Source organism: Spermophilus citellus, assembly GCF_964194105.1.
Source record: "Spermophilus citellus genome assembly, chromosome: 5".
Taxonomy (NCBI): Eukaryota; Metazoa; Chordata; class Mammalia; order Rodentia; family Sciuridae; genus Spermophilus; species Spermophilus citellus.
Genome location: NC_138186.1, coordinates 88,449,725 through 88,521,813, shown reverse-complemented (window position 1 = coordinate 88,521,813; position 72,089 = coordinate 88,449,725).

Sequence of the window (72,089 nt, the reverse complement as noted above, 5' to 3'; positions counted from 1 at the left end):
GAAAGGAGTATAGCAGGTAGATTGGCTTGATATGTGTGAGAGTCTCAAAGGTGAGAAACAAAAAACAATCATTGAAGTGATGTGTAATTTGAGGAGAAAATAATGTTTCCTTGACAACTTTAGGATACACGTCAATATTAGAGGCAGTGAATGAGGATGGATTAATTCTCTATTATAATATAGGTCCTATGATAATAGAGAGAATTCCTTTGGGCATCTCTCCTTCATAATAAGCTTGATGCTAAGCTATTTCAGTGGAGAGCAGGAGGTAGGGGCTCTCCTGCTGTTCCCTCTTGTGGCAGAGGGAAGTGGGGAGGGGTGATCTCTTCAGTGTTGGAGTGTAAACATCTGGTGGAGGCCTGTCCGAGCCATACATCTGGAGTCTTTGGTCACATTGCAGCCTCAAACTGGTGATGATCTTTCTATGTCCATCTTGAATCAGGTCTTCCTGATTTCATGTGCCCAAAGGCATACCAACTTCATTGGCTCCCAGATTCCCTTTATAGCCTGAAGGGGTCTGATATTTTCTGCATACTCACACCACTGGTTGATGATCACCTGCTCTGACCTCCAATTTTAAAGATTTGTTTCCTCTATGCCCAATGACCATAGACTATAGACTAGGCTGGACAAACCAGTAAACTTTGCTGTCTCCTTTGGACTGAAGGATACCTTTTCCAGTGAGGTCTGAACCCCAGTCTTGGAGGGGAGAATTAATTTATTCCTATTCACTTGTCTTTAATATCTATGTGTCTGAATGTGGTGTCTGTTTTAGGTGAGCAGACATTTCAAGGTATGATAGTGCTAGAGATGGTCTGCAGATGGATGCTGTATGAGAGAATCCTTTGGGGCAAGCTCTCTCTGGGAGGCAGAGTCATTATAGTCTAAAAGGCAATACCTGGGGAAGAGTGTTATATGTGAGTAACAATCAAGGCAGTTATTCATTCAGTATATACTGAGTGTTTATTATGTGGTGGTTACAGTCCTGGTACTGTCCTAGTTTCTAAAGATAGTGTGTGTGGGGGGGGCAGGGTGGGGCGGGTATTTAAAACAGAAAAACAAAACAAAATGCCTAGATTTGTTTGTAGTTAGATCTCTTCTTCTTCATGTTATCTTTTGCCTACCTAACACTTGAAGTCAGTGCTTCTCACTTCATACTGTTTATTTTGTTACCAATAGAATTAAGTATCTTGCATGATGTGGTTTCAGAGAGAGATACTAGAATTCTCTGTGTGTTCAGGAGTTTGAAGCCCTGGGTTATGTAAAACCAGCCATTTTGAAGATATCTTTAAGTAAAAACAACTGACTTTTGAATGAACATTTCAAAGAGATTTTACTAGCTTCAAATGAATTAGGAACAGGTGAATGGAAAATTAGACTGAGGTGGCATGCAGAATTGGCTTTGAATTTCTCATTAATTAACAGTTCTCAGTGACCTGGTTGTTCTAATTACTCTGGCTGAGAAATTTGATCATTAGTGAAATGAAGCATGCAGCTATACCACTCTCTTAAGAATCTCAAATGAAATAGCTTAGTCTGTCAAAGAATCAATGCTATGATTACCTCCTGACCACAGGAGACTCAGTGGGGCTAGGCCTCATCTCTTGGATTCTTACAATATGTTCTTGTGAGTGAATTTTACTGCATCTATTTGGAACTTTGATTTGCTGGCCCCTGTGCAAGGATGAACTGTTATTTTCATGTTTAAATTTCATGATGAGATTTAATTTAAAAATATCCATTTAAGTGATAGTGTAGAGTCATAAAATTAATATCTATGTAGCATTTAAATGAGTGAAAATATTTCAATAAAGTGGTATAAGGGGTTTGAGTTATGGAATAGTTTCATATTAAAAATTTGATTAATAAATCTCGTGTGGTTTGTCTTACTATAAGTATATTTATAATTTTAAAAACCCAAGCACATTTAAAAATAATTTTATTAAACCTTTAATCTATGCTATTTAGAGCCAAAATTACCTATAGTAATATTTTCTCCCATTTATATCTTCCTTTTATTAGGCTCTGAGTGTAGACTTTGACATATTATGTAGCCCCAATAAAGGCAGAAGCTACTATTGTTACTATTTTAAAATGATAGTCTTCTTGGTGTGTACAGCTCAAAAGCACACTATACATACAATGGCTATGTAGAGAATAGAAGGGGCTGATTGTCCTTTTGAAAAAGCAGGGCTTAAGGAGTCAGGGTCAGAAGAACTCCTCTTCTGTTGAGGCAGTAGAGAGTGGAGAAAAGAGGACTCATCCTGGAGACCTGGATTCTAGGGTCACCTTTGCTACTAACCTACTGTGGTAACTCAAGAAAGTCAGTTAACCTCTCCAGGTCTTGGTTTCATCGTCTATAAAGTGAAGGGAGTGAATTAGGGTCTTCTACGTTGCTTCCAATGAGTTAATACGATTCCATGTCTTTTGGGAATTAGTTTTGGGGATTTTCTTTTGGGGATTATTAATAGCCAAGTGCAAAACTAAAATGCACATTGAAGTGATTTGCTAAACTTAGGTTTGGTGAAATTAGTAAATTCCCAAATCTGTAATTTTTGTGTATTGATGTAGAAGATCTTGCTTCCTGGGTCAGGCACTCAGAGCAGCAGCAAATTACTCTAGGAATTGGGTGGGGAAATATGGTGATTTGGGCAATTCAGCCTGACTTCTAGAAAGAAGCAACTGTATTCAGAAGCTGTAAAGAGTTGCTTATAATTTTTTTAAGTAGAAAGGAGATATAGAAAAAAATCAAAAGATAAATGTTTTCTTGAATACAGTTCAACAAATATATTGAACTTCTATTAAACAAAGGTCTACAACCTCTTGGCTATACATTTGAAAAAAAAACCAAAAAACTAACATCCCGATTTCAGTTAGTGGCAAAACGTGATGTGGATGGATATAAGCCATATGCTTTTCTTCATTCATGCCCTGAAGTGTGAATGCTTATTTCTCCACTGAAGAAACTGCAAAGCACTTATTTTCTAAAGTGCCACCCCAGAGCCCCTGGCAATAGAATATTATAAAATAGAATATTTTCTATTTTACAGATAAGAATTCTCAAGCTTGGAAGGTCAACTGACCAGCCTTGTCAGTGGAGATCTACAACACAAATCATACATGCAATATGTGCGGTATGTGGGCCTGTAATGCTATTTTTACTTTGAAAAGCTCAAAATCCAAAAGCTTATTTGGTTTCAGGGATTAAAGGATTTTTGATATGTATGTGACATGGGTGAGGGCAGGAGGATGACCAGAGGGGAAATGAATGAAATACAAGGGTAAATAGGACAGAGTCACTGTCCTCAAAAAGTTTCCAGACAGATCATCAGCACAATGTTTTGTTTTATAGAAGAGATGTGATGAAATTTAAGGGAGGCAGACATGATTTCTGCTGGCATTTCAGGGCCTATCACAGAAGAGGGAATGTTTGTACTGGATCTTAAAGGATGGTTGGTGTTTCTCACAGGAATAACCATTCTAAACAGAAAGCAGAGAGACAAACACTATGGCATATTGGAGGTTTCACAGTTCCTCTGTGGCCTCATAGGATGTGAAAAGGATGGTATAGGGATGAATGTCAGAAAACAAGACTGAGATTATTACTTAATATCATGCATGCTGATAACCGTCTGTTGATTCACCACTTAAGTTGTGTTCTCCAGAGTTAGATGTTGAAATGAGTGTTTATGTGTAAATGCTGTGATAAGGAAGCACATCTAGGAAGATCTATAAGGGTGTGGGGCATCAGGAAAGGGAAGGGCAAGAAGCCAAGAAGGCAAGAGGATATTGTTTCTTTGGCAGTTCTGGAGTGGCTTCACCTTGATCCTGCAGAGGGCACTGGAGAGTGAAGGCAAAGCCTCCAATACTCCCATACCTGGATCTGTCAGTCACTGGGTAAGGGCCATGGGGTAGAGGGTGGGCTGGTGATATAAATTTCCAAGCACTCTAGCACTTCCACCTGGGTTCTCCAAAGGCCGGCTGCAAGGGGTTAGAAGGGGGTGAAGTATACTAAAGTGGTCAATGGAGTACCAGTGGGAAGGGGTACTGAATTCTTGCAATATTTTTTTGCAGGTGAATTTGCTGCGACAATGTCATTCATTGACCTCTTATTTCATCTCAGGCTTTAAACTGTGAACTTTTAATTTAATTTAATTCTATCAATTCCACAACTCTGGAAATATTTTCTATTTTACAAAAAAGAATTCTCAAGCTTGGAAAGTCAACTGATCAGCCTAGTTAATGGACTTCTTTTTTGGCCACAAGTGTGGACAGCAGGGTTCCCTAGATTCTCAGGGCTCCTCATCCACCCCAACTTTTCACCTGAGAGATTCCTATTTGTAATATGTTTTATATACTGCAGTTTTACAAGCACTTTCTCTGAAAGAATAATGCTTAAGTTTAAAAAGTTTCCAAATTAACTGGGTATGGTGGCACATGCCTGTAATCCCAGAGGCTTGGGAGGCTGAGGCAGGAGGACGGTGAGTTCAAAGCTAGCCTCAGCAAAACCAAGGCACTAAGAAATTCAGTGAGACTGTGTCTCTAAATAAATACAAAATGGCTCAGTGGTTGAGTGTCCCTGAATTAAATACCCGGTACCAAAAAAAAAAAAAAAAAAGTTTCCAAACTGCCATAAATATTGAAGAGCCAATGAAAGTTTATAATATAAAAAAGTCACAATGAAACACTTCTAGATAAATGCTCTCTCCTTTATATTTGGATTTTATTTCAAATTTATATATTCAATTGCTCTCCCCCAAAAGATTTTCATACTATAATTAAGCAGAACATTTTCTCTTACCAAGTTTGGTCTGATTAAAAATATTACCAAATTAGCTGTGCATGGTGATATAAGACTGTAATCCCAGCAGCTCAGGAGGCTGAGGCAGGAGGATCACAAATTTGAAGCCAGCCTTAGCACCCTAGTGGGGCCCTAAGTAACTCAGGGAGACCTTGTCTCAAAATAAAAATAAATTTAAAAATGGGGCTGGGAATGTGGCTTAGTGGTTGAGCACCTCTAGGTTTAATCCCTGGTACTAAATAAATAAATAAATAAATATATGATCAAATCATATATGTGTGATTAAATCAGAACTAATGTTTATTTTGTTGGTGCTGTGTTTTGTTTTAAATTTGTGTATACTTTAGAACCTTTTGGAAACCAAGTTTTTCATGGTCAATAAGTAAAAGAAATAAATTTTTAAAATATTTAATTGTTAAATGTTATGAATTGTGTTCAGTCTATACAAAATTTATATAATTTCTAATCCTGTATATTTCTGCTATCCAAAAAATTTTGAGTAGTTTTTTAAAAATTTTTTTTAATAGTTGTAGATGGACAGCATACCTTTATTTTATTTATTTATTTTTTGTGTGTGGTGTTGAGGATGGAATCCAGTGCCTCACACATGCTAGACAAACACTCTGCCACTGAGATACAGCCCCAGCCCTTTAAGTAGTTTTGAAGCAAGGCAATCAAAAGAGGTATTCCCACTAAATTTTGAGTATAGAGGTAGGGGATATAGCTTAATGTTAGAGAGTTGTCTAACATGCATGAGGCCATGTATTTGATTTCTCTAGCAACATGCATCTCTCTCTCTCTCTCTCTCTCTCTCTCTCTCTCTCTCTCACACACACTTTTGTGGTCAGTTTTGTTTTGTAAACTCATTAACAAATAGTTATTGAGAATCTTTGTATACCAGCAAGCTAACAAGACAGGCAAGATTTCTGCTGTCATGGAACTTATTTATAATCTACAATAGGAGAATAAATTGCTATGATTATATCTTACCCTGTTATTGCAAACAAAACTAAACAAATTCTAAGTTCTGGAATTTGAGAGTCTGGGGAAAAACACGTTTCTCTAGGAATTAGTCATTTTATGTTATATGTTTACCTATAAAGTAAATAAATCTGGTAATTGAACTGAATAAATATTTATGGGGTATCTACTACATGCCAAACACTGTTAGGGCTGTTAAAATGAGTGGCAGTAAATTCTTTTTCTCATACAATAGGCATAGCAAACTAAAATCCTGAATAATATATATTTTTTTATTAGTGATCTTTTAAAAAACCACTGGAATTTATATGTGAACCTTTAAAAAAAGACAAATACAGGTATTCACTATAGATAACACAATTAAGATTTTAAAATATATTATTATAGAAGAGAATTTTATTGTTAAAAATGGGGAAAAAGCACTAATTTTTCATCACCTTATTCATGAAGTTGCTTTTTTTAGGGTTCTTTCAGAAGTATTTTATTTTCCATCTCTTTGAAACGAGCATTTCCACTTTAAGAATTCAGAACATTGCTCAGCTATCTTCTATCCCATCCCCTCTCTTTAGAGAGAAGTGGGACTTTCCTGCCTTTTCCTGTGGTGTTTTATCAGTTGTATCAATATTGATGAGACAAGAGGAAATAAATGTTACTGAAAAATAAATCTCCTGTGTCTTTTGTGCAGACTGCCGGCCAGCTTCATCACCAGCAACAGCACGCTTGACTGGAAGAATCATGAGGCCCCTGCCAAGACTGCGGCACCAGCTCTACCCTGACACCCTGAGGAGGAACTTGGATTTCAAACCAGCCAATAATCTGTACAAAGTGTTTTCATTATGCACATTTGGCAGAAAGGAGCGTGGGCCTGAAGTAAATTCATAGAGTCTATTCTTCTTTTCCTACCTCTCCCAAAAGAAGAGCTGTGTTCTTGTTTACATTGCATATCCTTCCTGTTCTGTCCACCCCAAGCTGTCCTGTCCTTTGTACCATGTTATGCTGAATTAATCCTTCATTCTCTTGAAATTTGGCTTTGCCAATCCAAGTACGGAATTTATTTTCCCTCCACTTATTTGAGACAACAGCTTCTCAAAGTTCTACTAAGGTTTTACTTCTGAGTCGTAGATCTATAGTCTCTATGAAGATTTTTATGACTAGATTCTGATTGTGATAACATTTCCCTGAATGTTTCCAGTTATATTAATTTAATTCTTCTAATTACTCAAAGGCTGAATTTTTTTTAAAAATTTCTTTGGATATATGTCTCACAGCACTGAGTACTTCCTTTTCTGTTTCCCATAGTACTGCGTGAATTCATTCAGGCACTAAAAAAAAAAAAAAAAAAAGTTCTTTCACTACCTAGTTCACATTTGACCACTCTGTAAGGCACAAATATTCCTTAAAGCATTTCTTGCTTTTTGGAATTTTACAGTCATTAAAATATATGCAACAAGATCTGCTTAGAGAGATGCAGCTTATTTGTTCATTTGTTACTGAGGACTTCTCATTGGTTAGGAACATATTTACAGCTTCTATAATAATGGGGACTATTGAATGTTGAGCCCATGAGTGTCAGAAGTTCTGTAGAAGACACCCGTAAATGGAAAGTGCATGTTCTTTCTCTTTTTCTTTCTTTCTCTCCTTAAATGGAGATGAAAGAAAGAAAAGAAAAAACACAAGATGATGAATGTATTAGTGAGTTTTCTGTTACTATAATAAAATACCTTGACTTGGTAAGGGAAAGTGGCTTATTTAGATTTAGAAATTTAAGGATATGGCATCATCATCAGTTTGGTTGTGGTGAGGATCTCATACAAGAGGTCACAAGAAAGAGAGGTTACCAGACAGGAAATGAGAAACAAATTATTCAGAGCTGGGCGGACTTTTGCAACAACTTGCAGTCTTGAGAATCAACTCAAGAGTCTCACAAAAACTGCCTTTCATCCCTTCTGAGGGCAGAACTCACAGTGAAGTAACCAACTTCCATTGGGACCTACCTCTTAAAGATTCCACCGTCTCCCAACGTCACCACACTGAAGATGAACTGTTAAGCATATGAGTCCTTGGAGGAGTTCCACATCAAAATCATAGTGATGAAAAACTATGAAAGAAATTGAATTCTGTTTTCTCCAGAAAAATCTGAGACGCTGTTGCTGCTGAAATGCTTCCCATTGAGAAAAATGAAGGCAGATAATAGGCAATATGTTATCTACTTGTGGCGAGCCGCTTCTGCGGACTGTGGTCGCCATTACAAGATGGCGCTGGCCTTGTGGTGGTCTGTGATAAACAACTCCTTCTTTGGGAGAGTTGGCACATGGTTCTTTGACACCCTACGAGAAAGCTCCACGTGGCAGCTTCGCATTGGGTGTTTGGATACTTTATTAAGGCTGGGAGGGGCTTCTGGAAGATTAGAAGAACTCTCGAGAGCTTGAATAAACAGCTGTAAGAAGATTCCCGGTGTTGCGTCTTCCTTGCGGGCAAGGGGGTCGCGACAAGTGGTGCCGAAACCCGGGAAAATCAAAACTTGCAAGTCGTCAGAGGTGGTGCACTGAACAGTCCCGGTAAGTGGGACCCCATAGTCCCCGTGGGTGGGACCCGACAGTCCCGGTGAGTGGGACACGATAGTCCCGGTGGGCGGGACCTGATAGTCCCGGTTAGTGGGACCCGCAATCAAAGCGGAGTCAGCTCCTCTACAAAGACAGAGAGAGCCTCATATTTTATTGCAGCTGCACTGTGTACTTTTCTTTTGTTTCTGTGTACTTTCGTTTTGTCCTCTGTATCTGTTCTGTTGCTGTGTCATGGGTGTCACATCTTCAAGCCCGCTTCTTCTGGCACTAGACGGCCTGTTACGTTCCAAAGGCCTGAAAGTGAAACATAGTATCTTACAGAGATTTTTGCAGAAAGTAGATGTTGCTGCACCGTGGTTTGCATATTCGGGCAGCCTTACTATGCCTTGTTGGGATAAATTGGGCAAGGATCTTGACTTTGCTTGTGAGCAGGGCATATTGGAGGGTGGGGTGATTCCCCTTTGGAAGATAGTCCGTAGTTGCCTCACAGATGGCAGATGTCATGACGCACTTGCTAAAGGACAGGAGGTTTTAGAAAAGTTACATGAGGAGAAATCGGAGACAGCAGGCAGTGAGATATCTCAGGAGGATGGGAGCGTGCGGAGCGAGAAGCAGGGGAGGAAACGCTTGTATCCAGATCTCAGTGCGCTGCGCACACCCCCATGTGGAAGCGGGTCAGAAGAAGAGGAGGATGAGGAGGAGGAGCTTGGGAGGCTGTCTCGCCAGCTAGGGAGTTTAGCTGCTGGAGAAGGGAACGAAGATAGACCGGGGCTCAAGAAATGTGATCCTCCGGACCCACCGCCGTATGGTGAGGGTGTTTCGGGGAGAGCTTTCCATGCTCAAACATGGAAGGCTGTTAACGCTGAGATGGGTCTTGCTTATCCAGTTTTTCAGGATGAGAATAGGGGAAGATTTTCGGAGCCTTTAGATTTCAAAATTGTGAAGACCCTGGCAGAGTCTGTACGCACTTATGGGGTGGATGCCGCCTTCACATTAACTCAGGTGGAGAGTCTGTCTAGATTCTGTATGACTCCCTCTGATTGGGCTAGCCTTGTTCGGGCTTGTGTTTCTCCGGGCAAGTATTTGGACTGGAGAGCATTTATGCTAGAGGGCGCAATAGAGCAGGCCGCCCAAAACCATGCAGCAGGACATCCTCATTGGGATAAGGACATGCTTTTGGGGCAAGGTAGATTTGCTAATCAACAGACAGGATTCCCTCCTGAGGTATATGATCAAATTAATAACATTTGCATTCGGGCATGGAAGTCACTTCCAAATAGAGGAGAAGTGTCTGGTAATTTGACCAAGATTTTACAAGGCCCTACAGAACCCTTTTCAGATTTCGTAGCAAGGATGGTGGATGCTGCTGGAAAGATTTTTGGGGATCCTGATAGAGCCATGCCCCTTGTTAAGCAATTGGTCTTTGAACAATGCACCAAGGAATGTAAAGCAGCAATCGCTCCTTATAAGAACAAAGGCATAGAAGTATGGATGAAAGTGTGTAGAGAGATTGGAGGGCCTTTAACTAATGCAGGTCTTGCAGCTGCTGTCCTTCGGATTGCAAAAGGGGGCAATCCTGCCGCCAGAACATGCTTCCATTGTGGTCAACCCGGTCATATCAGACGTGAGTGTCCCAAAAATGTCAATTTTACTGGACCTCCTCACGGTGGCCCTTCCACTGGCCTTCGATCACCGGGATTGTGTCCAAGGTGCAAAAGGGGGAAGCATTGGGCAAAAGAGTGTACATCAGTGAGGGACATCCATGGACAGCTTATTTCAGCTGGGCCAAAAAACGGCCGACGGGGCCCACGACCCCAGGGCCCGCAAATATATGGGGCAGTGGAGAATGTCACACCCGAACCCGAGACATGGCCATCTCTACGCCATCCCATGAAACGCGGAGAGCCACTACAGGTGCCGCGGGATTGGACCTCTGTTCCACCTCCAGACTCGTGTTAACACCTAAGATGGGAGTCCAATTGGTGGAAACTGAGTTCAAAGGGCCTCTACCACCTGGCACTGTAGGTTTGCTAATTGGACGTGCATCTTCCATTTTGCAAGGTCTTCATGTTTTCCCTGGAGTCATAAGTCCTGATACTGTAGGGATAGTAAAGGTTATGGTGGAAGCTCCAAAAGGCATTGTGTCCATCTCCCCAGGAGATCGGATTGCTCAATTACTGGTTTTGCCTAGTTTACATGATCATTTCCCTGCAGACTCAAAGTCACGGACAGGGAATGAGATTGGTACCACCGGAGGGAATTGTGCTTATTTGTCACTAGATATAAGTAATCGCCCTACTTTGGAATTAAGCATAGAAGGTAAATCAATTGTGGGCTTACTTGATACAGGTGCAGATCGTAGCATCTTTGCACTTAAGGACTGGTCTAAGGGATGGCCAGTGCAGACTTCTGATCAATCTCTGAGAGGACTTGGATATGCCCAGGCTCCTCAGGTTAGCTGTAGACATCTTTCCTGGAAGGACCCGGAAGGACATCATGGTACTTTTCAGCCTTATGTACTTAATTTACCTATCTCTTTATGGGGCCGTGACCTGATGAAAGACATGGGGTTCACTCTTAGTAATGACTATTCCCCAGTGTCCCAACAAATTATGCACAATATGGGGTATAGGCCAGGTTTAGGACTAGGAAAACATTTACAGGGACGTAAGCATCCTGTACAAGGTCATCAAAAGCTTGACAGATTTGGTCTGGGTTTTTCCTAGGGGCCGCTGAGGCTCAAATACCCATAACATGGCTCACCGAGGAGCCTGTTTGGGTGCCTCAGTGGCCTCTTCCCTCGGTTAAACTGGCAGCAGCCCATGCTCTAGTTAAAGAACAACTTGACTTGGGTCACATCCAACCCTCTACTTCTCCATGGAATACTCCCATATTTGTCATTAGGAAAAAATCAGGGAAGTGGCGCCTACTGCATGATCTACGAGCGGTTAATGCTCAAATGCAACCTATGGGGCCCATTCAGAGAGGGCTGCCTCTGCTCTCTTCTGTTCCTCAAGGCTGGCACATTATTGTTATTGACATTAAAGACTGTTTCTTTTCTATTCCTTTACATCCTAAAGACTCGCAGCGTTTTGCCTTTACCCTTCCCTCGTGTAACCACGAGGAACCAGATCAAAGGTTTGAGTGGATAGTGTTGCCGCAGGGAATGGCTAATAGTCCCACAATGTGTCAGATGTATGTAGGGAAGACACTTGTGCCCCTCAGACAAAAGTACTCCTCCATCAAGATCATTCATTATATGGATGATGTATTATTGGCTGCTAAATCAGAACAAACAGTTCATGAGGCCTATGACGACCTCGTGAAGTTGTTAGCACAATGTGGGCTGCATATAGCACCTGAAAAGGTTCAAACAGGAGATTCTATTAAGTATTTGGGAGCAACAATTGGGTATGACAAATTACAACCACAAAAAATCACCATACGAACTCAGGATCTTCAAACTCTAAATGATTTTCAGAAACTGCTGGGAGATATTAATTGGATACGAGGATATTTACATATTTCTAATGTTGTACTACAGCCTTTGTATGCTACTCTTAAAGGTGATCCAGATCTTACTTCCCCTCGTAGCCTCACCAAAGAGGCTAGAGCGGCCCTTATGACAGTAGAAGAAGCTATACAACATGCCACTTTATGCAGGCTCCAGAGTGATAAACCTTTTCAATTATGTGTGCTTGCCACTATGCGGCAGCCTACTGGAGTACTATGGCAAGATGGACCTTTGCTATGGATACACCCACATGTATCCCCAGGAAAATCCTTAGAATATTATCCTGATGCTGTTGCAGCATTAGCACTTAAAGGGATTCAACAAAGCATTCAATTTTTCGGACAATCACCTTCTTCTCTTATTATACCCTATACTAAAGCTCAACTTAATGTTTTGTGTGCTACTCTAGATAACTGGGCTATTCTATGTTGTTCGTTTCAAGGGGATATTGATAATCATTACCCTTCTCATCCGTTACTCCATTTTGTTAAGGAACATCCTATTATTTTCCCTAAAGTAACTTCATCCAGTCCAATTCCGGGGGCTGTTAATATTTTTACTGATGGTTCCAAGTCTGGAATGGGAGCTTATGTCATTAATGATTCTCCCCCTGTCCAGCATCAATTTGCTCCTGGAAATCCACAATGGGTAGAACTGCAAATTGTTATTGAGGTGTTTAAACAGTGTTCTTTTCCTTTTAATCTCATTTCGGACTCCATCTATGTGGTGCAAGCACTAAAAATCCTAGAGGCTGTGGGAGCTATTAGTGATGCCCGTAATGTATCTGCTTACTTTAATCAGCTTCGACAGCTTATCTGTAGCCGCACTGCTCCCTTTTATCCAATGCACATCCGGGCTCACACCTCTCTCCCTGGTCCATTATCACAGGGTAATGCCTGTGCGGACTCAGCCACTCGAGGTCAGTTGATCTGTTTGGCTTCCTCCTTAGAAGAGGCTAAATTGTTTCACCAAAATTTCCATGTTAATGCTTTAACACTGCGCAGGCGTTTTTCCATTTCTAGAGCAGATGCTCGGCAGATAGTATTGCACTGTCCCCATTGTGTCACATTTCTTCATCCCCCTACTTATGGAGTGAACCCACGGGGGTTGAAGCCACTGGTTGTCTGGCAAATGGATGTGACACATATACCTGACTTTGGTAACCTCAAGTATGTCCATGTTTCTGTTGATACGTACTCTGGAGTTATTCATGCTTCTGCGTTATCAGGAGAAAAGGCACGTAATGTCATCACTCATTGCCTGGAAGCCTGGGCGGCGTGGGGTGCGCCCACGTCCCTTAAGACTGACAATGGACCTGCTTATACTGGCAGACAATTCACGTCCTTTTGTTCTACTATGGGAGTGCAACTTACTCATGGTCTGCCTTACAATCCTCAAGGACAAGGCATTGTTGAGCGTGCTCATCGCACCTTAAAGGAAACTTTACGAAAACAAAAAGGGGGAATAGGAGCTGGACATACTCCTAAAGAATGCTTGTCCTTAGCTCTCTTTACTATTAATTTTTTGAATTTGGATATTCATGGTCGCTCTGCGGCCGATAGACATGTGTTCCCTCAGCCCTCTGTGATTGGCTATGTTAAGTGGAAAGATGTTCTTACGGGCCAATGGAACGGCCCCGACCCCGTGCTGACATGGGCACGAGGATCCGTATGTGTTTTTCCCCAGGATCGCACGGAACCATTGTGGGTCCCTGAACGCCTGACAAGAAGAGTCCTGACGCCAGCTACTCAGCAACAAGAATTACCACAGCAATCCCGTGATGAGGATCTTCATTCTGCTGAGTGCTCTGGCTCTGGTGCTGATGCCAATGACACAGACGACACCAATGCAATGGTGGGCGGTGGCACGGGCTTGGCCAATGCCGATGCCGGTTCACGGTAATTCCAGTGTCCTTCCCACTCTTTTCTCTACCTCGTGTGAGATGTCTGCGCCCTGTGCCTCTCCTAGAGGGGACGTGGAACGCATTTACAATCAATCTCAAGTTAATCTCACAGGAGTGTTTTGTTTTAGCCTTGGGAACGCTCATTGTATCCGTCTTAAGACCAAGAATTTGACTAACTGGGACAATCCATTGCAGTCCAGTCAAGTCTCAGGGAGCATTCTCAGTACTGTATTGGGCCAAGTAGTCTCAGGGGAACAATCAGGCTCAGGAACCTCCGTAAATAGCTCTGCTTTAACCACAACTACCTTGGCTAGTATCTCCGAGGTACTAATTCCAATGCCCCCATATTCTAGTGGACTTCCTTATGCCACTCATTTTAAGGCTTCTCCTTACTGTACCCCTAATCTTGGTTTCCCCCCAACATTCATGCCTTGTCAGGATTATTCTTGGGAGAAACGTCAAGTTGCTAAAGGTTTCTCCCTTTCCCCCTCTCTTAAGAGGTATGTTTATGACTTTAGCAACAGTGCCAACTCCTCTACAGGAGTGGGTTGGTCCTGGTTTCAATGGCTGATTTCCAACACAAAGGGGGCTTCAGCTGATATTTCTGCACTGGCTCAATTGCTGGGAGCCAAAAGTTGGTTGGCTAATGTTTCTGGCACTGTTTACGAGAGTGAGCGAGGTAGTAGACTCACGTCTGTTTCGTTCAACTCTCTGTTGGATAATGCCACATTGCCCCCTGCAGCGGTTTGTGTTCAATCTCCGTTCTTACTCCTTTTGGCTAATGACACCTCGTCAGAAATGCTGGATTGTTTTAATGTTAATTGTTTCTTATCTGAATGTTGGGATGGTTCTTCGGCTGTAGCAGTGGTTATGAAAATTCCAACCTTTGTTCCAATCCCAGTTATTGCGGACCCTGATAAATTCCCCATTGTTGAGCTACTTAGAGTCCGCAGGGATTTTGGAATCACAGCTGCTATAGTGACAGCCGTGGCGGTATCTGCTGCTGCAGCGGTCGCGGCCGGAGTGGCCATGGCCAATCAAGTGCAGACTGCTGCCTCCGTTAATCAAGTTGTTCAACAAACTTCTATGATACTTGAGTCCCAAAATGCAATTAATCAACATATTTTGTCAGGGATCTTAGCTGCCAACCAAAGAATAGATTTACTCCAAGCTCAGGTATAAGAATTGGCTGATTTGGTGCTTTTGGGCTGTGTTGATCAACGTGCACATTTATGCATAACCTCTGTCAGATTTAATGATTCCAGGAATGCCTCCCGTATCATCGGAGAATACTTGGCCGGAAATTGGTCCATGGCAGCGGAAGACATGATCCAGTCTCAACTAACCCAGATAGCTGTCTTGAATAGTACCCACGTTGATCCCATAACGTTGGGTCAATTCACTGATTGGATATCTTCTGCCTTTTCCTTTTTTAAAGAGTGGGTGGGGGTAGGCATTTTTGGCGCAATGTGTTGCTTCGGTATGGTTCTCTGCTTGTGGTTTCTCTGCCGCCTTAAGGCCCGCAATGCTCGCGATAAAGCTATGATTATACAAGCACTTGCAGCTTTGGAAACTGGCAACTCACCTCAAGTTTGGCTTGCACAAATTAAACAGTAAACCTTTGACATGGTCGTTGCACCCCAAGTTTTACGGACATTGCACTGGGAACGACATGTCCTTCCTTGTTATTCTCCTAGTGTTGGAAAGCCCTTGCACTCTACCGGCTTTACTGCCATTGCACACAGATGGGTTTCCACGCTAGTACTTTTCTATCGCTCTATGACCCGTGCCTTTCTTTTAGGGTGTTGCCAACTTGTTTGTCGTTGTATTTCTATACAGCCACAGTTCAGCCTCAGAGACCTAATCATGACTGGCTGAGTAGATACCATTAAACGCCTTGGCAACAACGAGCTGATCTTGTAGTACCCAGAGACGGGCAACTTTCACGCTTGCACTGCAACCTAAGACAGTGGAATGGGGCCTCCCCAAAGACGGGTAAGCAATGTAAGGGCAGTGAACGACCTAAGACAGGGGCTACTTGATTCCCTTTGACGTGCTATAAACAGAAGGAAAAAACTGCTGGCAGTGGATTCCCCCCGGCCCCCAGGGCTTGGATCCAGCCCTGATTTGTATGCACGTCAAGGAGGCCAGCTCACAGGGCCTTAACAGCTTTGTGGTGTCTGTTTTCATATTCAGCCAATAACGGTCATGTGGGAACGTCCTGACCTGCTTGGGTCTGATGAGGTTCCTGGTTGAAGGCTTCGTATGAGTAATGGCGATTCACCTCTACTCTTGCCTGTTTTGTTTTTAGTAAACGAAAGGGGGAACTGTGGCGAGCCGCTTCTGCGGACTGTGGTCGCCATTACAAGATGGCGCTGGCCTTGTGGTGGTCTGTGATAAACAACTCCTTCTTTGGGAGAGTTGGCACATGGTTCTTTGACACCCTACGAGAAAGCTCCACGTGGCAGCTTCGCATTGGGTGTTTGGATACTTTATTAAGGCTGGGAGGGGCTTCTGGAAGATTAGAAGAACTCTCGAGAGCTTGAATAAACAGCTGTAAGAAGATTCCCGGTGTTGCGTCTTCCTTGCGGGCAAGGGGGTCGCGACATCTACTGTCTTCCAAGGTACTTACAGTGCAGAACTTGTAGTTCATTTTCACAAGAGGTATGGAGAGTGAAAATAGAACAGGGAGAAGGGAGACATTTACAACAATAACAACTAAATCAATCAAGTGTCTCAAGTCTCAGTGGCTGCATTGAGACCTTAGGATGTTGGGTTGCTGGACTTAGAAGTAACAAAGCTCAAAGTTTTTATCTACCAGCAGACAAAACCTTACCCTGTTCCCTCACTTCCCATGTATTCTCTTCCCATTACAAATTGGCTTCTGCTCCTGCTATTTCACAGAAATTGTTCTTCATAAATTCAGCAATGGCATCCAAATTACCAAATTGTGCTGCTCTGTTGAATTTGATTGTTCTAATATCTGTTTTCTTCCAACAGTTTGTTTTAAAACTTGAATTCTCTGTTTCTAGTGTGCTCTCTTTCTCTTTTGGCTCCTTAATCCTTTTTGTATCTCTGCATATCTATTCATAGCCAATATCTCTGTCCCATCTATGTGATCTCCTAAGCTTACCTCTTCTGTCCTCATGGTTTAAGGATTACCTACATGCCTGATCCTGACAAGTCTCTTTCTTGTGTCTAGATTCTTCACTCAGTCCCTTCAATTCTGTATCTTAAATGCCCTTAAAAACACAGCATAGTCCAAGCAGAAGTCTTCAATTCCCCCTACAAAATTGATCCTTTTCCAATCTTGATGTCAAGATCGACTTATCATCACCCTCTTAGTTCTTCTAACCAAAACTTTGGAGCAATTGTTGAGACTCTTTTCTCTTTCACCTACATAACCAATTGATTTCTAAGTATTTTTCAAATGTGTCTCTATGTCTCTGTTTCCATTACCCTTTCCTTTGTGTAAATGCTTATAATGTCTAAGTGATCTCTGGACACTTGTTCTTCATTTCCCTTCAACTCCATTTTCTAAATAGCTAACAGGCTAAATAAAACCTTCAGACATAAATCTGATGTTCACTACCCTTATTAAAACCTCCAATATTATATAATTTTCTAACTGTTGGTTTCCTTTCAGGAGAAATGATCATCCTCTACCTACTTCCAGTTACATGATTTCTCCAATTAGCATCTGCAAAGTGTGCAGGGCTGACTCTACACCTCTATGCCTATGCTCTTCAAAAAAGGACTTCACTCCTTTACCTCCTTTTCTGATATCTACTTGTTATTTCTACTAAGAACTGTCTCAAAAGTTTTGATGATCATGATCATTTGGAATTCTTGGGTAACTTAAAAAATGTAAAGATTTTATCAGATATTTTAAAGCAGATTCTATAAGAAGATTACAGGATTCACAGGATGTTTCATATTTCCAATATTTCAGTGAAGTTGAATTCTTTCCTGGTTTTACCCCAATGGCTACCTTCTCCTTATGAGAAAAACCCATTTGGTGACAATGAGTAGTAAGAGAGATTTTTGTTATTATCTTTTCTAAGACCTTGTCTCATTTCTATTTCAAATTGACCATGGCCAAATTTTATGGTGCCTTCAGGCCAGAAGCTTTTAATTACTTAAATTCTAAACTACTTAAATTTTATATACTGAAAATGTAAAGTCTTACTCTTATTATTGTTGACCACAGAAAGCTGAGATTGTAAAAATACCTTTGGACCCCAAATATCCATGAGTTGAAAATGGAGGAAACATGGAACTCTCCATTTATACTTATTCTGCTAAAAGATCTCTGGAAAGAGGCTAGGATACGGGTGTATCTTGGCCAGTTTTTAAAATATCTGAGACCAGATAATTTTTTAAAAACAGAAGTTTGATTTTCACAGTCTAGGAATTCCAGAATCAAGGGGCCAGCAGGTTAACTGGTGAAGCCTTGCTACATCAATGGTGTCTTTTTGAAGCAGCATCCTCATATGGCAGAAGGTAGGGGATCAGAAATGGGACAGTGCTGGGTCCTCATAGGACAGAACAGTGAAAGACAAAAAGGAGCTCAATGTATGAAGACAACCTCAGGCTAATGACTTCCTACTTATTTAATTTAACATTACTATTCATTCTCAAGAATTCAGTTTGTGAGCCAATGTCTCTGGGAGAATTTTCTTGGATTTCCAGACTAGATTTTCTTTACCAATTCTCAGTTCACCTAATATTTTATGAAATTGTACTTCAAACATTGAGTTGCATGTCTTTCTTTATTTCTACTGCCATGGGCTCCTTGAGGGTAGGAACTGAGTCATAATTATTTTAGTTACCCGCAAATTGAGTACAACAACTAGTATGTGCTAATTAAGTTTAAGTTTTAAGGAATCTAATAATTCTCAATGTTTACACAGAAATCATTTCTCTCTCTCTCTCTCTCTCTCTCTCTCTCTCTATATATATATATATATATATATATATATATATATATATATATATATATAATATATTACACACACATATATAAATGTGTGCCAGTGAGCTGACCTGAAAGCATGGGTACAGTTGGTCTCAAGAAGTAAGACTGAAAATCAATACCTCATGAACTGGAACAAAAGTCAGCTAAGGAAGTGGCAGACCATCTCCCTAAGGAGAGAAACACATGACAGAAACCTGACTGAACCTGTTATATCTGAAGAAAGGTGAAACCAGGTAACCAAGGAGATGGAATGAAAAAGAAATGCAGATGTAGTAAGTCTGCATGTCATGGCAGTGTACTTCTAACTGTTCTACAGGAGAGGTCCCTCAGTCAGAAACAAACCTCCTAGGGACAAATGGCTGGGGTGCCCTTTTTGTAGATGTGGTTGTTTCAAGCTGTCAGTCTTATACCATTATACAGGGTATCATATGGAAGAGGTGTTTCACATGGAGGAAATGCCATGAATGGAGAAAGTAGGTCAGCAAGTGGTCCAGCCTGTCAGGAACATGGTTGAGACAAGTACAAGGCTAGTACTGATGGCCAAGAGATAGACCAAGCGGGTGCTGAGAATTATATATTGGTCTAAGGTATTTGGTTGCTATCATTTAGGCTATACGGACTATTGGCGCTAGCTAATGCAGGGATTAGAGTCAAAGTGTGAGAAGACCAAATTTTTGGTTTTATATAGAATAAAATGAAAAATGGAATTAGGGATACCTTTTAGAGATTTTTATCATGCCAAGTGACTCAGGAGGTTGAGGTAGAAGGATGGCCAGTTTGAGACCAGCCTCAGCAACTTAGCAAGACACTGTCTCAAAAGAAAAAGGAAACAACAAAGAGGACTGGGAATGTAGCTCTGTGGTAAAAATGCCCTTGGTTCAATCCCTAGTAATTACAAAGAAAAGACTAACTGTTAAGTGATTAAGGTTTAAATTGAACAGTGGACAAGAAAATGTGCTGAGTATATCTATAATACAAAATGAGCATCAGACAAAAAATACAAAATACTTTTAGCATCAACAAATGACAATGAATCTTTAACATTTCTCAACTGTCTCAACTTAATTTTGGATCAATAGAATGCCTATGAATGATGTCTCTGAAACCATGAAGCACTACTTAATTTTTTTTCTTATTGTAGTGGATATACATAACATGAAATTTACCAGTTTAGCCATTTTTAAGTGTCCAATTTATTGGTATGGAATACCTCCACAATGTTGTATAACCATCTCCAGAACTTTTTCATCATTCTATACTGAAACTGTATCCATTAAATGTTAACTCTCGGTTCCCCACTCTCCCAGTGGGGTTATTTCTATTGTGCTTATTTCTATAAATTTCTTTGTTCTAGAAAGCAAACGTAAGTAGAAACATGCATGATTTCCCTTTTTGTCTGGCTTATTTTATCTAGCCTAATGTTCCCAAGGTTCCCTCAAGTTGTACCAAGTGTCAGAACTCCATTTCTGTTTATTCTGTTGTATGTGTATGCTATGTTCTCTTTATCCATTCATTTGGGTTGTTTTTGCCTTTTTACTACTATGAATAAGGCTGCAATAAACATTGGTACACAAGCATTTGAATCCCTGTTTTTTTTAAATTCTTCTGGATATATACCTAGAAGCTTCAAGGGCAGTTTTGCAGCATCCCCTTTGCTGTGGTCCTGTGTAGGATGAAATGCCAGATACATACACTATGCCATGGAGTCCTGTGTTATTCTTCTTTCTGGTTACAACAAGGTTAATCATCAGATCCTTTGTTCTGAGAAGTGACAATGCCTTGAGCTTCAAGGACATGTTTTCTGTTGCTTAAAATTCAGGAGAACGAGTTGTAATTTTTCCCTTACTCAGGAGGATGCAGGCGTTTTCAGAGGTCCTCCTCCAGCAGTGCACAAACATGGAAATACAGGAAAGCTGTGGGATGTGGGGACTGAACTCCTGGTGTGAGAGTTCAAAGAAAATTAGATGAAAAGTCACATTTTCTTGAGGGCTTTCCTTGGTTAATAGCACCTAGAGCTGACACTGAACCTGCTGCCTGTGAGGCACAGTGCTGAGGCTGAAAGGCAGTAAAGCTGCATCGCAAACACCTCTGCCTTCTAAATCACGACATAACTCTGTGAGTAATAGTCATGTGTAATGGGATCATGCCATTTGCTAGGGACCTTTCTATATTCCTTACAGGTAATGTGTGGGGCACATTGTAGGGGATAAGCATCTCTTTTTCAGAACGAATTGCCTTCTTGTGGTACTACACCAATCATCAGCAGCGGTTTCTGTGGCAAGTCTATAAAACAGACAGAATTAGCCAGAACCCTGTCTAGCAATCAGGACCTGGGGAGCACACTTCAGCTCAGATGTAATTCAGTCAGCATTCCTTTTGGGCATGTAGCATCTGTGAAAAGTCAATTTCAAGTAAAGTTGAAGTAAACCTAGGCTTTGGTAGGTTTTGAGTGTTTTAAAATACTAAGCCATGGAGAAAACTGAAGTAAATATTGATTAAGAAGCATAGAGTTTATAAGATATGATTTGATAGGTTCGAGCAGTCCTCAATTTGCACTCTGGGTCTTGTACAGATTTCAAACAAGTTTTAAAGGCTAAAACCACAAGTGGGGAGGGGTATTACACCAGTAGTTTGTCAAGAATTTAGACTGGTGTAGGCAGGGGAGCAAGACGTTTTATAGGAAAAGGAAAAGGATTGGGTAACTTATAGAATAAACAGAGAAGTTTTTGGAAAAGGAGGGGGGAAAGAACAAGAACAAAATCTTGGACTAGGAGAGAAGTTAGGGGGCAGATGACCCTGGTGGCTACCTGCAGGACTGGGATATTCCTCTGTAATGAAAACTATAGTTCTCATTATGTAAGCTGCAGTATGTAGCCACTTTGGTTTGGTCGGGTTTCAGCCTATGCTGGGAAAGGGATGTTCATCTGCATAGGATGAAAAGCTCTCTGAGGTAGAAGTGGCTGGAGCCAAGTCTTTTATGTTTTCTTGGCCTATATTTTGTATGTGCCTTAATCTGCTTTGTCCTTTGATTTTAATTTCTTCCGCAAAAGAATATTTTGAGTATTAACACTCTTATCTGAAGCTAAGATAGGTAAATAAATATTAAAGGTAAGGATATTTGTCAAAAGTAATTTCTCAATTATAGACTTCCTGAACAAAAGAATATTTTAACTCTTTATTTTTATAAGATGTTAGCGAAAAGTAACTTTGGTAACTCTTACCTGTTTCATTTATGCCTACCATTTCATTTACTCTATTTTTGAAAAGAAAGTTTAACTCCTAAATCCCTGGGAGATGTAGCAAAGTGACTTGAATTTATATCAAGTTATGATATAAATAAGGTCTGGTATGTTGGAAAGGCTTTGGAAGCAAAGACCTAGGATACTGGGAATTAAAACACTTCACTTTAAAATGGTCCAGGGCTAAACTTGGGTGCATGTGAGTATCAACTTTTCTGACATCAGTGATTTTTATGGTAAGCTTTCAGGACGTGAACATATTGGAAAATTTGAGTAAAGAAAGCTTTTTATTATCCAAGCCTCCTTTTTGCAGCATGTCTGTGTGTGCTGTTCGAAGAACTTGTTGCTAAGCAAGGGGACAGAAGTGCAAATCCAGTATCGGGTTTTGCAAATTTGTCCCTAAGGAGCATCATTCAGGCAGAATTTCATAGAGTTGATCCAGCCTTAAATTAGGAGATACTGGCCCTTAAGACTTAATATTGCTGAATTTCCAATGCTCTCCATTTAACAATTCCCCTAGGGAAGCAAGAATTGTTGTCATGAGGAGTTGCTGGTTTGGTAACTCTCTTTCCTGCCACTATCATTCTTTATTGCATACCCACCAATTTAGGGTGAGGAAGAAATGTGGATCTTAACATTTATGAACCTTGTCATGGGCTTGGCATGGATTTTTAAAAGGCAAAGAATTTTTGGAGTCCCTTACCCCTATGTGAAAGTAATATTCAAAATGACTGAAAAGGGATTAGAGTTTGTGAAGACTTTCATAGGGAGTGGTATTTTGCTTGATTCTATTTTTCTTTTTAAATTGTAATGATAATAGTACTTCAATACATTTGAGGTTTTCCTATGATCAGACAAGGCACTACTCAGCTTATTGGAGCTTGAAAACTGCATTTATGGACTTATTGTCAAGCCAAAGCAGGAGTTCCTCATACAAAAGCTCTGAGTGGTTTTTCTTTTTTCTTTTCTTGGGTAGAGGGTGGGGTAAGGAAATGAAACATCATTTTGAAGGCTCCTCTCCATTTGAATAACTTTTTTTTTTAACAAGGAAAGTAGGATATAGTCAGAGCAATTGGAAACTTCCATGAAAGAATTTAACTTACTTGCATTTTATTAGACTGTTATTAATTTGTGAAGTGCATTTCTGTATAAATTTTAAAATTTATTTTCTGAGTCGTTTAGTTCAGAATGTAATTCTGAATATTTTCTTTTAGAACAATGTAAAAGTAAAGGAGTTTGAGCTTATATCCAGAAGGTGCTTAGAAAAATAATTTTTTTAGTTATAGCAAGAAAATATTAGCTGGATTCAGAATGACAGACCAACACTTGGTTCTGGGAGAAGAAGTTGGTCATTTGCAACTGATTTTAGAGTCTCTGGATGAGATGGATCATTTTAATGAAACTCTCAGAATGTCTGTGAAGTGCAGCAGGAAAATGGCACAAAATAAAAATGGCCATTCATATGTTTGTTTCTCTCAAACCTGTAAAAATACATTTGGAGATTCCTTAACCAGTCCCAGTTCTGGTCTAAATTGAATGTGGGTAGAATAGGCGGTGTGTCTCCATATTCTTGCCGAAAATTCTAGTATCAATTTTGATTGATCACCTTCTATAAAAATAATTAATATTACAGTATACATCCATGCTTGGAAATGTCTAGCTAGTTATGAGTGAGCTGCTGGAGCATTAGAGCCATTAATGTAATAAATATGCTAACCATTGTATCTCCAGTCCTATAACGGTTCTTTAAGAGAATTAATTAAATGATCAGATTAAAGCAACTCCATCTTTCATTTATATATATAAGTTCAATCTCTGCTATGGCTTGAAAGTTTATATCCACTCTGAAATTCACGTTAAAACTTAATCCCCAATGAAACGGTAGTAAGGACTGAGGCCTTCAGGAAGTGATTAGGCGGTGGGTGAGTCCCTGAACTCATGGATGAGATTAGTACTTATAAAAGAGCATGAGGGGGGAAGTTCAGCCCTTTTCCCTTTCTGCCAAGTGAGGACAGTGTTCAAGGTACCATCTTAGAAATAAAGACAGGGCCCTAGTCAGAGACTGAACTTACTAGCACCTTGATCTTATACTTCTTTTTTTTTTTCATTTTTCATTTTTTATTTTAATTTTTTTAATTTATTTTTTTATTGGTTGTTCACAACATTACAAAGCTCATGACAAATCATATTTCATAGATTAGAATCAGTTGGGTTATGAACTCCCATTTTTACCCCAAATACAGATTGCAGAATCACATCGGTTACACATCACATTTTTACATACTGCCATATTAGTGACTGTTGTATACTTCTAAGTTTCTCAAATCATGAGAACTACATTCCTGTTCTTTATAAGTGTCCTTTTGATGTTTTGTTATAGCATCAGAAGAGACAAGAAAATCTCCCTAGTAATAAAAATGAAAATTTTCTCAAGGTATCTGGGGAGTTCAGGGCATCTAGAAATCCACATGAGGACATTCAAAGGGAGGGAAAAACCCACAGAGAGATTATGAGGTTGGAGGATGAATAGAGCCAGAAAATAAAACTGCCCTGGAGTTATGAAGTTATTTTAAAAATCTTATACAAGTAACTGTTTGGGCAGAAAATAGGTTGGTGCAGAAGTTCTTAAACTTTCTTTGTTCCCAACAAACACCCTTAGTGTCTCAGTGATTTTTTTCACAGCTCCCCTTATCCAAAACAAACAACAAAAGTAAACAGTTTTTCATTTGTTAAGTTGTTAATTCTAAACAACTTAATAAATATTTAATTACTAACAAGTTGGTAGCCATTGCTATAAAAATTACAAAGTAATTAAAAGAAAAACAGATTTTTATTTTATTCTGAAATAGCCATAATTACTTGGAGTATGTCATAATTTCTAAAGCTTTGATATCTCTGTCAACATAATTTTTCATTTCACACTATCCTTCATATGGCACTTGATTTTTACTCTAGCAGTCATGGAAAACCATTTCAGGAAAATATGATGTTTCAAAAGGAACATAGCCATCTAATGTTTAAGTAGTTGTACATCATGTGACAATCTCAGGGATTGTTGCATTTTTCTAAAAAAATTAAAACATTCTGCTGTGCCCTATGAGTTCATTGCAATATCTCAGAGTCCCTTGGGCAACAATTTGTAAATTATGAGGTTATAGAGTTGAAGGAGATACACAATTCAAATAATAATGTCAACTGCTGATTCATGAAATAGACCTTCAAAATAAAACAAACTGCATGTATTCTTGACTCAGTAAGAAAGATCAACATCTTAATGAAGCTTTAGTAAACTTTCAGAAGTGGAGGCAGAAATCAAGACATTTATTATGATGCTTTAGGGTCTGGTGTAAGACAGGCCTTTCAATGCAGAGAACTTAATAGGAAAGGACAATCTGTGACATAAAAGTACAGAATCAGTGGATGCACTGAGCAAGGCACAGATTTTGAGCGAATGTAGAAGATTAAGTTGTTGCTTGGTAATTCTAGTTGAGTGACCCACTCTCCTGAGAAAGAAGGTAAGGGAGGCTAGTCAAAAGTTTGGATATATGGATTTGGTGAAAGTTCCTGTAAACAAACAATAATATAGAGTTATTTGCAGTTTTATCTTAGGTGAGAGTTTTTTGGAAGAGTAAAATCTTGTTAATATTAACATTGGGTTGTATGGTTTTGGTCCTTAATAATAATGATTTTAAAAAACCCAAAACTCTCAGCAGCTACATATATTGAGACTTTTTCTTGCCAGCCATGGTTTTAAGTATTCTGGAGTCATCCTATTTTTAAATATTCTCAGAATTTTATAAGGTAGTCTTTTGGATCCCATGTTTACAGAAAAGTAATAGGATACAGGAAGAGTGGTTGATGAAACTTGCTTGTGGTCAAGAAGAGAGGACAGACCTAAGAATGTGCAATTTTTAATGAAAAGGCATAGTAAGTATGAGGTATGATTAGTAGTTCATGGGTCATGTATTATTTATTGTCAGAGTGTTCTTTGAGCATTCACTGTTTCTGCTGCTACTGTCAGTGGGCCTGTGACACAGACTGGTACCAGGGTGTTTCTGGATGGACTACGCCTTGGATCCAGCTTCTTGTGGCTTTCCTGTTTACTAATCCTGGCTCTGCATGACCAACTGTCCTTGGAGCTGATCTCATGCCTACACTGCTGCTGGCTGTGAGAGAACTCCTCAAGGGCAGCAAAGCCGTTGCACATGGAGAACTGGACTTCATCCGGGCAGCACAGGGTATACTGCACAGTCTCATATTTTATGGTATGATGGTTGCTTACTTATGATCCATGTTACAGATAGGACTTCATTCTGAAAAAGGAATTCAAAGAGTGTGACTCTCCCTTAGAAAACATCCTTGCCAGCTTAAAAAATATTTTACTTTCCCTAGCTGTTTTATATAGTGAAAGATCTAAAGATTTTGATATAGGAATTATTGGGTTGACTTAAATTTCTTCCATTTCTTAAATGTGTTACCTTAAGCAAATTACCTAATGTCTCTGAACTTAAAATCCTTCTTTGGGCTGGGGATGTGGCTCAAGTGGTAGCGCGCTCACCTGGCTTGCATGTGGCCCGGGTTTGATCCTCAGCACCACATACAAACAAAGATGTTGTGTCCACCGAAAACTGAAAAATAAATATTGAAATTCTCTCTCTCTCTCTCTCTCTCTCTCTCTCTAATAAAAAAAAAATCCTCCTTAGTGACAATGGAGTACATCATAGGGTTGTTGTGAAGTTTAAAAAGGTTAGATTACATTTAAGATACTTAATACAATATTCTACAAATGCTTATTATTGTTGTTGTTTTATGTGGTTTTGTGAAAATATATATAGTCAATTAGTACATAGTCCTGTAGTCCTACTTCATGCTTATTTTTTTTTTGAAATAAATGAGTTCATATGAATCATTCCCTAAATCTAGGGATGTTGTAATATAAACACCCTGGCAACTCATTTACAATGGACTAAACATTTCTAAGCATAAATGCACACTGGATTGGTAATTGTTTTTCCAAACTATATTTTGAATTAGTAATCTAATTTTCATGGGGGCTCTTAACTGTAGGATTGATATTATATGTGTCGGCTTAAACACTTGCCTACAGACACACTTGCTCTGTTTCATCTTTGCCCACAGACAAATACGTCTTTAGAAAGCTCCCTTACTCCAAGGGCAAAGCTCAAGGGGACATTCTCCAGGACCAGATGTTCTCTATGGAGTGAGTCACACTCTTTGAAAGCCTCCCCTCCTGAGCTACAGCTTTCATTTACATAAAACATAATTTCTGAAAGTAAAGGAGAAGGTGAAAAAAAAAATCGAGAAAAGCCATCAACTTTTGTCCTTTTAAATGTCTAAACTCTGGAATGTTCCTTCCCCAAAGGCTCCTGTGGGGACATTAGCCCCCAACTGGCCTTGGAAATTTTAGGAGCTGAAAACCTGCATGGAGAAAATAGGTCACAGGGAGTATTCTTGAAGACTGTGTCTTGTCTGCGGTTTCTTTTTCTTTCTCTGGATGCCATGAGATGGGTAGCTTTGCTCCTCTATGTGCTACCTACAGTGATACTCTGCCTCATCGTGGTCCCAGAAACAATGGAGCCATTCTTGTCCCTGGAACCATGAACCAAAACAAGTCTTTCTTCCTTTAAGTTGACTTTTTCAGGTATTTTGTCACAATGAGGGAAAGCTAAACTTTCCCTCATTTAGACTAAAACAACTGAATTTCTTAAGCTTTTTAAAGTTCAACTTGTCATTACCATTTTTCAAATCAAAATATAATTCCTTAGTTTATCCCGTGGATTTTGCCATGGACTGAAGATGTAGAATAATTAATTTACTAATTAAGAGTTTGTTTCAGAGTGTTTTTCTTATTAAATATGAAAAGGCACCTAATTATAGTGTGATCTGACCCTCTAGTCAATACTAATTATATTTATGTGATAGCTGTCAAGTGTGCATTTAAATCAATAAAATAATCATGCATTTGTGTATAGTGATTTATTTTGCTTTATTAAGACAGAGGCTTAACTAGGGCATAGGATTTTTCCATGGAACAAGGGGTAGAGGGTAGGGGGAACTTTGTGACAGGAGGTAGATCTGAAGTTCACCAGACAGATTTTCTTAGCATGTTCCTCTCTGTCCTGATATACGGGGCCATTTCAACAAATATTCATTGTCCATTTCTTACTAAATAACAAATTTCTGTACTCTAAAAAAAACATTCCTATTATGGCTTCATCAAAGTGGGATATTTTGACCTAGAAGTGCAGGTCAGGTAACAGAGAAGCAGCCACCACTACTTGACCTTTTCTGCTCTTTGATCCAATTTCAAATTTCCTGGAAAGAGATTCTCAATGGCTCAGCCCTGTCTCTTAATTAGTAATTAATTTTACAATGAACTAATAGTCCTCTGTAAACTGACCAGTAGGATAGCCATAGAGCAAGGGCCTGAAGTACAAATGTGACTTCAGAGGTGGGTGGTATCAGCCCTCAGAATAAAGGGATTGGGCAGGATTTTTGCTGACAGCAACATGCAAAGATTTTAATTATACAAACACTCCACTGGTTTTTTTTTTTTTTTTTTTTTTTTTTTTTTTTTGTGCTGGGGATTGAACCCAGGGCCTTGTGCATGTGAGGCAAGCACTCTACCAACTGAGCTATATCCCCAGCCCAACACTCCACTGTTATCACAGATATTTTATGAAGCAAAAATTCAAGATTGACAAAAATCTGAGTTTGGTAGGTATCTTTAGTTTCATGTAATGACCAAATTTATAAACATAGTGCTAGCCAATCCATTATAATACTTGGAATTATTATTTAAGGGGATTCTATGGCTGAATCCCTTTTAAAACATAACTTTAATCAGCATATCTTTATGGCATGTTCCTTTAAATGTAATGATTTTACTTACATATTCCCTATGATAGATTGGCATAACTGTTCACAGAGAGTTGATTTACTTGATTTTATTGGAATAGGTACTTTATAGATTTACAGTTCTTTAAGCCATGATGCTGTATTGGTCGTATATTTTGGTTCTTATTCCTCTCTTCAGTCTGTATCTGCTTATTCTATACTGTCTGTATCTGCTTAATATATGTAGTCTGTTTGCAGAATCATTAGTTTAAATCTAAAATAAGCATAGATTTTATGCAGGCTTCTATGGGTTAGTGCTATGGAATTTTCCTGTGTCCCAAAGGGCCCTGGGCATCCTATCTTTAATGCATCTCATGAGTATGTGGTGGTTAATGATTCCAAAAGCACTGTGGTGAGGGAGAGGGAGGTAGAGATAGAGAGGTAGAGATAGATATAGAGGTAGAGAGGGAGGCGAGGGCAGGGAGGGGGATGAATCTGAGGAATGCAAACTGAGAACTTTAAGAGACAGAATGAACATTTGAATAAATTATTTTCTCTTGGGCAGACAGGAATGAAATTAAAGCTTAGGAACAAAGTTTAAAGCCTTAGCTTGCAAAGCATCCACACACTCTCAAAACCTTTCATGTTGTTCAAGATTTCTGCATTGTCTCTTCAGGACCATGAGTACAAACAAACAAATCACAAATTTACTCAGAAGCAATTAAGAAAAAAAATTTTTATAACAATTTCACTGCATACCAGGAAAATAATTTCAGAAGGAAAATGACAATTATTTTTGCCATATATAGCCACAAAAATTTTCTTGCCAGTCTGTTTCATATGACTGTCTTGTCCTGTGGTTCATATTGAATGAAAAAAAAAATCAGTTCTTCAGAATACTATACCAGGTATCATATTTTCACCAATAAAATTTTTACTGAGGAAACATTTTTTAGATAAAATGATTATTCCATTTTACTGTATTATTTTTACCACTACTTTGACAAAAAGGCAAAAATGGGTGAAATTAGTTGCTACCATGTAAAATTGAAAGCAAAAGGCCTGAGGCCCACTGTTTTCCATATGATCATATTAGACTATATTATGTTATCTGTTGATATAATTTAGCATATGAAAATTTAGTATTAGTTATATGTTTCTTAAATACATTTCAAAAGTAAGATGCTTGACAGACAATGATACCTGCACTATGCCAGCCCCACCGGTGGGGCAGAGTCCATTTGTGACTAATTCCTTGGCTTCAGCCAAATAAAATGGGCAAATTCTGAAGTCCTTTCATTCTGTCCATTCTCAGCTGTCCTCCTATGTTTGCTTCCTTTTATTGCAAAGGAAACAAGTAGAGTGTGTTCAAGCCTCCATGTGATCTGCATACCACATCTAATGCTCTCCTTAAGTCTACCTCACCATCATAGGTATGGGAAATCGCACCTGCTAGATTGCAGATTTTGTCCCAGATCATACATTGAATTCCATTTCTTAAAGAAACAAGACTTGAGAAGTTTATGTGAGTAAATGTGAGTCAACAGCCAAACAATTATTTGGAGTACTCTAAAATTCTGTTTCTTTTCCTTATTCAGGGGAAAGGCCAATGAAGATATTAATAAACAATGGTCAATGTTATTTTATTCAGAGGGTTTTAAAATTATACTTTATTTGTCTTCTCTTTCAATCTGGCTGAACTGGCAGACATGCTTCAATTTTCTGAGCCAAAGTATGTGACACACAAGAGACTTCTTAGCAAAGAGAGAGATGGGGATTTGGCTAAAGAGCATTTATAACTATGGATGCAAAGTAAAACTGAATGAATGGTTTTGAGTGTTAAAAATTCTGTTGGCTTCCCTGTGACTAAATTATTCATCCATTTTTTTCCTTTCATAGTATAGGTTTTTAGTAGCTCATTTATCTACAGTGTGAATGAAGCTAGCTATAGTGTGCTTACTTGTGAAGAAGAGATTGGTTTGTTTAAATGAGTATTCCATCCACTATGTACTATTCCAAGAATTTTAATCTATGACTCAAGATTGTTTAAGTAGTCTATTTTTTCTATACTGTGTGGCCCCTGGTAAGTAATTTTCTCACTAAATTCCTATATTATAAAATAAGATTATTATCATCTATTTATTTCAGTTGGTAATACTCATAAAAGTCTTAGAAAAGTGTCTAGGTCATTGCAAGGATTTAAACAGTGCTATTTATCCTCCTCTTCCTCACACTTTTTATTAGGCTGTTTGAACCGATGAGCTTCTTAAGGGTAGAGAATACATGACTTTTTATTTGTATTCTAGGCCATAACACAGGAACATGAGCAAACACTTAGCAAAGCTTTAGTGGAAATAATACAAGCAAGGATCTCAAGCAAGAGCTAATGTGAGATTTATATAAGGGACTTTTTAATCCATGATGGTGACAACTTGGATTACTACTAAAATGAGTTTGCATTCCATTAGCAGAAGTTAATGGGTTTGGGGGTAACAGTCCAAAAATATGCTTAATTTCAAGGAGAAAACATCTAGAGATCAGGAATTTATATTTCATAAATATCTCCAATTCCTTTTTCATTCCCATCTCCAAAGAAAATTATATTATAGATTTGAAGAGTATGAAAACTTTTGCTTCACGTGGGTTAGGAACTATGCTGCAAAGATGCTGCAAAGTAATTTTTATTTAAGGTATAAGATTTGGGATGCTTGCATAATTTCTTTTGACACATTGAAAATGGCACAAAAGCCAAATATAAATCTGTTTTGGAATGAGTCAGGGCACAAATAAATAGTGAAATGGGCTTGAATTTAAACAGCTCAAAGGCAAGCATGCTGTTGGCAATCATCTGGCCCATATGGTCCTATTACAACAACGAGTGTGATAATAATTACAAAATGTCACTAGAATTCTATATAACTTAAGACAGAGGCAAAAAAAATCCCCCAAAACACAACATCAACAAACAAACAAAAAAGCATATCTTTTTCTACTATGTTGATATAGCTTTTGTCTTTTATTGAAAAAGATTCTACTCTCTTTTGGGGAAATTTGTTAGAAATATGAGCACATTTTCTTAAAATTGATTTTTGTATATTAGACTTTAAATGCAGCTTCAATGATAATAACCTGGATTCCAGTAATGATGCATTCTAGTGCTTCTCATCCCAACCTTCACCAACAACACAGGGTATGGAAATTCACAACAAAATAAAAGCTGTTTCTTGAGTTTTATCTTCCTAGAACTTCTTTTTTTAACATCTGTTGCCAATCACTAAATTCATAGATATTTTAATTGTACCATGGCCCATGTTATTTTTTGAATAGTTTGTGACTCTGTCAGAAATCTTATTTATGTAGTGGTTGATAACTCAAGAATATTTTCAATATTTTTCTGTTATTAAAATTAATAATACTTAGCTTATCAGGATGATGCATTATAAATGTACAGTCAGATGTCAATGAAGAGACTAATAATATTTAATTATAAATGGAAATCAATCTCTTAACATGAATTAATAAGCTGTAAGGAATTGATTTTTCATTTCTTTTGCTACTTCATTAAACACATTAATGCTGTAAATGAAAATCTATTTCATGTTCCTTAATATCTGGTTGAATCATTTGCCAAGACAGGTCACATTAAAAAAATCCTTTGGGATCTTCACTAGTCTTGTTTTAATATCATTTTAGACAGACTTATTATTTTAAATGCTGACTTTTTTCTTTCTATATTCTAGTGCTGCCTTAATAATTCAATGTCCTTTGAGCAGCAGACAGCTCACTTCATGTCTGGCTGAATTTTTCCTTGATTTTATTGATGGTAATATTTGGGGGGCAGCTATGAGGTACCGTATGAGCTTATAAATAGGGATAATGAGATTGTTTTCTGAGAATTAAATTATAAAATCAATAAATAGTAGATCAGAGTAGAGATATGCAGTCACTTGGAAAAAAAAATTCACTTCCAAGGCCAGGATGAAACTTGACTGAATACATAAATAAGTCTGAGGGAAAAACAACAGTCAAAGAAGACAAAATTCAGCAATAAAATCAGGGAAATTGCCCCAAAGGAGCAAATAATTGGTCATGTTCATTCTAAATACAGAAAAAATAATATTGGACATTGGTGTTATTGTAGACATTTATGCTTCAGGCCATTATCTGAATTATATAAGTCACTTTTGTTCTGATTCTGAGCCCAAGAAGGGTCTGTGCTCATCAAGGACCCTGCCCATGAAGGTTTGACTTTTACTGGTAATCTGCCTCTGGGAAAGTAGAGCTGGCTATGATGTTGTGAGTGTTCAAGGAGGTAGAACACCCATATTTCTATTTATAATTTATAAATGTGGCACTCTGATTTTATACACTTTCTTTCTTGCTAGATGAAATCTACTCCTGAAAGGTAGATTCACTCTCAGTGTGCTAACTTTTACATTTTTAAACTCATGTATCTGATGGTCAGAACCAGTTGCTTGGTTATTTTACTATCATAAATGCAACTCTGAGATCTCTAAGAGGAAACTGTGTGTGAGTGTGTGTGTGTGTGTGTGTGTGTGTGTGCATGTGTGTGTATGAGTGTATATGATGGGAGAGGGAGAGAGAGAGAAAGAAAGAGGCAAGGAGAGAGGGAGGGAGGGAGGGAGGGGGAGAGAGAGAGAGAGAGAGAGAGAGAGAGAGAGAGAGAGAGAGAGAGAGAAACACACACACAAAATGGAATTTTTTTTTCTCCTCTAGTGGAACCCAATGTAAAAATTTCCTTTGAAACTTCTCCATATAAAAGCATAGTGAAACTTCTTTTATTGTTCTGGCTTGGGAAACATTGCTCAAAATTTGATCTAACTTCTGTGTATATCATACTTTTGTTGTAATCAATCTTTCATCTAGGTGATAAGATCAGTGGTTGATTCAACAATGTAATAATGAGTTGGGCTACAACAGACTGCTATAATGGTTTTCATTTTCACCTAAAAGTAATTTTTGTATGTGTCTGGAGAGGCAATCAATAAAAGTAAAGAGTCTCCATATATAAAAGCTGTTAGAATGACAACCTCTTACTTTGAGTTAGTATTTTAGAGTTTGTGAGGCAATATCACATGAATTCTCCCTTGATCCTTTCACTAACCATGTGAAGCATGTAGAGAAGGTATTATTATTTTCAATTTGTAGATTAGAAAATTGTGGCTAAAAGAATTTAAGGGACTAGGCAAGATCACCCGACTTGAAACTTGGCTAAGAAATTACAGGCAGTACAAATAGATATACCTCCCAACATTAATCCAGTGCCCTTCTGATTATGTTACTCTGCCTTGCATGGAGAATTAAAGTTTTGAGAAAGTTCCAAAATCCAAAAATTAAATAAAACTAGTTTTTACAAAATATCCCTACTTTGAACAGTGATGAGAGAGAAAAAATGAATTAAATTGAATTTATTCATACAATATTTTTTATCATGCAACCTTTTTGTGTCAGATACTAAACTAGGTTCTGAAGTTAAAATAGGGTACAAGGCAGATTGGACAACTGGTCTCATAAAATCAATAGTTTAGTGAGGAAGATAGTCATTATGCACACCATCATCAAAGAATGACCACTTCAGTATGGGTGTTGTAATGATCTGGGGGCTTAGAGACCTTCCTTGGTGAGGGACATTTGGGCAGAGGCCAGAGTAAGCCATATAGAGTATGTGGAGTATGTGTGTGGAGGGACGCTCTTTATCTAGAAACCACATCAAGTTTAATTTAATCATTCCAAAGAAAACAGACAAAACTGAATTCTTACTACAGTGTTTAATCCACATCCAGATTCTGGCTTGAAAGAGATGAACAGTGGAAGAAAGAAGAAAAGAGATGCAACTTTAAATGAGCTAATCCTTGATAATTAATTACCATGGCTTCTCAGTTCTCATTATCATAGTTTAGTAGAAGCTTTGAATAAGAAAAGCCCCACAAGATTCAGGAATGTCTAAAAGGATATTGTGTCTAGTGAAACCATTAGTTAGAGGTCCAAACTTAATTGTCTTAATAAGCCACTTAATCATTTCATGACAGTCACAGAGGACCACAATTCTAAGACTTTCAGTTTTAAGTTTCCAAAAGCTCATTAGTAAAGCAGAAGGTTGAAATGCAGGGTGTAAAATGACTTTTACCAAAGGTCCCAGTTATTTTTAATCTACGTTTGTGGAGTTGCTTTGTATTAATCTTTCTCTGTAGCATGAGGGACATTTTGAATGAGTCCCCATGCAGAGATAATAATAGGCATCATGACAAAACAGAACTAACCAGAAATTACTTTGAAAATCAAGTTTTGACAATGAAAGACTGAATAGCTCTCATTATAAGTAAAATAAATAAAGCCTAGACCTTGATTATCTGGAAGCTTGGGAATGGGCTATTTTGTTCAATTATTAAAGATAAACTTATCTTCTCTTAAAATGTTTTTTTCCATGCTTGTAAATTTTTCTGCCTATTATAATATGAGCTTATGTTAGAAAAATTAGATTTTTAAAAAAAGGGTTCATAAGCAAAACAATAAAATCTAATGATAAATCAACCACCAAATACCAATTTTAATATATTTCCTTCAGGTCCCTAAGAATATGCATATGTCATTAAATTGGCACAGTGCAATTATATTACAAACATTTTCACATAACATAAAAAGTTCATGGGCCAAGTATTGTTTCACCATTGTTCTTATGTTAGGTATCTTGGAGGTAACTTTTAAAGCATTTATAAGTGGTGTGAGTGAATACCCTTGCTCATGATTCTGGTTTTCAAAAAATAGATTTATATATAGAAAAATTACTGGGTTAAAGAGTATCAATGTAGAGCATGTGTTTATAGGAACTATAAAATTTCATGATTATGAAATGCATTTGGTTTTTGAAACACAGTTTATAAAATTTATGTTCATTTGTTTACATTCTGCCAACACTCAATGAAAGTTCTTAACTTCACTGCTTTGAAAAACATCGAGAATTATTCTTTAAATAATTGGATCAGTATGGTGAACTGAACTGATATGTTTTCATCCTTCCTTACCTAAAATCTTTAAACTGCAGAAAATGTGTTTTAAAAAATTCATCTAGAGCAGCACTAGTGTAAAAGAAAAGAAGTTATCAGCTCACAAGACGTTTTGTTTTTAGGAATTCCTAAAAATCAGAAAGCAGATGGTATGGGGCTTTCATAGAAACAACAGCAGTGAAAAACATAGCCCCCAAACCATTGTGAAAACTATTGCAGAAGTAAAAACCATTCCAGGGCTATTTTGAGCTGAGAGTCAACACAAGAAATACTAAGTATAGATTACATTTCTTAGTTCCTTTGTGTAAATGCAGCTACTGTTTGAACTTGCAGCCACCATTCAGTGAATGTTTTCCTTGCACTCAGGAAAAATATGACTTCTGTAACAGTTGATGTAGTGATTCAAATGGCATGATTTTACTATGCTAACAAGTATCCACAAATCTCTGTGACTCAAAATAACAAAGATAAGGTTCTCATTTTGTTATACAACCAACATAAGTCACTTAAGACCCAAGGGGTTCCAGTGTCTTATGACACTTCCATTTCAAAGGTTTCCAGGTTTTCCTTGGTACAGAAAGAGCACATGAAGAGCCACATCTTGAATTCTTAAACAGTTTTTTTTTTCCCTAGAATTGATGCTCATTTCTTCTGCTCATGTTGTTTGCTCAGATAACCTACATGGTCTTGTACAAATTAAATGAAACAGATAAGGAAGTAGAATCTGTGTTCCTAGAAAGAAAGAATAACAATAAATATTGGTGAGCACTAGAAAGGTCAACCATAGCCTGCCTAATTTTCTAAATTTAGTCACATCATTTTTTTCCTTATTTACAATGATCCAGCCACAAGATCCTTCTAGTTCTCAGATACATCAAACTCATTCGAATTTGATGGTCTTTGTGTATGTTATGTCCTCTTCCTGAATAGTATTTCTCCATTTTCTTCTCTTGCTTCTTATTCCTTGGAACAGTTTAAATAGTATCTTCTTTAGGAATTTCGTGCACAATTCTAATAAGGCTGGAAATGCCAACTCCTCATTTGTATCCATTGCTGCATCTCATTTATTTACTTATTAACACTTAAAATAGCTTGTAATTATTTATGTGTCTTCTTGTTTTTTTCCCTTTCTTTTCTCATTTTTTCATTTATAAACTCCTTGAAGAGAAGTAATTATCATTTCAAGGATATATCATATACATAGAGCTTGTCAGTTATTTACAATGAAAGAAACTTAGAAATATTGATTGATTTACATTAAAAAACCCACACCTAAGATTTCTATAATAATTACATTAAGAATATACATGCATTGGGACATTTAAAAATATTTTTTCCTCATTCTGTTGCCTATCTGGAGTTATAGTTTTTCTTTCCCTTTTTCCAAGTCTATATTTTTGGTACTCAGTATATTTTGCAATTTTCATTACTTTGACCATACATATTTATTACAAGATTAGTATTTTTTACTGTTTTGTATATATTTTTTCATGTGATTATGGATAATTTTATTTTTTCTTATTAAATAAAGAAAAATTAAGGTTATTCCAATTTTCCTGAAGCCCTTGCCTTCTTAAATCAAGTTTTAATTTTCCAGATTTAAATTATAGCTCTTGAGTTTGGATCAAATATAAGCTCAGTCTGTGTAGGAATTTCATAGTAAGGCACAAAGGGAATGTATTCTAAGCAAAATAAAAATATTCTGCATATTAATATTCTAAATAAACCCCCTACCCAAATTGATTTTGATGATTTTTCTATTTTCACTATAAATATTTTTTTCAATAATAAAAAATAGATGCTTGTTGATCCTCGTAGTTCTGATTAATCTGTCATAAGGAACAGCTTCAGAAAATACTCTAAGTCCAAATTCAAACAAAAGAGAGGTTTATTTACCTGACCAGGGACTGTCACCCCCCTGTAGAGACTGAAGCTCTGTGGAGAACAGCAATTTCCTGGCCTGTGTCTTGGGAATTTAAGGATGAAATCCACAGCTCAGGGACTTTCCTTAGCATCATGCAAGCAAACCAATCATAGAAGCTGAAACAGCAGTTAGCAGAGCAACTTAGACAACCACATCTTGGGTTTAAGCAGGTATTAGACAATTGTATCCGGGATTCCAGTACGTGGTTAGTGGGGAGAGAATTTACTTCAAAGTCATAAAGGTCACCAAGACCACTATATCCTGGGTTGAGTACATTTTATGGGATACAAAGTACATAAAAACAATATATTATGAGAAAACAGCTCTAGTTTTAGTTTCTCAGAAACAGCTCTTGTAACAGTTTTTTATTGAGGGTAGCAAAATGGAGTCTTAGGCCTGCCTATGACAGTTCTTGCTTTATAAGTGTCTTATTTTATCTCACTTGTCAAAATCTTATATTTATAATATATATTTTTACTAATTTATAACCTATAACTTACACTCTTCCTTTTGTTATTGATTAGTTTATACCACAACAAACCAAAATTTGGCTGACATGAATTTGTAGAATTTGAACCAAAAATCTTTCTAACTGGGAAACAAAAGTAAACATAAAGGAAGTCTCTGATTTATAGGTGCACAATTAATACATTGCCTACAACGTTTTAGGACCTTATTTTAACAAGCCTCATTACAGTTTCTGTTATTACTGTCAGAAAATTCAGGATCAGTACATTCAGAATTCACTAAGTTTCTTTCCTCCTCTCTCCACAAACTACTCTGAGTCCAATACTTTCCACCTCCTTTTTCTTTTTGTTTTCTCTTTTATTTTTATTACAGCAGTCAGTTCTCCTAGGACATTTTATAGCACTGCAAAATAAAAGCCTACATTAAGTTACCCCCTAAGTATTTAATGTCTTATTAGTTTACAGGAAAAAAAATGCTCATACTCCTTAGCATGCATACAGTCTGAATCTGTTACTTTTTAAAGTTTGTTTTCTATTTTAAAATATATTTCCTATGATTTCTGGAGTGTAGACACAAAAATGTACGAAATACTGTATGTCAACTGATTTATGTAATTTGATCCATGTAGAAAACTTTTGAAGCATTATTTCTTCTTTGCAGAGAAGAAAATGGAGACTTGGAGAAGTCATGCTGCTTCCTGAGCTGCCCTACTGCTAGCTGACCTGTGTGTCTGTGATCTGGATGCCCATGACCTTCTATCTGAACATTTTTGTCCCCAGGTATGAAAGTTTCATTTCTCCATGTTTCTGTCAGCTTATTTGCTGTTGTGAGCAGAACATCTGACAAGAACAACTTAGAGGAGGAAAAGTTTATTTTGACTCATGGTATCAGAGGCCTCAGTCCATAGACTGCCAATTCCATTGTTCTGGGCTCAAGATGAGACAGCACATCACGGAGGGAAGCTGCTCCCTTCAAGACAGCCAGGAAATAGGATGTGTATGAAAGGACTTCAAGGAAGAACTACCCTTCCAGGGCACACCCCCAGTGACTAACCCTGTCAAGACATACACCTCTTGCCCACAGTTAGCACTCCATCAAGCAGGATGGTCTAATCAGGTGATAGGTCTCACAATCCACTTTGCTGCATTAACATAGGAGCTTCTGGGGGGCACCTCATTCCACACCATAATACTCCACTTTTGTATTAATATTAAACTTTTTTTTGTCTATGAGTATTTCCTTTGCACAGCATGCTATGAAATTCATACTATCCATAATTATGCCACCTTCTTTTAGTTCCATGAGGAAATATCTTCCTATTCTAGCATAATAAACTCTCTCTCATGGTTTAGTTCCGTTCTTTCACAGTTTTCACTCTTGATTATTATTATAGTTCTACTGGGTATTTATTGGCTTGATTCTGAGTTCAGAAATATTAGTCCATGTCTGGCTATCTTATAGGACCAATGAAAGACTTTCAGGAGAAATTATTTTGAGAAGTGCTTCGCATAATGAGGGTGAGATAGTTAAAAACAAACTAAACCCTGAACAAGAAAAAAGCACACTTAAAGTTTTACCTCAGTTTTTCTCCTGACTCCCATTGGTAGGAGAAACAGTGCCCAAGTCATTTTAAATTACAAGTAAGAATCAAATCATGTGTTCTTTGGTATTATCTTAGTCATTCCTTGAATTGATCACAATACCTGTGAATGAATTAAACGAGAAATAAGCAAGTAAAGAAGAAAAAGAAAGAAAGGTGGTGCCACCTTCCTGAGCATAACTAGCTGGCTAGGCTGCTTATTAGATCTAGTAGTCCATGTGTTCAGGTGGCTACCTCTGAGCCTCACTCTCTCTTATAATATAATTGAAATTTATTTAAATTAGATTCAGCATTTGGAAATCCAAAAATTGGAGCTTCTTGTGTGTAAATAAGCATTTGCTTAAGAAATACATACAACTGTGAGATGATGAAGAGGTATTACATACTAGTATGAATCTTCAGTCAGAAGACTGCTTATTCTTTCATAAAATTGAATGCATGTTGGGAGACAAATCTTGACTTAAATTTTCAGTTTTAAATATTCTGGGAGCTGAGCTTGTGTGAAAGGATTAGGGTACCATGATAGCACTGGATAACTGAAAAGAGGTTAGAGCAATAAGTAAAGGAGGATATTGGGAGAAATAGAAGACCAATTTCCTGCTACATTTTTTTTTTAATCTGGGAATGGTTCTGTACATGAATACAAGGCCAGGACGTTTTCTCTTTTTTCTTCTAATGTTATATGCCCCTAGTTGCTAGCATCTGGAAATCCATTGAGTCTTTCAGTATTGTGACACTGCTACTTTATGGATATCTGCCTTTTTAAACAATCTTAGAACCTAAGCAATACTTAGAGCATGTTTTCTACATTGTAAAAATTTTGCTTGATCAAAGTGGAAAGTCATACATTTGAGAGTTAGGGAGAGTTTACACAGAGCTCCCAACCAGCTGACTCCTGGCATTTTTCTTTCTAGTATATGTAAGTTGTGGAAGCTGTCTGTTCTCCGGGGGTCCAGTCTAAATATTCTGACTTACTCACATGACTCACTTCACACAGTCTGAAAAACCTTGCAGACTTCCTCATGTCTATGAGGGGGGAAATAGCAGTTTAAGGGCATAGAAAAAAATGACTTTGAAAAACATTTGAAAACCAAAACATTAAATGGTTTAGAGAATGACCTATGTGATGCTTTCTATTACATGGAAAATGTTATAGTATATAAAGAAGTTATGTTTTATTGTTTTAGGTAATAGAGCACTAAATGAGTTTCTATATTCCCAACCTAATGGTGCTTTGACCTTTGATTATTTAAATGATATCATTGTTAGCATGCAAGTCTGTTTCAGCCCAAAGTCAGTCATAAGCATCATGATAGACATTAGAACATTTACTGAGTCTACAATTCTGACCAAACACATGTGGTCTCAAATCGAAGAAGATAGTTAATGTCAAAGCAAAATGACAGATGTCTCTCAAGCTGTTGTCTTGTGCTCAAATCATGGTAGATTCAAAGCCAGCTCAGCATTTCCCAGAACCCAATATTTCATCCAGGCTGTCAACACAGTTTGATCAATGTCCTCACAGGAAAGGTGGAAGCAAACGGATGATTAACTTGAAGCATTTGTCACTGAGACCCAGCCTGGAGTGGTGCTAGGCAGTGAGATGGATGTCACAGGGAAGCCTCTTTGTATTTGCTAGTCAAGCAGAGCTATTATGAAAGTATTTAATGATATAGGAGAATCCTCATTGTTCACCTTCAGCTTCTGTGCCTCTTCCTGGGCAAGGTGGATATTTTTCAGTGCCAAATGATATATCTAGCCAGCAGAGGGGAGTTAGGGACACAGAGGGAAAAGGAGATGCTCTTAGTTTGACTTACCCCTATACTTGCCTTTTCCAAACATTATTTTCTTTCTCCATCGTTGTACAAAATAAAATATATACATGTATACAACAATAACAAAAATGATGAAAGAAACGTAGCATTTAGATTCAAAACACCTGGGTTTCAGTTACAACTTTGCAACTCACTAGATGTGAGAACTTCAAGTTGTCTAGTTGTTCCAACATTCATCATTCTCATTATGGGAATAATCAAGCCTATGTCATGGAAATCATGAGAATTAGGGTACATTCTAATACTGGGCATATAATATAAAAAGTTTAACAAAGGCTTAAAAGAAAAAAAATATACATGTAGATGTATATTTTTGTGTTGGGACATTCATGAAATGAAGACTGCTGATTCTGGCCCACTTACTAGCTTATCACTGTGATATAAAGCAAGCCAATGTGAAACTATTCTCAGTGCTGTCTTTATTAATAACATAAAAATTGTCAACCACAATAATTTTATCATATATACAGTATACATAAAGCATTTTTTTCTTCACTGCTACAAAAACACTGCATTAATTAGCACTCTAGAAAAGTGTCATATTAATGGCCTTTGTTTTATTTGGAAAGCATTATGCTGCTGCTCTATTAGGTAGACTTTGCCATTCTTTTGGCATACTTAGTGACTTTTAAAATAATACCATATGACAATGACATTAATAAACCATAACTCTTTAATAACTAATCTTCAGTTCATTGACTAAAAATATTACTTGATGTGTTCTTTGCAAGATGACTATTTTTTATAATTTAATTGGGAATGTTTGAGAATAGTTTTATTTCTAAGTTTCTAAATTATTGTTAAAGGATTGAGTGTTCATTTCAAAGACAATCCAGTCCCTGAAGATGATTCATGTCTCTGAGTTGTGTAGGATTAATCTCATTCAGGAACACTGGTTCCCATCTTATCCCAAGGAAGTGGTACGTTGTTAGATGGCAGTCCTTATGTGTGGGGATGGAAAAATGCATTCCACATCCCCAGAATTTGTTGGCTACAATGCTACAATGGATAAAAGAAAAAGTAGGAGTAAAATGAAAATATAGGAACAAACAAGCGTGTGCATGACACTCACACATGCACACATTGTGAAAGAGAGAAAACAAAGGTGAACATAGAGAAATAATGGGGAAAATGAGCAGGTATTGATGTTTGAAATAGGCTTTTAGGATATTAGGTATTCTTCATATAACACTCAGTCTTTTCACTGTTTTTATTTTCTTTTGAAGAATACTATATTTAAAGGAAAATTTAGCTTGGAAGGTCTTCATGCATATCTGCTCATCAGAGTCTTCATCTCAGGGTCTGTGCACTGGGTATCCCAGAAGATATGGTTGGATGTGCAAATGGTGGATCATTTCCCCAGAGGCAGCAGTATGGGTAACAGGGAGGTGAGGAGGAGACAAACCCTCCTAAAGAAGGAAGTAGAGCTACCAAGTGTTTCCACTATGCTTCTTATGGTGTGATCATGCAGATGAAGTGATTTTAGATGTGAAGTCATTGAACCTAAAAGGGAGGAACTTTATGAAAGTGGAAATGCAAAGCAAGATATGGAGTACTAAGCCTGAAGGGCATCCCTGTGCCTAAGCAATGGAGCTGAAGAGGCTTTTGTAATATTTCTCTCATCTCATATAGGAGTAGGAAGATGTAACTGAATGATCTGTTGGGGTTTGGACAATGGCACCATGTGCTACAAATGGGCCAAGTTGAACTTGAATGCTGTCCTGTCTCTCTCCCTGTCCTATCACATCCTTCCTAGGAACAGAGAGAAACTGGCCCTTCCAGTCAGGCTCATTGTGCAGGGGTGATCATTCCATCTTTTCCCCTTGGCCTGTTGACTACACCTATGCTGAAGGAATTTTATCCTGGAGTAGATTTTTTAAAAAATCTATAACTGGACACAGGACTAGAATTAGTGCTGTTACTCTGTTGTCACTTATGAGAGAAATTCTTACATTTTAAATAATCAGTGTTTACAGATCAAGCTCCCATTTGCTGATTAATTATTGAGGTGAATGATCTTTAATAGCTCAGTGTAGCTTAGTGTAAAACTTCAACTGTTTTCCAAATATATTACCTTTATTAATTTCATCTAGATGCTCAGATTCCTTATTGTGGCAAACCTTGCTTAGATATTTTGTAAGAGGCAAAGTTAATGTTTACATCTGGAATTAGTGGTTTGGGGCTCTTAGTTTCACATAAAATTTAAGAAAGTAGTGAGGATTCACCTACACCTGGTATATCTGTAATTTTAATTTAAAAATAGAAAATATGAAAACCTTTAACTTAAATGCTTGATAAAATATTTTTATTATAAAGGTTGAGTCAAATCCCTTCAACATAAGGGAATTCTCAATGTAAGAGAATTAGGAAAGTCTCTTAGAATGTATCATACTATATATATGGCTTATATCTTTAATACACTCATATCTTATATTTGCATATCAGTTACATGCATATGATTACCTGACTTATTTAATATGTATCTTTTTGTGTATGTTTAAGTTGTAAAATCAGGGTTTTCCTGTCATGTCAACCAAAACTCTAATGCAATATGTAAACTTTCTATTGTATTGTAACTGATGATTGTCCTAGCAGATTTGCACTCACAGAATGACAGTAAATACCAATATAAAATATAGTTTTTTCAGTGATATAGAAGAAAGTGGGTGCAATCAGCAACAGTTCTCGGAACTATTTATGGAGGTATTAGCTCCCTGATGCCCTTTCAAAACCTCAAAAGCATAACTGCCAACACTCTACTGTCCGAGCCAGCCTTATATGCCACAGATGAGGCTGGGATACCCTATACCAAAAGTAGACTGGGTATCTAGGAGAGGACCTTGACTGAGCTGGCTATATCTATCTCATCAAGTTTAGGGTCATACAATATATGATGTGACCACCAACTAAAACAGAACACTCAGACATGAGTGCTTCTCTTCCCCAGGCTAACAAAGCCTGGTCCAGGCCACCTCCTAAACTCAAATCTGCAGAACAGGAACAATGGCGGGTTACTCATAATTATCTGCAAGTTGGGTTTACAGAGTCTTAGCCCAGCCAAGGGGCTTGCTCTTCAACCACCTATGAGACTGTGCTGAGATTAGTTCTACTCTTTTCCCATTTTGATGACTTATTCTTGAGATTCAGTACTCATTTTCTTTAAGCTTCTGGGTATTTTTGTGGGCCCGGTCCATAGTCCTGTGCTTCAATTAGACTACACAATATTTAAAGTCTTCCTTGTTTTCCTCTGTCTCTTCAGTGTCAGAGGAAACTTACCCTTAGGTCAGGTGAAGAGGGGCTGGCTCAGTGAACAGCTGAGGTAGCCCTGTCAGCACTATCAGAGTGAAAATGAAACCAAAAACCATAACAAAGGCAATTTTCAAAATGAAATCATTTGCAACTTCATTAACCTAGAGTTGGCAGTTATGACATCAACTATTCAAGTTAGAGGATGAGTGCAGAACTGCCTCCTAACTCAGGGAGAAAACTTGTTGAGCAAATCTCTGATAACCAACTGAGTACTGTGGATAAATTATAAACCTAAACTTTCAACAAAAATTCATAATGCTATAGAATCAAATAATCAAAGTGATCTTACTGACACAACCCAGATATTTTTAGTTTTAGATGTGGCTAGTGGTCTGTGTTCTTCAGTGCAGGATCTCAATGGGGCAATAATAGCACTGATTTCCAAGGCAGCTGTCAGCTATGAATGTCTACTTGCATTCCAAATATCACTCCTATCTCTATTTTCCCAGCTTGCTGATGTGGTACTTGGACTCATCTCCCTACCAAAGCAATTTCCTTTCATTTTCAACCTGTGAAAAACTCAGATGGGTTAGTTGTTCATTATCCATATCAAATAACTCAGCGAATTATTTGTATTCTTCCACTGAAGTGAATCAGGCTACAAGTTATGTGGAGAAAAATCCAAGATCAGTTGGCTACACAGCTCTTCCTTTTGTATGAATTTCATTTTAGACACTCATCGTAAGTATGAAATGGGTCAAAGGCTGTTAATATTTGAAAAGATTACCAGTTCTTTCAATATATCCTCATTTTTTACACTATAAAAAGTAACTGAAGAACAGCTAAACTATTCACATAATTTTTCCCTCCTCTCTTTTGCAATGACAATTTGTACAGAGTTGGCTCAAGGCAAAATAAAAAAAAATACAGCTATCTTTACTAGACTACGAGGTTTTGCTAGTGGGTACTGTGTGATTTTGATCAATTGGACAAATTCTTTGAGTCTCAGGTTGATTTTCTCATCTATAAAATATTGAACAGAATATTCACTGTGCCTCGGGATTACAAATTCAACGTATATTTCCTGATCTTCCACTCTGTGTTCTATCCCTGAAATAGAGCAATGCACAAAAGTGATAAAGACCCTGTCCTCAAGGTGTTTACATCCTAGTGAAAGGACACAGGAGAGAAATAAATATTAATTTTTAAATTTTGATTCATGCTGTCTTTTTAAAGCTTTGACAGTGTTCTTAATTTTTATCCCTTTTTGAAGTAATATGATAACTACATTTTCTTTGCAGTCATATTTTTCTTAGTGTGTGTTCATTATCTGCTGAAACATAATTTGAATTGTTTTCATTACAATTTCTTTACATGGGTTTTGAATGTAATTTTATTGTTTGTCTCACACGTTTGAGATAAGATTTCCTGGATTATTAGGAGGAAGTTTCTGATTAGGAGGCAGAGATTAGCCAAATTTTTTCCCCTCTGCTAAGCACTCTCCTTCCTTCCTTCCTTTCTTCCTTCCCTCCATCTTTTCTTTTTCTTTCTATTTGCCTACCCATTGTCTATCAATCTATGTATCTGGTTTAGCCACTTAGGCATCTCCCAGAGCTTTGCCTGATCTAATTCAGGAAGGTTTCCTGCCCCTAAACATCTCTACAGTGCAGAGTTCCACCAGCCTTGCTTTCCTAGGTGGTGGTTTTATTGTTGAACATTCTACACTACTGGTTTCCGTGCCAAGCAAAATATGAACTTTAACTTCCACTGTGATCACCAGTGTTCTCACCTTTCCTAAAGTTACTTCTAATCCTGCCAGTCTTACTTCAGAGTGGATCTTTCCTTTTTCAGAGGGAGAATTTGTTGGATATTTTTAGACCTCACCAATGATTTGGCCATTTCTGCAATATATGAATTTCTTGTGGCCCCTTAGTAATGTCCTAGAGCCCTTGTGCCCTCACACCTAATTTCAAACATAGGAGAACTTCAAATTTCTTTGGCTATTTTCAAGTACACTAATGTAGGGCTCCTTTCAGTATTCATGAGAGTATTTATTGATGAGTACCAAGTTCTGTGACTCATAACATCTTTCCATATTTTTCTTACCATCAACACTATATAACTATGGGTGATGTTTTGCCTATACTGTAACTGGTATTTTGACCCCACCTGAATGTTCATGAGGATTCCTTATAATCTAGTTTTATCAATAATGTCTTTGGTCATCTTCTCCATTCTTTCCCTTTATTTGACCTTTTACTCCATTGTTGTATGAGAGCATTTAAGATCACAAAAATTATTTACTGCATTCTTTTGATTGTCTCCAAATTATCTCTAGATGTCTGTTTCTTGTTATTTCCTATGGAGCTTGTCTTGGCATTTTTTTCCCTGAAAACTTACAGGATATTGTGTTTCTAGTGGTTTGAAAGTTCATGATGGCATTCCTTTGGGTGAGTCTATATTTATACTTTACTGGGTATTTTGTGGACTCTCTCAAACTGGATATTTGTGTCTTTATGTACTTTTAAATGTCTTAAATGATTTAATTCCCTTTCTTCTATTTTCTCAGTTATTTCTATCTAGAACATCTATTATTTGCATATTGAGTTTACTGAAGTTTTCTTCTATATTTTATTTCATTCTCCTATTTTGCTTTTATTGTCTACTTTGGCACACATTCTAGGAAAGCTTTCTTAATTATTTCTTTCAAATCACCCACCAAGTTTTGCATGTCTATTCCTCTTTGTGTAAATACTGAGAACTATTTCGTTTTCTGAAAGTTTCATCCATCATCTGGTCCTGGTTAATGGATGCAGTGAATTCTCTCTCTGAAGATGTTGACTGTAGTTAGGATTTATTTTTATTCTTTTTAAGGTTTTCTTCTCCTTAAGTAGCTTTAAAATTTTCACTTTTAATGTAAAGTGATTTTTTTCCTGTGTTGTCTGGTTTCTGTCTTTGAATTTATAGGCTTTCTTAAAATATCTGACCATCACTGGCCAAGAGTTAAGTAAAACATCTGGGGCAGTAGAAAGTAGGTTGGAAGCTCTGAGAGGATGAGTGAGGCTCATCTATTTTGAACATTTTGTGGGCTATTTATTTTGGGAATGTTTGATGTCAGAATATTAGATTCTTTCTCTTGAGCTGTTCAGATCACCTAGAGATTTTTTTTCCACTTACTTGTCCAATTACATGTACCCAGCTGCCAGAATTTTCAGAGCAGAAAGGGACAATAGATTGAGGATCTCTACATTCAATATGTCAACTTCTATTTAATCACTCTACATGTGTGGAATATTCCAAGGTAGGAGATGTTTGCTACTACCTACAAAAAGAAAAGAAAAAAAAAACTCTGTAAAATGCGAATAAAAGTCCCAGTGGGCTACCACTTCATACCTGGTAGGATATCTGTAATGAAAAAGACAGATATTAAGCTTTAATGAGGATAGGGAGAAATTAGAAATCCTACCTTACTGGTTAGGCTATAAAATGGTGCATAAATATTTAAAAACTTCCCCTTAGTCCCTTAAAAGGGTAAACACAGAATTATCATGAGCCCCAGCAATTTCACTCCTAAGTAAATACTCATGAGAGATGGAAAGATTATCTGCACTAGAACTTGTGTGCAAATGTTCACAGCAACAGCATTCATCAGAGCCAAAAATGAAAAACAACCCTGATGTCCAAATGTCCATCAATGGAAAAATAGGTAAGCAAAATATAATCTGTGCATACAATGGTAAAATTGACAATAAAAAGAAATGAAGTATTGCTACATGCTACAAGTTGGATGAACTTTATAAACCTTACACTAAGCGAAATAAGTTAGTTATAAAAAGGGCACATACTGTCCAGAATAGATAAATTCATAGGGACAGATTTATCTAATGATTTCTAAAGCAGGGCGGGATGCAGGCTTGAGGGTAGAACTAATGGTATTGGGTTTCTTTTTGGAGTAATAAAAATATTCTAAAATTGTGATAATGCTTGCACAACTCTATGAGTATATTATAAATTCTTGAATTATATACTCTACCAAATGTGTGAATTGTATGATATGTAAGTTGTATCTCAACAAAGCTGTTAGAAAAATACACATATAGTCTTTTGCTAGTATGAGAGAGAAATAGTAACCCAGAGAAATTTGGGATAGAGAAAGATATGTGGGTTTTATTTCCTTTTAAGCAGGTTTTCAACCAATTTTTATATTTTCAGTGCTACATTCATCCATTCTCCCAAATGCCTTATTCCACCAATTCCTCAGATGTTTTAAGGTCTATTTTTAAGTGAATTTGCTTCTTGAACTTGTTGTACTACTGATATGAGTCTGCTTTCTCAATGCACTAAGTTAGTTACCATTTTTCCATTTGCCTTCTAGCCTATAAAAGTACTGTTCTGTTTCTTTTCCCAATCAATTTATTGTTTTAAGTTCATATCTTTAAAAACTCTCCACTGAAGTTTTTTTAATATATATATTTTTTAGTTGTAGATGGACACTATACCTCTATTTTATTTACTTATATTTATGTGGTGCTGAGAATCTAACCCAGTGCCTCATACATGTGAGGCAAGAGATCTGCCACTGAGCCATAATCCCAGCCCTTCCACTGAACTTTTAATTAAGTTTTAGGAAGAAGTAAAAATAAAGCACGTGTTTATTCAGAGACTTTCGTTGAGAAGTTGATCAGTCATGTTTTTTGCTGTTTTTTAAGTTCTATTTGCTTTTATATCTCAACAGATTATGATATATTTTCAATTTTTATGGGTAGTATTGGCAATTTACAAATAAAGAAGTCAGGCAAAATGACTTGGTAAAATTTTTAATGTCTTTGTGTCCTTTTTTTACTGAGATTTGGCTCAACAATTATACTGAAACTGTTATAACTGAATATATTCCAATAAGATGCTGATTATGGGTTAACATAAAATATAAATTATTAGCTAATTTACAGAAAGAAGCACTTAAAATTGCTTTTTAATTAAGTTGAAAAGTCCTAGCAAGTTACATTTACTGCACATATTAATAAGTTTAAATACTGAGTAATTAGTTTTTGATTTTGTTAAGTTCTCTTTTATTCTGGTTAGCACTAAAATTCTTTCCAAAACATCTATATTCTAATATCTATTCTGACATGCACTATATTGTATATAATCTTTTATTTTTTTAAGCTTGTGGTTTTAATTTCTAAGACTTTATTTTTAACATTCTCAGAGAAGTTTTTTAAATAATATTTTAAAATTATTTTTCTCTTTTCACGTTTTTATTGGTACGTTATAGTTGTGTGTAATAATGGGATTTGTTGCTACATATTTATACATGCACACAATATACAATATAATTTGGCCCATATCATTCCCCAACACTTTGCCTACTCTCGCTTCCTATGCTCGGGTCCCTTTTCCTTACCAATCTTCTTTTGATTTTTATGAGATCTCTATCCCTCCAGTTTTCTTTTTGTCTCTCTAGCTTCCACATATGAAAAAAAAAATGACCATTGACCTTCTGAGTTTTGTTTATTTTGCTTAACATAATGGTCTCTAGTTTCATCCATTTTTCTGCAAATGATACATTTTCACTTTTCTTTATGACTAAATAAAAACTCCATTGTGTATATAGGCCATGTTTTATTTATAAATTTATTCACTGATGAAAATCTAGGCTGGTTCCATAGTGTGGCTATTGTGAATTGTGTTGCTATAAACATGGATATGCATGTATCACTATAGTATAATGACTTAAATTCCTTAGGAATAGTACAGTTGTACTAATAGGAATTAGTACAACATAGTAGTTGTACTAATTTACAATCCCACCAACAGTGTCTAAGTGTTCCTTTTTCCCACATTCTCTCTAGTATTTATTTTTATTTGTGTTCTTGACTGCCATTCTGACTGGAATGAGATGAAATCTCAATGTAGTCTTTTTTCTTTATTAAATTATCTATTTATTCTAATTTGTTATACATGATGGCAGAATGAAATTAATTTCATATTACACATATAGAGCATAATTTCTCAAGTCACTGGTTGTACACAAAGTATTTTCACACCATTTATGTCTTCACACATGTACTTAGGGTAATGATGTCTAACTTATTCCACCATCATTCCTACCCCCTTGCCCCCTTCCTTCCTTTCCCTCCCCTTTGCTCTATCTAAAGTTCCTCCATTCCTCCCATGCCCTGCTCCCCCATCGCCATTATGAGTCAGCATCCTCATATCAAAGAAAACATTCAGCCTTTGATTATGGGAGATTGGCTAACTTCACTTAGCATTACATTCTCCAACTCCATCCATTTACTTGCAAATGCCATGATTTTATTCTCCTTTAATGCTCAGTAATGTTCCGTTGTGTGTGTGTGTGTGTGTGTGTGTGTGTGTGTTTGTGTGTGTGTATGTGTAATATAGTGTAAAGTGTCTCTTCATAATATATGCCTTATTTATACCATTTGAGATATATATATATATATATATATATATATATATATATATATATATATATATATATCTCACATTTTCTTTATCCATTCATCTACTGAAGGGTGTCTAGGTTGGCTCCACAGTTTAGCTATTGTGAATTGTGCTGCTATACACATTGATGTGGCTGTCTCCCTGTAGTATGCTGTTTTTAATTCCTTTGGATATAGACCAAGGAGTGGGATAGCTGGGTTAAATGGTGTTTCCATTCCAATTTTTCCAAGGATTCTCCATACTGCTTTCCAGATTGGTTGCATCAATTTTCAGTCCCACCAGCAATGTATAAGTGTGCCTTTTCCCCCACATCCTCACCAACACTTGTTGTTGTTTGTATTCTTAATAGCTGCCATTCTGACTGGAATGAGGTGAAATCTTAGAGTACTTTTGATTTGCATTTCTCTAATTGCTAGAGATGTTAAACATTTTTTCATATATTTCATATATTTTTTGTTGATAGATTGTATATCTTCTCAGAAGTGTCTGCTCAGTTCCTTAATATTTCTAGTGAATATAGATGCAAAAAATTCTCAATAAAATTCTGGCAAGTCAAATACAAAAACATCAAAAAGATATGTCGGCATGTTGGCTGCAGTAGGTTAAAAACTGGCCCTCAGAGATATCTGCTTTTTTGTCCCTATGTATAGCAAGATTGTTACTATATATACCAAGATTGACTGTAGTTATGATTAAATTAAGTATATTTAGATATAGAGCTTATTGTGGATTATCTGGATGGGCCACATGTAATTACATATCCCTATGAGAGTTAGTCAGAAGCAGATTTGGTGACAAAGAGGAGAAGGTAATGTGATGATTTCCTGTTTTCCTGGTTCAAATATGAAGATTTGTGAACCATAGTCACACTATCTCAAGGATAAACTTCTTGAATTTTTAAAAACAACAACTCCTCTAGGTGACATTTTAATACAACACTGCATTTAGGGATATGAGTTAGACATGACAATGCTATTCTTCTTAATAGTGAAACTTTACCTGTTTATTGTACAATATGTGAAACTAGGGGTTATTTTATAAGCTATATAATTGGTGTCATATATTTAGATGGGCCTATCATGTTCCATCAGTTTCAGTTTTCCTTACCTGGTAATTTGAAGAGCATACCTTTTGCTACATTTTATTTTATTTTATTTTTTGTCATACTCAGAATCAAGATCAAATCCATGGACTTGGAACTTTGTATTTGGAGTTCTAGGAAATATACATATCCATGAGAATAGGAGTTCTATTTCATTTTCTTCCAGGTTATTAATTGTATTAGACTAGGCTATGAACATGGAATCTTCTTTTAAGGTAAAATTCTTAAATTGTTTCCAGAAAGTCTTTTAGTTCATTATTCACATATGCTTCTGGAATGTTCTTTGGACTAGTTTTCTGGACATATGTGAATTATAATGTGAACTTGACAAATATTGATAGTACTATTACCATTGGACCAAATTGTACCAAATATAGGTAAGAATGTGATGAGTGGAAAAATTCAGACTGAGTTATCTGTGGTAAGATGTTGGTGCTCACAAGAGAAAAAATGGGAGGATGGAGCACTGAGAAGAGAAAAGGTGATGATGAGAGATTCTTTATGGACAAGGACCACAATATTGCAGAACAAAGGAGCTAATCACCTGGGAGATCATATGAAGTCTTTGGGTTGATGGATAAGAAGACTCCCATGGTGCATGAATACACGCCTACGGAGTCTGTGACAGGTTTCTCATGTCTATGTGGAAAAAGCATGAGACTCCATGACTCCCAGAAGGAAGGTTTCCTATTGAACTGGAAATGGTTCCTAATATATTTTTTCTAGAAAACTTTCTCTTCACTATGTTAATGAACTTGCGCTTAAGAATTTAATTTAATTTGCAACATCATTTATTATTTTCTCCATGAGTAAACTTTGCTATTATGATTTTATGACTGAAAAATATAGTGTAAAGTGTCTCTTCATAATACATGCCTTATTTATACCATTTGTTGTAAAAGTTTTTGCTGACACTGAAATGTCCTAGTTAACAAAAAACTGTTATCTCTTGTTTTCTTCCTTCTATAGTAACTGTGACGCTGGAACCAAGCTGTAAGTTGGACTGTTGGGGGGAAATATAACTACTTTATTATTTTTCTTATAGTAAGTATTTACTTTGTGTGTTCATAGGAGCTGCACTTCTGGTCAAGTTGTATGCTCTGCTGAGATCTAATTCCACCCTCATATTAAATTTAGGTACTCCCTAAAGTGTTACAAGTCTTTCCCAGTCACCCTTATCAGAAGCAGAAAGCACAAACATTTGCAACGCTGACTATTGATATTCCATCAGATTTTAGGTTTAAATGCCCATACTTCTTTGTTTTGCATCTGTTACCTCTTCTAAGACACATAATTTTGATAGTTCACAATTGTTAATTATTTGGTTCCAAAATCATATGTAATCTCCAAAAATATAAAACAGCACAGTGAAATAAAGAAATGCTCTCAACTTTATTTTTTTTCTTTGCCTTACTTCATTAAACTTATAGATATAAAGGAAAAACAAAAGAACATTAAAATATATCTACATGTATTAATTTTAGTACTATGTTAATTAATGATATATTAATATATTAAGAGTAAACATAATTACTAAATCAGAAAATTTCAGAAGAGTGTTTTATGATTTGTTTGGAAAAGATGGAAGTAATCCAATGCTTAATAATTCTGTGAGAACTTATTCAGTAGCTAAGGTGAATTATTCAGTAGCTTCAGTTTTATATTGTTTCATTTTTCACATTTTCTTTGGTAGCTCTCCTAGAAAGTAATACTCATTTTGTTTTATAAGATGTTTGTACTATAAATTACTGTATCAATCTTTATGTTTGCTAAGATAGTCAAATATCTATTGCAAGTTCCCAGATATATTGCTAAATTATGACTGTGACCAGATGTTTATTGTGTTTTAAAACACATTAGATTTCAACAAATTGTTCTCTATCAATCCACATTGGAAGGAAAATAATTGTATAAAAATTTTTTAAAATTATTACACTCCACATAGCAACTTACAAAAATGAAGCATAAAGTTTTATTTATTTCTACTTATTTTAGCAGATATGTAGATACCAAGCTCCCATCACTCAAAACCTATATAATCACCTTATCTTTTAAGAAACCAATATTTCACATAGCTTGACTAACTATGAATAGCATATGCAGTTATATTATTTTATCTAAGTTAATGAAATAGTTTTCACAGAGCTCTTTGGGTTTCCAGCTCAGAATCTGTGATTAGATTGATGGATCAGAATCTATTGGCCTGCCATGTACTAATCTTTATCATCTCAAAAATCCACATGTTGATATTTTACTCACAGTGTGACTTTATTTGGAGATAGGATCTTTGGGGAGGCTATTAAAGTTAAATTTTAAGAACTTTTATATAATCATTTGGTTTTGTTAGAAAAAAATTAGAAGTCATCCAATTCTATTTTCCTACACTACCATGGTATTTTGGAATACTGCTGCATATGGGAAAGTAAGAACTGGAAGGGCCCATGGAGACCATCCAGTGCAAACGCCACCCCTCCTCATGGACTTGTTTCAAAGGTGATCTTACTTTCCACATAATACTTTTACAAAATATTGTTGCTATTCTAGAGAAATACTTTTTAAAAATTATTCTAGTGCATATAACTGAAATTAAGTTGAAAAATTCAAACAAATATGGGACTCAAATTTTTTTTTTAAAGAGAGAGTGAGAGAGGAGAGAGAGTGAGAGAGATAGAGAGAATTTTTAATATTTATTTTTTAGTTCTTGGCGGACACAACATCTTTGTTGGTATGTGGTGCTGAGGATCGAACCCAGGCCGCACGCATGCGAGGCGAGCGCGCTACCGCTTGAGCCACATCCCCAGCCCTCAAATTTTTGATTAACATATGAAAAAATGTTCATCATCTCTAAAAATTAGAGAAATGAAAATCAAAACTACTCTAAGAGTTCATTTCACTCCTGTCAAAATGGCATTTATCAAGAATACAAGCAACAGTAAGTGTTGTCAAGGATGTGGGGGAAAAGTTACACTCATATATTGCTAGTGGGACCACAAATTGGTGCAATCACTATGGAAAGCAATATGGAGATTCCTCAGAAATCTTGGAATGGAACTACCATTTGACCCAGTTATACCACTCCTTGGTCTATACCCAAAGGACTTAATATAAACATACTATGCTGACACAGCCATATCAATGTTTGTAGCAGCTCAATTTACAATACCTAAACTACGGAACCAACCTAGATGCCCTTCAACAGATAAATGGATAAAGAAAATGTGGTATATATACACAATAGAATATTACTCAGCCTTAAAGAAGAATTGAAATTATGACATTTGCAGATAAATGAATGGAACTGGAAACTGTCATGCTAAGTGAAATAAACCAATCCCCAAAAAACAAAGGCCAAATTTTTTTTTCTAATAAGCAGATGCTAATCCATAATAGTGGGTGGGGAAGAATGAAGGAAATTTAGATTGTGGGGGGTGAGGGGAGGGGAAGGGATATGGGGGTGGGAAAGATGGTGGGATGAGGTGTACATTTTTACCCTTATATACATGTATGATTACAATACGCATGTGATTCTGCACCATGTTTATCCAGAAGAAGAAGTTGTGCTTCATTTGTGTACAATGTGCCAAAATGCATTCCACTGTCATATATAGCTAATTAGAACAAAATTTCAAGTTTTTGATTGTCTCAATAAATTATTGAATTTTATTTTTATTTTTTTCTTTTCTCATGCTTTCCTTTCATTTATTTTTTTTATTGGTTGTTCACATTACAAAGCTCTTGACATATCATATTTCATACATTAGATTGAAGTGGGTTATGAACTCCCAATTTTACCCCAAATGCAGATTGCAGAATCACGTCGGTTTCACATCCACAATTTTACATAATGCCCTATTAGTAATTGTTGTATTCTGCTACCTTTCCTATCCCCTACTATCCCCCCTCCCCTCCCCTCCCATCTTCACTCTTTACCCCATCTACTGTAATTCATTTCTCTCCTTGTTTATTTTCCCATTCCCCTCACAACCTCTTATATGTAATTTTGTATAGCAATGAGGGTCTCCCTTCATTTCCATGCAATTTCCCTTTTCTCTCCCTTTCCCTCCCATCTCATGTCTCTGCTTAATGTTAATCTTTTCTTCCTGCTCTTCCTCCCTGCTCTGTTCATAGTTGCTCTCATTATATCAAAGAAGACATTTGGTATTTGTTTTTTAGGGATTGGCTAGCTTCACTAAGCATAATTTGCTCTAGTGCCATCCATTTCCCTGCAAATTCTATGATTTTGTCATTTTTTATTGCTGCATAGTACTCCATTGTGTATAGATGCCACATTTTTTTTATCCATTCATCTATTGAAGGGCATCTGGGTTGGTTCCACAGTCTAGCCATTGTGAATTGTGCTGCTATGAACATCGATGTGGCAGTATCCCTGTAGCATGCTCTTTTAAGGTCTTCAGGGAATAGTCCGAGAAGGGCAATAGCAGGGTCAAATGGTGGTTCCATTCCCAGCTTTCCCAGGAATCTCCAAACTGCTTTCCAAATTGGCCGCACCAATTTGCAGTCCCACCAGCAATGTACAAGTGTACCCTTTTCTCCACATCCTCGCCAGCACTTATTGTTGTTTGACTTCATAGTGGCTGCCAATCTTACTGGAGTGAGATGGTATCTTAGGGTGGTTTTGATTTGCATTTCTCTGACTGCTAGAGATGGTGAGCATTTTTTCATGTACTTGTTGATTGATTGTATATCCTCCTCTGAGAAGTGTCTGTTCAGGTCCTTGGCCCATTTGTTGATTGGGTGATTTGTTATCTTATTGTCTAATTTTTTGAGTTCTTTGTATACTCTGGATATTAGGGCTCTATCTGAAGTGTGAGGAGTAAAAATTTGTTCCCAGGATGTAGGCTCCCTATTTACCTCTCTTATTGTTTCTCTTGCTGAGAAAAAACTTTTTAGTTTAAGTAAGTCCCATTTGTTGATTCTTGTTATTAACTCTTGTGCTATGGGTGTCCTATTAAGGAATTTGGAGCCCAACCCCACAATATGTAGATCGGAGCCAACTTTTTCTTCTATCAGATGCAGAGTCTCTGATTTGATATCAAGCTCCTTGATCCATTTTGAGTTAACTTTTGTGCATGGCAAGAGAAAGGGATTCAGTTTTATTTTGTTGCATATGGATTTCCAGTTTCCCCAATACCATTTGTTGAAGATGCTATCCTTCCTCCATTGCATGCTTTTAGCCCCTTTATCAAATATAAGATAGTTGTAACTTTGTGGATTAGTCTCTGTGTCCTCTATTCTATACCATTGGTCCACCCGCCTGTTTTGGTACCAGTACCATGCTGTTTTTGTCACTATTGCTCTGTAATATAGTTTGAAATCTGGTATCGCTATACCGCCTGATTCACACTTCCTGCTTAGAATTGCTTTTGCTATTCTGGGTCTTTTATTTTTCCATATGAATTTCATGATTGCTTTATCTATTTCTACAAGAAATGCCGTTGGGATTTTGATTGGCATTGCATTAAACCTATAGAGAACTTTTGGTAATATCGCCATTTTGATAATGTTAGTTCTGCCTATCCATGAACAGGGTATATTTTTCCATCTTCTAAGATCTTCTATTTCTCTCTTTAGGGTTATGTAGTTTTCATTGTATAAATCTTTCACCTCTTTTGTTAGGTTGATTCCCAAGTATTTTAATTTTTTTGAGGATATTGTGAATGGAGTGTTTTTCCTCATTTCCGTTTCAGAAGTTTTGTCACTGATATACAGAAATCCTTTGATTTATGCATGTTGATTTTATATCCTGCCTCTTTGCTGAATTCATTTATTAGTTCTAGTAGTTTCTTTGTAGACCCTTTTGGGTCTTCTAGGTATAGAATCATGTCGTCCGCAAATAGTGATAATTTAAGTTCTTCTTTTCCTATTTTTATGCCTTTAATTTCTTTTGTCTGTCTAATTGCTCTGGCTAGTATTTCAAGGACTAAATTAAATAGAAGTGGTGAGAGAGGGCATCCCTGTCTTGTTCCAGATTTTAGAGGGAATGCCTTCAATTTTTCTCCATTCAGAATGATGCTAGCCTGAGGCTTAGCATGGATAGCTTTTACAATGTCAAGGTAAGTTCCTGTTATCCCTAGTTTTTCTAATGTTTTGAACATAAAGGGATGCTGTACTTTGTTGAATGCTTTCTCTGAATTTCTAATTTTAATGCCTTTACCAACTTTCATTTTAATAAAACTTGAGTTCTTATTTTTTTTTAAGAAGAAGAATTTCTTTTTTCTTGATAAGGTAAATTTGTTGGTCTTTTAATTTAACACATGGATTTTTAAAGAATTTATTTTTAGCTGAAACTAAAAAAATAATTTGTAGTAATGGGTTACCTGTGGTTTTTCCACACATATTTACATTTATGTGATGTTTAAATCAAGTTAAATATAGTTATCTCCTCAAACATTTATCTTTTTATGGTGAAAACTTTCAAAATCCTTTCTTCTATCTTTTTGAAATGCATAGTACTTTGATGTTGTCAATAGCTAACCTACTCTCTAATAGTATGCCACAACTTCTTGTTCCTCCCCAAGTGTAACCTGGTGCCCATTGATCCACCTGTCCATATCCCTCCCTCCCCTGCCTTCTCTGGTAACCACTATTCTATCTCAATTGCCATGAGATCAAGGTTTTTAGATTCCACATGTGAAAGAGGACATTCAGTACTTGCTTTTCCAATCCTGGCTGATTCCACTTAACATATTGATCTTGGTTCCATCCAAAGCCTGTGATTTCTTGAAATTAACAGCATATGTGAGAATGTTCTTTGCTTTATTAGGGGCTGGAAAATCGTGCAGCACTTGGGCAAATTTCTTAATCTCAGTGAGCTGAAACTCATTGGTAAGATAGTTTTAGTGGTGTTAGCCTCTTAGGGTTTCTGTAAGGGCTAAATAGTTAGAATATGGAATAAGAGTCAATACATAGCAAGTATCTTAGAGATAAAGTGATAATATGACTATGCCACATTCTTTCCTGTTCCACTATTATTTGATGATATGACAGCAACAGAAAGTAAATGACAGCAAAGGGGTTAGAACATGATACTAACTTGTAGTTCACAAATGTTTCAAAGTAAGGCCACTAGTCAATTTTCTTACATTATTACATAGCACTTTTGTATTCCTTTCATTTCTCTTTGCCTTGACCAAGAGGTCCACAAAAGTTGACTGTGAATTGACTATAAAATAAGTCAGTCATTGGAATCCAAGATTGATCCATGAGTACTGAGCATAGACTGTTCTTTAAATGCTTTATGCCCATAAAATAGATGAAATACTCTATCTTGCTGAATGTTTTCTCTGATATAAGGGTGGTGACTCAAAGTGGGGTAGGGAGGGAGAGCATGGGAGGAAGATTATTTTTAGATAGGGAAAAGAGGTAGGAGGGAAAGGGAGGAGGAAGGGGAATAGCAAGGATGGAGGAAGGTGATGGTCATCATTATACAAAATACATGTATGAAGATTTGAATTTGGTGTCAACGTACCTTACACACAGAGATATGATAAATTGTCGTATACATGTGTATTAAGAATTGTATTGCAGGGGCTGGAGTTGTGGCTCAGTGGTAGAGCGTTCGCCTAGCATAAGGATTGATCCTCAGCACCACATAAAAATAAATAAAATAAAGGCATGTGATCAACAACAACTAAAAAAAAATTTAAAAAAGAATTGTAATGCCAAAAAAAGAGTGTATGTATAATGGCATAATTGGGTGTGAATATTCTTTATATACAGAGTTACAAAAAAATCATGCTTAAATGGGTATTAATGAGTGTAATGCATTATACTACTGTCATGTATGTAAAAAAAAAAGCTTCTAGTTTGAGCTGGGGTTGTAGCTCAGTGGTAGAGTGCTTGCTTAGCATGTGTGAGGCACTGAGTTTGATCATCAGCACCATATAAAAATAAATAAAATGAAGGTATTGTGTGCATCTGCTACTAAAAATATTTTTTAAAAGGTTTGAGTTGATTTATGGGATATTTACATCTTGATTACTCTGTTGGGAGTCAGGATAAGGTGGAAATTGAGGTGAATCCTACTCTAGCATGATTGTTAAGCTATACTGTAAGTGGAATCAGCAACTCTTGGCTTAGAGCCACTTACTTAGATGCATTATGAGGGCCTCAATTTAATTGAAAATCACTACCAGATATTGTTATTAGATTAAGTTATAAACCAACTTCCTGTAGTGGCAGGGACTTATAGGTCTTGTGTGCAACATAAAAGTTTAGCAAAATGGCATTTAAAGATTAAAATTATAGAGTGCCATGAAGTATATAATTAAAGTGCTAAATTATTGTTACATAACAAAGCCAGATAAATACAAGGCCTGGGACTTTAAAATGACAACCAAAGACAGAAAATGGACTTGAATTTTACGGGCAACATATTCTAACAGAAAATAAACAAATATGTCTGGTAATGACTATTGGTAGTGTACACCAACAAAGAACTAATTGCTTTCTTTGAGAAGCAGAAAAATAAGATAGAGCCTCAGAAACGGGCCATCCATAATTTTCCTCTGCAAGAATATATTTTTGAAGTATATTGGGATAATGTGGTAGACACACCTGCATCCATTAGTCTCTAATCCCTGTCATGTTCTGGTTCTGGTCACTGATCTTCCTGTAAACTCTGAGAGGGCAGGGTTGACTCTGTGTGTGTGTGTGTGTGTGTGTGTGTGTGTGTGTGTGTGTGAGAGAGAGAGAGAGAGAGAGAGAGAGAGAGAGAGAGAACAGAAGACTGAAAGCAGAGCCCTGCCCATGCTAAGTAAGCCCCACTACTGAGTTACACCCCAGCACAAGGGAAGGATTGTTGCTCAGGATGCATCTCTAGGACTTGAAGCAGTGACAGATCTGTGGTTGGTGATCTACAAACAATTGCTGAAAGAATGACAGGGAAAAGAAGGGAAAAAAGCAAAGAAAAGAGAGGAAGAAAGGGAAAGAGGGAGTGAAAAAAAAGAAAAAAAAGAAAGGAATGGCAAAATGGATGGAAGAAGGAAAGAAGAAGAGTAAAGGAAGGAAATAAGGGCGGAGAGTGACCTAAGGAAATTTTTAGTTTGCCGCTCCTTATGCATATTTGAATTAGAGGAAAAAATGGTGTTTTCAACATATATTCATATAATATTTTTTATTAGAAAAATTTCGGTATAAAGACAATACCAGAGGGCTGGGTTTGTGGCTCAGTGGTAGAGTGCTCACCTAACATGTGTGAGGCACTGGGTTCAATCCTCAACATCACATAAAAATAAATAAATAAATAAAATCATTGTGTCCATCTATAACTAAAGAAAAATATTAAAAAAAAAAAGAAAGAAAGAAAGTACCAGAAAAATAGCAGAAGTAAGACAAGGGAGATCTCCAACCCAAACAATCATATGGTGGTTATCTAGAAGATTTACTTTTTAAAGGTATGTAACTTCTATATGCTTCACAGAAAGTTAAAAAAGAATGGTGAAATTAAAAGTGTCTTTCTAAACAAAATGTGTTCACCTAGTTTTTCTGAAAATGTGATAATTTATTTATTTATTTTTTTACACAGGGATTAGTAGTAAACTAAAGGTCAGTATTTACACATTCCTGAGTCTTCTCCCCTGATTTCTGTGGTAAGAAATGTGCTATGTTTGGGTGCAGTGGCACATGCCTGTTAATTCCAGAAGCTCAGGAGGTGAAGGGAAGAGAATCTCAAGTTCAAAGCCAGCCTCAACAACTTACTAGGCAACTTTGTGAGAGAGACCCTGTCTCAAAATAAAAATAAAAAGTGTTAGGAATGTGGCTCAGTGGTTAAGCATCCCTGAGTTCAATCCCTGGCATCAAAACAAAAAACAAACAAACAAAAAATGTGCCACTACATTATAATATTAATGAAGACTTCCTTCAAATTAAACATGCATGCAAGTCCCCATGAAACAATTTCTTATTTCAAAGAGCATATTATATAACTTGGGAAATCTATGGAAAAACCTACAGCCACGCTGATGAGAACCTCTGGAATTTCTACGTTTTCACAATGGTCTTGGCTGTCCTTTTTATGCTGCTTCCCAAGAAAATACTCAGGGAATTTGTTATTAGCTGTAATATTTTCTAGTCTTTCCTTGATAATTACATCAAAATTGAATTTGCTTTTTATACTGAAAAATTCTATTCATTTGTTTTTTCAGGTAAGATTTACTGCTAACCTCTCTGGCAACTTGAAAGGTGTGGTAAGAAAAATAGAGATGAATGAGACACAGTTTCTGTTTTCAAATGGTGTTTAGTTTGTGGAAAAGATGAATGGATAGGGACTGAAAATGCAACTGTTAAGTCTTGTAAGAGCATTACACAATTAAAAAAAAAGTGTTAGAAAAGCCCAAAGAATACCTAAAACTGTCTAGAGAAGATGAGAAAATGTTAAATCGAAAATTCCTTAGTTGACTTTTACATACAAACAGAGATACGAAAAATTGTATATATGTGTACTAAGAATTGTAATGCAAAAAAGTACATGTATAATGGCATAAATTGACATGAACATACTTTATTTACAGAGATACAAAAAATTGTGCTCTATATATGTAATAAGGATTGTAATGCAAAAAAAAAAAAGTAAGTTTGGGTAGTGAGATTGTAGTTGAAAATTTATTTTCTCCGTGCCTTATCTGATTTCATCATTTTCTTTATTTAGTGCTTATTAATTAAAATTGAAAGAAAATTCCTCAACTGACTCTTAACAAATGAACAGAAGTTTGGCATGCAGGAAATTCAGTGGAATAAAGGACTGTCATCTGGGAGGTTGGACTAGTGTGAAAAACGTAAGGGAGGGAGGAGATGCCAAAGTCCTCCTAGAATGATGAATTATAATAAACAAAATGCTCACAATGTTCTTGTTCTGTCTTGTACTTATTCTCACATTATTGATGTTGAAACTAAGGCTTGGCAAATTTCAGTTACTGCCATTTGTTTAATTCTATGTTCTTTACTCATCCTTAATTCAAGTCTTTTTACATTTTTTCTTTCTTCCTCCTCCACCTCTTCCTTCCTTCTTCCTTCCTTTCCAAACTTATATCAAACTTCTCAGGTAATCAATCTTGTCACAACGGCCCAGTAAATGTCTCTTGAATAAAAACATTAATTATTGAAAGAAATAATTGTCATTTTTCTTTGTTTATAATTTTAATAAAAACTTGTTTGATTTCCTGTCAGTACCCGATATATTTAGAATTCATATCACATCAATCAACTTATGGGTTCGATTTAGAAAACAGAAACTTCTCTCAGTATTTCAAATAGGGGATTGGTTTCAGAAGAGTCAGAAAGTGGAGAAGAGAAAGGGAAAAGAAGGTGACCTAGAGAAGAGGAGAGACGAGGAGATCTGCCCAGAACCACAGGGAGCTGGAGTCTCTCCTGTGGGGAAATACAGTGGCTCCACCATCTTGTCTGTTAAAGAGGGAGGAGGGGGCTGGGGATGTGGCTCAAGAGGTAGCGCGCTCGCCTGGCATGCGTGAGGCCTGGGTTCGATCCTCAGCACCACATACCAACAAAGATGTTGTGTCCGCCGAGAACTAAAAAAATAAATAAATAAATATTAAAAACTCTCTCTCTCTCTCTCTCTCTCTCTCTCTCTCCTCTCTCACTCTCTCTTTAAAAAAAAAAAAGAGGGAGGAGGAGGAGGAGAAAGGAATGAGGCAAGGGAGCTAGAGTTGGAGGAGACAGAAGTGGTAAGGAGGAGGAGGGGAAGAATGGGACAAGTTGGAGAACAGAGGGCCTAGGAGAAGAGAGAATAAATGAAGGAGAAGATGAGGAGGAGGAAAAGGAGGGAGGAACAGGAAAGGAAGAGGAGAAGAAAAAGAGGAAGAAAAACAAATACTTAGAGATCAGAAAGTACCAAGGAGTGTCCTTTCATATGTTAACTTATTATTTGGATTTTATTTTTGTGACTCAGAGATACCATTCAAATAGTTTGCCTTCTTTTTCATTTAATTTCTATCTTTCTATATTAGTTTGTAGGACACAGAAGTTCTTTATATATTCTTCACATTAGTGTTTTTTCTTAGTTATCAGTCGCTGCAGATATCATTTCCTAATCTGTCTTTTAGCTCCCTTTCAGTGTCTGTTGATAAATAGAAGTTCTTATTTAATTAAAGTAGAATCTATCAATCTTCTTCTTTATACTTAACACTCTGTCTTATTTGAAAAATCCTCCTCCCCACCCCCTGCCTGGGGTCATGAAAATATTAGCCTACTTTGTATTCTAAAAGCTTGATAGGTTTCCTTTCACATTTAGGAAATTAATCCACCTATAACTAATTTTTGTTTTGGTTTGAAAATGCTGTGTCTGTGCTCATTATGAAAATTATAAATCACCCCAGATACTTCTGCACAGCATTTATTTATATGATCTATTAGAAACATTTTAGAAGGAGTGAAGGAGGAAAACGATGGAGGTCTGTAGTGTAGCAACAGTAAAATGGACTTAAACCCAAACTTTAGGAAGCTGCCTAATTTCCCTCGGCTGCAGCCCAAAGTCCATAATTAATGAGCTGAAGAAGGCTCTGTGCTACCATCAATATTGGAATTGACCCAGACACCAGGAGCCCACCTCTTGTCACACTGCTGAGACCTTTAGCAGCTGCTGCTGATGTTTCCTGCCACTGTCTTAGAGAAAAAGATACCCACTATTTCCTTCCTTCTTTTCTAGCTTCCATCTAGTGCTTCTCAAGGGCACTAGAAAGTTAATCAAGAAGGGAGGGTAGCACTTGGTGGTATAACTGAGAGCAAGGAAACACTGTCCAGTGCTTACAGCGATGTCCCTTTGACGGAAGAGACTGTCCCTTACCCCCTCCTCGGCTGTGCCAGCTCTGTCCTGCTTTGGGTTCCTATAGAGGTGGGTCTGTTTTCGGGTTCTCTATTGGTTTCCTTTTGTATGTTTTCTGTTTCTACTTGATACTCATGGCTTTATAATAAATTTTGATATTTATTTCATCAAGCCCACCTATCTTGTTTTGCTTTAAGAGTGTTTTTGACTTTTGTTGGCCTTTTCATTTTTATCCAGATTTTAGAACCAATCCTCCGTGACTATTATGCCCCTTTACCTCAAAAAGACACTCAGAACTTTGCTTAAGATTGATTTGGCTTTATACATTAATTTGGGTAGTACTGGCATCTACAGCATCAAATCTTTCAAATTTAAAACATAATCTGTCTTTATATTTGTTGTGAAATTTCTCAAAATAGAATATATTTTTTTCCTGTAAAAGCATTACACATTTTGTTAAATTTATTTGTATGCGCTTAAAATATTTCTCTAATATTTTGACTGTCGTACAAAATATAATTGATTTTAATATTTATTTTGTATCTAGTAACCTTATTATGCACCCAAATTAATTCTATGAGTTTACTGAAATTTTTGGCTCTTCTGATATGACCTAAGAAGCTCTTAAATAACTTCAAGGAGTTTAGTTTTTCAGTTGTCAAGACTATTGATGTATCTTTAAAAAATATTGATATTTGTTCTACATTTTGTTGTTTTCTCAGATAGCATTAATTTAAATGATGTAATCTGCATTAAGTTTCTCATTTTATTTAGGTTATTTTTATTAATAAAAATTTCTTGGAAACTGATAGTTTTTTTAATAAATTTTATTTTCCATTCCATTTGGGAACATAGAAACGTCATCATCACTCTATTATCTGCTCAAATTCTATTTTTTAATTCAATAGAAGAAAAGTGTTTTTAACAGAATATTTATTATGCCATCCTATTTTACTAGACTTTATTCTGTTTTATTATCTTCTTATTTCCACCTGTCTAATCTTTTACTCTCTATGGAATCAGCATAGTCTCTGGATCTTAGCACATACATTGTATCTATGGCATTCCAACCAATGAGCCAGTTGTAGAGATGTCAAATGCTAAACTATCACTAAGCACAATAAAATCACAGATGTGTCCTTATGCATTGGTATAAAAAGGCTGATTGGATTTTATATATCTTCCATATTTTCTTAGTGAACACTAATCAATCTTTTTATTTCTTCTGTTTCACTTATTTTCCATGCTGATACATTTTTCTTTGTCATAATATATTTTTCACATTTTAGCCCTTTCATATATTTCCTGAAATATATCAGCAATCCTGCAAATGTCATTTTATCTGCATCTGAGATATTTTCATTGTCTCAAAAAATGAGATCTTTAGAAAAAGAAATGCATTATAAAAGAATACACCAGAAAATTTCATTTCAATTAAAGTTTATATTTGAATATAGTGTGTTTCTTTAAGAACTACCAAACTAATGCAAATGTAATTTACTCCCTCTTACCATTCAGCTATCGACAGCTAGCATTAAAAATACCTGTCAAAGCTACCCATTAGTTTCATATGATAAATGCAATGATTTCTTCTGACATCTCCTTTCTTTAGCTTGTTATTAATCCCTACTCACAACAGGCTTGACATTGACATTATGAGAAATGATGGACTAGCTGTGATCATTTGCTGAAGATTCTCAATTAAAAGTAATAACACCCTGTAGAGAATGAGAGAGAACATGTTTCATCTAAAGATTAAGATGTATTTTTTAAAATAATTTTGAATGCCTTCAGTCTTCCAAGAAGAATTTGTCTTGCTTGGAAGGTGTCTGAATCATCTCTTAAGGAAAAGAGCTTTGTGTACAATACCTCCATCATGTGGTTTTGGACACCCCTGCCTGGCACCTTCAATCCTGTGTTATGCCTCCTTCAGTTTTCCAGTGCTGTTGCCTAGTATAACTGACTTTATCTTTCTTTGTCTAATTAAAGGCACCGTTTTTCTTTGAGCTTTTGTGTCAATTCTAGTACTTACTATCAGAGTCAGTAAAATAATTTTATTTATATATTTACTTCTTTTTCAAACACCGTATTGTAGCACAATTTGCCTATTTATGATTGAAATTTCATCAACTTTAGCTAGATTTTCAACCACAATGAATTATAATTGGTCTATTTTCCTCCTTGGCTTTTTATAACTCAAATTAACTGCAATGTCTAGTGCAGGAGAAATGACAGCTGGGATCACAAATGAATTGGCCTGATTATATTTTCTTCCTAAATTCACTTAAAGTCTGTATCAATGTAGACAACTGTCTTTTTCTTGAAGCCAAAATGGATCCTTCATTATTTAAGTGTAAAGGATTGCAAGGAGATGAGGACAGGGATTTCCTATGATAATGACATGGCATCCAATAGTATGCCACATTGCTTAAAGAATCAACAAAAAATATGTCCCTGGAATCCTAGACTAGAATGAATTTCAATAAACTTCAATACATGAAAAAATGAAATTAATATTTTGTATAAATCACATTTATTAAACTATTTTGTCTTGGTGTTCTATGATTATTATAGAAGATATGAACTTATTTTTGTTATTTATTATACTATTTAAAATTCTAAGTGCTTCAATCTCCTATATTAAAAATATGGAAAAATAAGAGAGCACATCTAAGAGATACTTATTGTACATAAAACCCTGACACATCTATCTCAAAAGTGTCTACTTCATGATATCATTGCATTTTAATTTCTCTCCCTCAGAAAAAGAAAATTGAATAGCCATTTTTATTAATTCTTTAGGTCAGTGGTTCTCAGCCATGAGTGATTTTGCAACTCCCAGGAAACAACTGACAACTTCCAAGGACATTTTTGGTCATCACAAATGGGAGTGAGGTGTTACTGGCATCTAGCAAGTAAAAACCAGGGAGGCTGCTAAACATTCTATCAGATACAAAAATTGCCAATAGTACTGAGGCTAAAATGTCTGGCCTAAGGTTTGTTAGGATATTGTTGAGCTGTTCATAAGCCCAGTTGCTTTAAGTAGAGCTTAATATATTGAACTAAGAAACCATCAAATAGAGTTAGAATTTATTAAGTTCTCAATGTAGTACAGATGTCCTCAACTTATGATGGTTAGACTTATCAACTTTACAATGATGTGAGAGTGATACACATTCTCTAGATATCATATTTCAAATTTTGAATTTTTATCTTCTCTTGGAATGATGACACACAGAATGATTCAGTCTTGTAATGTCCAGTGTAGACTAGTGTTAAGTGTGCTGAGCATGTTTAAGGTAGACTAAGCTAAGTTGTGATGCTTAGTAAGTTATGTGCATTAAATGCATTTTTAAAAAACTTATAATGTTTTCAACTTGTGATGGTTTATCAAGATATAGCCTGAAGTTTGGGAGCATCTGTATGTGGAGAAAGGGCAGCTAGTATGTTTACCTTCTCTGTGTTGTAACAAATGGTCTCATCCCAGCTAGCCATATTCACAGGAAGTTGCAGAGTAGAGAGAAGCATGCAAAGTGGCATATGATATTGAAATCTAAGTCTGTCTGGACTTCAGGCTATGTTTTTGGACCTTCTTGCTGCTATAGATCATTCTTGGATATTTTTATTTAGGGGAAAAGTTTCCTGGAACTTATTTATTCTTTCATAATTAAATGTATAACTTAAGGTTGACAGTTATTCTGTTAAACAAGGTCAATATCAAATCTGATATTACACATGTGGGAAAGAATTTGCTAAACACATTATAATAGAAATAAAGAAAAACTATCTTTAAAAACTTTAAATGTTAAAATAGTTTGATATAAAAAGTGAGAATAAGATCAGATTGTTTCTGCTTCTTTTTCTGGAAACATTTGTGCTACTAATGGGGAAAATATAAGAAGCTTCCAAATCAAGTCTGGCTTTCTGCTTAGAGTTAAACTGAAACTTTCTGTATGTTGACAGCTGTATTTCCTCTCTCTGAAATCTAATTTTTCCATTGAAAAATTCCTTGATTCCTAAGCCCAATCTACCTCAATGCCAGAATCCTGCTTGTTTGTATATATTGATTACAGAACCTTTTTCTGACAGGATTTTAGTGTATATATGCTAAGATTTTTCTATTTGTTTTAAAGATGACCTTTCTGTCATAAATTCAATTGCTGATATTCACAATTCTCTATGGACTTTCCTTGGAACAATTGTCTTCTATACTGAATCTCTGGCTGAGAACAAATGCCTGTAGTGTTTCATGCACAAACAAACACATCTCCTATCCATAGTCTACATTGGCCTTTTTGCCAATAGAATGTTTACTGTCATGATCACGCATTGTCACAAAAAAGCATTGTGACAAATTCTCAAAGCAAGACTTTTACAAGCCATAGTTTCTAATCATAATAATTCAATTAATATGAAAATAAACAATTAAAAATTACAAATAACCCTTTCAAAAATATATTTCAGAACTAGAAATTGTGAACTAAATTTCAAATCACACAGAAATCAATGAAACCTGAATAATTTGTATGAACGCCAGTTTCACATAGCTAAAGCTCATACTTAGACTAAAATATATGGCTTTAAAAACTATTCATTAAAAAAAAACATGGAATCTCCATACTGCTTTTCATAGTGGTTGCACCAACTTGCAGTCCCACCAGCAATATATGAGTGTACCTTTCTCTCCACATCCTTGCCAACATTTATTGTTACTTGTATTCTTGATAATTGCTATTCTGACTAGAGTGAGATAAAATCTCAGTGTAGTTTCAATTTGCATTTCTCTAATTTCTAGTGACGTTGAACATTTTTTCATATATTTGTTCACCATTTATATGTCTTCTTCTGTGATGTGTCTGTTCAGTCCCTTTTCCCATTATTGATTGGGTTATTATTATTATTATTTTTTGGTGTTAAGTTTTTTGATTTCTTTATATATCCTGAAGATTAATGCTTTGAGGTGCAGGCAAAAAAGATTTTCTTCCATTCTGTAGGCTCTCTCTTCATGTCTTGATTATTTCCTTTGCTGTGTTTTTAGTTTGATACAATCCCACATATTGATTTTTGATTTTACTTCTTGTGTTTTCACAAGAAATCTTGTTGGGGAATTTGGTTCCTAAGCCAACATAATGGAGATTTTTGCTTACTTTTTCTTCTAGTAGGCACAGGGTCTCTGGTCTAATGCCTAGGTCCTTGATCCACTTAGAATTTACTTTTGTGCAAGGTGAGAGATAAGGGTATACTGTAATTGACCAAGTTATCCCTTCTTTGGCATATACCCAAAGGACTTAAAATCAGAATTCTATAGTTCCTTGGTTTCATCAATGTTTGTAGGAGCTCAGTTCACAATAGCTAAATCATAGAACCAACCTAGGTACCCTTCAACAAATGAATGGATAAAGAAAATTCACTATATATATACAATGGAATGTTACTCAGCCTTAAAGAAGAATAAAATTATGGCATTTGCTGGTAAATAGATGGAACTGGAGGTTATCATGTTAAGTGAAATAAGCCAGTCCTAAAAAACCAAAGGCCAATGTTCTCTCTGATATGCGGATGCTGACAATCAATGGGGAGTAGGGGGAATGGTGGTTCACGGGACTGGACGGATTGGACTGGGGGAATAGAGGGAAGGGAGGGGAATTGGAAATGGGAAAGACAATAGAATGAATTGGACATAACTTTCCTATGTTCATATATGAATGCATGACCAGGGAAACTGCACATCATGTACAACCACAAAAATGAGAAGGTATACTCCATGTATGATATGTCAAAATACATTCTACTGTCATACATAATTAAAAAGAACAAATAAAAATTAATTTGGAAAAGAATGTCGCTGATGTGCAAAGCCAGCTTGGAATGTCTGACCTGAGACATCTTGGTCCCTGGTATTTTGCCCTCTACTTGCCCTCCTGCTCAGTCTTGGAAGAATCTTCCAGCTTCTCATCATCCTATTTTCTCTACTAGATTGCCTTTGTTATACAATCATGATCCAATGCTCACCATCTTTCACAAACTAACAGAACTCAGCCCCTTCATCCTTCTTCACTTCTCCACTCCCTTTCTCTACTCAGTTGCATAATCACGCTTCTTGAAAACATTGCCTGCTCTTCTGTTCCTACTCCCACTTGCCTTCACTTTCCACTTACCTCCTTTTTCTTTCTGTTTCCATCATGCCTCTAAAGGGGCTTCCATCATGGTTACAAACTAACTTCCTTTTGTCACATTCAAAGAACACAGGCAAAGTAACCATCTTTCTTGACCATTTACCAGCCTTTGACACGGTCCTTCACTCTGTTTTCCTTGAAGCACACTCTTCTTCATTTTCTTTTTGCTGACAGTTTCTTCTCCATCACCTTTGAAAGTTTGTCCTCCCTCATCTGACTCTGCTTGGTCCCTTGGTGCTCAGCATTTTGAGCTGATATTTATTCTATAAACACCCTGGTTAATTTTGCTCACCACTGTTTCTTTTAAAGATATTTATATTCTTATGTTTCCTAAATTTATATCTCCAGCACAGATCTCTATTTATGAGGCAACCACAACATTTGGCAGCTGCATTTGATGACAAGGTTCCCATACATTTAAATACCTGAGATTGAACTCTGATCTCTTCATGTAGCTCCATCTATTCCCATATTATTCATCCTAGAAACCAGTATAATTTTTATTAATGGTGTTGTTGATGCCAAACACCTAGGAGCCTTCCTTGGTTTTATTTAGACCTATTCCTGGCACTAGTAATTTTTTTCCATTTCCATTGCCACCACAT